Here is a 72,089-nt window from a genome sequence, read left to right as displayed (position 1 = left end):
CAAACAGTTTTGACACACATCTAGTTATATTTCATGAGCATAATCTATGTTTATTGCACCCTATTTTATTATAATATCGTATTTCTATTCCTTTAATTTAGAGATCTAATCTTTACTTGTTTTGATTGATAAGATGATATTTGGAGTGAAAATGGAGTAAAACACACACAAGAGTAACTCCAGAAGAAATCAAACTTAGGCTGTGTGAAAGCACACAGTCGTGCTCCCCTATGGAGGCAAAGCAAGGGCAGACTGTGTGGTTTTAGATGGTTGTGCCCTCCACGAGAGGCAAAGCATGCTCAGGCCGTGTGAACCCACACGACCATATCAATCTCCCGTGGCCAGGCAGCACACCGATGTGTCAAAAGGCACTACCGTGCCATTCTTCCAGAGCTTAGAAAGACCATGGCCATGTGAACCCACATGGACGTGTCTTTTATCTAGAGAAGGAGAAAACCATAGCTATGTGGATTCCACATGGCCATTTGAAGAAGAACCTGAAGCTATGCCACACAAAAATAAAGTCATGCTGAATTTTGGGCAGATTGAAGACCAATCATAAAATGGTCATAACTCTGTATTCGATTGGAATTATGAGCTGTTCTTTATACCGACACATAGATAACTTTAAGATCTACAACTTTTCTTTAGGTTCAATAGAGAGATAGCAGAGTCTACCAGTGCTAAAAGGCACGGTTGTGCCTCCTAACTATGGCTTCAATGGGACCTCCACTCAGATTGCAGACCAAACTTTGAACCACCAAAACTTTCGGTTTGGTTAGAGCTAGGTCTTAACACAAATATCAAATTGTAGATAATTTTAAGGGATACAACTTTAGTTCAGGGTAAATTATGATAAAACTGGATTTAATTGGTGAAAACTTGATTTACCAGATCCCTGTAATCTTGATTTTCCTGGGCAGTTTGGAGGAGGTATAAAAGGGTCAAGAACCCCATTCTTTGACTCATCTTGGGATTGAGACTTCATCTCTCTCCTTGGAAAAGGTTTCTCTCCTTAGAGGGAAACCCTAGGGCTTTATCCACCTCCATTCTTTTAAGATTCGTCTATCTCTGGAGCAAGGGAGCATTTCTAAGGACGCCACGGTTCAAAGATAAGCATCTCTTCCCTCTATCTCCATGCATTGAGTTGTAGCTTGCTTCTTTATTCATCTTTAGACTATAATCCCTTGTAATGGAGTAGATTCTCTAGATCTAGGATATAGGAAATAATTATGATATGATGTGATATATGAACTATGTATTTGGACATCTTCTTATTCAATGAAGTGTTTATATCATGTTCTATTTATGCTATACCTTCTATGTGTTTGATGAAATATTTGAATGATATAAATATGTAGATGTGTGTTGATTATTCACCCCGTAGGGGGGATGCCCTAGAACATATGACCGAGGGGCCCTAGTGACAGGGGTAACCCATTAACGGGCGTCCAGTGTATCACCTTGAAAGGGAGGATGTTTGGATTTAGTTTAGTGTTTGTCATATTTCTTAGTTTTTGCACATTTCTTTTTACATAATAAAATTTTTCTAGTTGCATCATTCATCACATCATGATTATTTGTTCCTTAATTTAAAATACTAGCATGTTTATTCTAGATTTTATATGGCTTATTGGTTACTTATGGTGATAGTTGTTGGATCGAAAGCGCTAGAGGGGGGGTGAATAGCGCTCATGGCTATTTCAAACGTTTCGGAATCGTAAGAAAAAGTGTATCGAGTTAAAGCAGCGGAAAGATAAGTGGAACAAGCAAAAACACACATAAGATAGAGGACACCAAGAGTTTACTTGGTTCGCAGCCTAGGACGACTCCTACTCCAAGGCCCGCGATCGTTGATCGCTTTCGGTGGGCAACAACTATAGTCTCGAAAAGATGATTACAAATTGAATTACAGTTAAGTGCAAATAAAAGAAAAGCTATACCAATGAAACGAGAACAAAGAGATTTGGAGCTGTAATTCGTTGGAGTAGCAGAGCATTGTTGGAGCGTTTGTAGCAGCGCACGAAGGAGCACAGGTTCTTTTGTTCGTGATGATCTTTCGGCTGCTTCCGAGGCTCCTTTTTATAGGCTCTGTGAGGCTGATCCAGATCCCCAAGTTTCGGGATCAGGCTTGACCCGAGGCGGATCGGTCGACCGATCCCTGAGTTCGATCGACCGATCCCTGCGTTGGGTTGACCGATCCCTACGTTCGGTCGACCGATCAGACGGTCTTCTCCCATCCGATCCGCTCGCTCCACTTCGATCTGGTCAAGTCTCATCCTCGGTTTGGTCGACCGATCCCCTCGTTCGGTAGACCGATCAACCCCTCTGACCCGATCAACCTGGCCTGATCCAGTCGATGCTGATCCTTGGTTCGATCGACCGATCCCAAGGTTCGGTCGACCGATCCTCTGGTTGAGGCTGGTCCAATCTCTGGAAGTTTGAGCTACTGGCTTGAGGGTTCGGTCGACCGATCTCGGTTTGACCTAACCCTGCACAAAAGTGTTAGGTTCCTTCAAAACAGAGTTAGAGCACAAACGATAAGATGCAGAAATGGATTTGACAGTCTCCAGACTGTCCGGGTCTAACTTCGGATTTCTGACTGGAAGACCCTAGGTCGACCCGACGCCTACTGTTCCTTTTGTGGGGAACGCGTCTTCACCTACTCCTCTCAGGAGAGTTTACCTGATGCCAGCTCGATCCTCCAGATCGACTCGACTTTTACTCGGCACTCGATGCTTCCGGACTTTCTACTGGACTCCCGCTTCCCGGCTCGTCCAGTCTTCCACCTGGTTCGCGACACCAGGACTTTCTACCTAGGGTTACCACCCCCTAGGACTTTTGCCTGAAGCCCTCGACTAGCCAAGACTTTTCGCATAGGGTTACCGCCCCCTATGACCTAGGGTTACCACCCCCTAGGGTTTTTCACCCACCTAACCGCAGTTAGGACTTTTGCCTATGTACCACTTAGGACTTTCCTGCAAGCTCCATGAACCTTGTTAGATAACAACATAACCTTAACTTTGAATTCCTTTGTCATTATCAAAACAAAGGTTTGATCGTCGGATGCTTCCCGCACCAACAATCTCCCCCTTTTTGATTATGGCAACTAAAATTCAGAGTTAAGAAAAATAGATAAGTGTTTTTCAGAGTTTAAGTAAGTTAAAAGGAATGTAAGCATAGTTAAGCTAAAACTATCTTAAACTTTATAAGGCTAAGGCTCCCCCTTGATAAAAGAACTCTTATCCTTAATTTGAATTTTTGTCCCTACTCTCACCCTTTGCCATACATCAAAAACTTTGTAGGAAAAACTTAGTAGAAATGTTGAAGCCCAATGACATTTAAAATACCTGGCTTTTAAAGCTTTGTAGGGAAGACTTTGTAGGAAAACTTAGAAAAAATTTTTGCTAAGAAAATAGTTTAAGTGCAAAACAACTCTGTTTAGACAAAATGTTGAAAAAACTTAAGATTTGGTTAAGTACGAAATTTGAATTAAGTTTAAAAAAACTTTTAAAGAAAGGAAAAACTTTTAAAGAAAACACTTAGCCAAGAAAACACTTTTATAATTAATATTCATTGTTAGACTCTTAGCTAAATATTTAAAGAGATAATTTTCTTTAGCCAAATTTGAGACTTAGTTGAAATCTTTTGGGAAAATGGATTTTCAAGCTCTGTTTTCAAATAAACTTTACTAAGTTTTCAAAATACTTTGGAAAAAAATATTGAAGTGAATAATTAATTCTAAAATACTTAACGGGGCCAAGGAGGAGCAATAAGTTCAAACCTTAATGTCCAAGCATGAGTCGAGTTAAATTGATTGTCAATTAACTCACTTCTCTAGTGAGGTATCAGAGCCCTATTATGCAAGTTGAGTAACCGAAAAAAAATCAAACACTTAATTTCTTGGCCACACATGTCTAACCATTTAGCTACTAGCTGATTGCATAGAGGACAACAACTTTCACTTGGTTAGTCAAGTTGAGTCAATAACTCCAGTTAGATTTTACTAGGACTGGATGACTTGACTTGATTACTGTAAGTTGAGTATTTAACGCCCAGACTTATGTCGATGCACTGACATAAGTATTCTTAAGTCCAGGCAGTACCCTATGCACCTCACACCGTTCTAAGTATTTTCAAACACAAGCAAGGTAGTCCTAGTGTGCTTGTGAGATGCTTTGGCTGAATCTAGGGGTACAAGATTTCTAGGGAGGGAAATCCTATGCTAAACCAATTTTTTTTAAAAAAAAATAACAAAATTTGGAGTTTTGAAAATCATTTTTCCTAAGATTTTAAAGCTAAACTAATTTAAAGACAAAATTTTCAAGAAAAGATAAGTCCTATTCTACTAAGCACATCCCTATTTGTCTTCTAAGTGAGCTGAGCTCAAGTTCAGGCAAGGGATTTGTGAAGATGTTAGCTAGGTTTGATTTTGACTCAGTATAGTTGAGTACAATATCACCCTTAGCTACGTGATCCCTTATAAAATGGTGCTTCACTTCTATATGTTTAGTTCTTGAGTGATGAATTGAGTTTTTTGTTAGATTTATTGAACTTATATTATCAATTAAGATTTTTGTTTAATGATATTCCAGTTGATAGTCTTTAAGGGTATGCATCATCCATAGCAACTGAGATGCGCATTCACCTAAGGCTATATATTCAGCTTCAGTGGTAGATAAAGCAACACAGTGTTGCTTTCTACTTGACCAACTTACTAGGCATTGTCCTAGAAATTGACAGCTACCACTTGTGCTTTTTCTATCTAGCTTGCACCCGGTATAGTCTGAGTCAGAGTAGCTAGTTAGGTCAAGGGTGCCAGATCTAGGGTACCATAGCCCTACATTTAGGGTTCCCTTAACATACTTAAGGATTCTTTTGACAAGGGTTAAGTGAGACTCTTTTGCACAAGATTGGTATCGTGCACACATACCTACTACGAAAATAATGTCTGGTTGGCTCGCAGTTAGGTACAGTAGACTTCCTATCGCACTTCGATAGTATTTCAAGTCTACTGGTTTACCTTCTAAGTCTGAGTCAATTTTAGCATTAGTAGCCATTGGTGTATTGATGTTTTTTGAGTTCTCCATTCCAAATTTTCTAATTAATTCCTTAGCATATTTAGTTTGATAAATATAAATTCTATCTTTAGTTTGCTTAATTTGTAAACCTAAGAAGAAATTAAGTTCACCTACCAGACTAGTTTCAAATTCATTTTCCATTAGTTTGGTGAATTCTTTTAGAAATTTAGAGTTTGTTGATCCAAAAATAATATCGTCGACATAAATTTGGGCTATAAAAATGTCATTTTCTAAGGTTTTTACGAAAAGGGTTGGGTCTATTTGACCTTGGTTAAATCCTTTTGATATTAGATAATTGGACAGACGTTCATACCAAGCCCTGGGTGCTTGTTTTAATCCGTATAGGGCCTTTTTTAGTCTAAAGACATAATTTGGTTGTTCTACGTCCACAAATCCTGGAGGTTGACCTACATATACTTGTTCTTTAATAAATCCATTTAAAAATGTGGATTTTACATCCATTTGAAATAGCTTGAATCCTTTGTGTGCTGCATAGGCCAGCAACATCCTAATGGATTCAAGTCTTGCTACAGGGGCATAGGTTTTATCATAGTCTAATCCTTCTACTTGACTAAACCCTTTAGCTACTAACCTAGCTTTGTTTCTAATTATTTCACCTTGATCATTTAATTTGTTTCTAAAAACCCATTTAGTGTCTATTATGGACTTATTAATGGGTTTAGACATTAATTCCTAGACCTGATTTCTTTTAAATTGGGTCAATTCTTCTTGCATTGCTAGAATCCAATCTGGGTCTGGTAGGGCTTCTTCTATAGTTTTGGGTTCAATTTTTGAAATCAGGGCTATTTGGCTATGGTTCCTATAAGATGACTGATGTGCGTAGATTATATACTCTTTTATGCATGTTTTTACGCACATTTACATACTTTGAGCATGCTTGATCTATGCATTTTTATACTTCCAGCTTTCCTTTTAGCATATTTACTCTTTTGGTTCGGAGATCTGCTTTTTGTGCATTTTCTGTACACAGGAGTCGATTTGGTGAAGAATCTACATCTTTGGGCATGCATTGGAGGAGACGAAGGGAGAAAGCACCGGGCCGTGTACCTCACACGGCCCGGGTGGGGTTTGGCACCAACAGAAGAGAAAGATGACATGGCCGTGTGAACCTCGCACTAGTGTCAAGAAGCCAACAGGCGAAGCCTTACATGGCGTGTGGATCTACGGCCGTATGAGACTTCTAGAGACCAAGCGGTGTGGCGTGTGCACCACACTACAGTAGCATTTCCGAGAGCGAAGGGTTACGCCGTGGAGTCACTGCAGTAGTGTTGGCAAGAGAGGGCTGGACATGGCGTGTGAATCTCACACCGTGTCACGGGCCGTGTGGCGCCCGATTCCCTCCTCTATTTAAACCCTTCTTCATGAATTGAAGGATCTCTCCCCTTTGGGAGAAGGCAAGATTTGGTGGTTTCCTCCCATTCTTGGGAGGATTTCGGGCGATTCAAGGGAGTTCTTGGCGATTCCGGCTCCGGAGCGAGGATTGGATCCGAAGACAAGGTTTCTTCGTAGATAAGTTTTCTCTTTTCCCCTCTTCTTGTTTTCTTGGATTGGGGATTCAAGGAATGCTTGTAATCTCTATTCTTTCGGGTTTTCTTCCTTGATTCATGGAGTAGATCTTGTATTCTAGGATTAAGGGAGTATTTGTATGATGGATTGATGTAATCTCTTATGGATTTGCCATTTTCTTGTTTCAATGACATTATCTTGCTTGTATCAATTAGATCTTGAATGATTGATGGTGGTTTGTGCTTAATTCTCATTCTTGATTGATTGTTTGGATTTCTTATGGACTTGGTAAGGATAAACTCTCACTCGATCATCCGAGGGATCCACGTGACAGGTGCAAGCCCGTGTAAGGACGTTTGAGAGATAATCTTGAAGAGGAAATAGGAATATTCAAGAGAGTAGGATGGATTCTATGATTAGCTTCTTGTATCTTTATAGATTAATAAGTTGTGGGCTTCTATGTTGATATCCGAGGAAGGCATAGTAATAGGTGCGCTTCTGTGTAAGGACAACGTAGGTTCATGTCTAATTAATCCTATTTAGATACATTTCTCAGTCCTTAGCCGGTTGTCTATTGCAAGAGGGAACCGACAACTTTCTACATGTTTGGCAATTGAGGAATAAGAATTGGTGAACCATTTACATTCAAGAAATCTTACAAAGAAACCGAAACTCCTAGAATCTCCCTTTATCATAACCCAAAACACTAAACTCTTGTTTGTTGATCTCTAATATTAGATTTGTTTACCTTTACTTTGCTTTTGAAACGATTGGATAGTTGTTTAGCTAATTCGCATTGAGACATTTCTAGTGCTTATTCCAGTCCCTGTGGATACGATAATCTTTTATATTACTTGCGACATTTCCGTACACTTGCGGAGCGTAACAAGTTTTTGGCGCCGTTGCCGGGGACTGCGCTATAACATTAGGAATTATCAATTGAGTTAGACTAAACATAACATTTGTTTTCCTTTCATATTGCATAGTTGTAACTAATCATTAGATTTCTATTTTTTTTACTTTCTTGTATAACTTTCACTTCTTGTTAATTCTTTTTGTACAAACTCAATTCTGCATTTTTGATTCTTCTATTTTTCTTTTTGTGTCGAATTGCTATCTGCTATCTTGTTCTTGTGTATGCGAAGATCTAACTTTGCAGGGGAATTCTTTCCTTTTGACCCTGAGATTGATAGAACTTTCCATAAAAGAAGAATTCTGCAAAGGCAAATCGAAGAACAAGAATATCTAAACATGGTGTGCAAGTCACTAGGAGATTATGGAGCTCCGAAGTCTGCAAAACAAATGGGAGCAATTGTTTACCCTAACATACAAGCAAGAAATTTTATACTCAAACCATCTTTTGTTTCCATGGTTCAGAAAACTCAGTTTGGAGGATTAGAGATTGAAAATCCTTATTCCCATTTGATGGAGTTTTATAGATATTGTTGTACCTTGAAATATGAAGAAGTTTCATCGGATATTATTCACTTGCTTGCTTTTCCTTTTAGTCTGAAGGGTGCTGCAAAAAGATGGTACAATTCTCTAAAGTCTCAAAGTATCAGAACATGGGATGAGTTAGAGCAAAAATTCCTTGACCAATATTTCCCTCCAAGGAAGACTACTTATTTGAGAAGTCAAATTTTAAATTTTAAGCAATTGGATGGAGAAAAATTGTACCAAGCCTGGGAAAGATATTCTTCTCTTCTGCAGTTATGTCCACATCATGGAATTGAGAAATGGTTAATTATGCATTTGTTCTATGTTGGGCTTTCTTTCTCAAATAAGAATCAACTGGATTTAGCATCTGGAGGATCATTTTTGAAAAAGAGTCTAGAAGAAACTTTTGAGATAGTTGGCAGAATCACGCAAAATTCCAATGATTGGGCAGAGCAAGATAGTTCATTCTTGACAATGGATATCATTAGAGGAAAGGATGGTGTTGAAAAAGGGCTTATCTTGAATCAAAGTGATTTCCAAACATTATTTCCTTGGTGTTGTGCATCATTATTAAAAACATTTGGTGAAAAAGCATTTTCAACAGAAAAGGGGGTATGTCTTGGTGATCATAAGGAGGAAGATCTGTCTTTAGACAATGAAGAGTTGTTAGAAGAAAGCTTGGCTGAGGAGGAGACTATGTTGATAGAACAAGAGCCAGTTTTTCCAGAAATAGTACCACTTCAACTTGAACTTAAACCATTACCCCCAAATCTTAAGTATGAATTTCTTGGGCCGAATTCTACTTATCCAGTTATAATTAGTGCTCAGTTAAATGAGTTTGAAACAAAGAGACTGTTGGATGAGTTAAGGTTGCATAGAAAGGCCATTGGATATACAATCGATGATATAAAAGGGATTAGTCCATCTCTCTGTATGCATAGAATTTTACTTGAAGAGGGGTACAAGAACTCAATTGAGCATCAAAGGAGACTAAATCCAAATTTAAAAGAGGTAGTAAAGAAGGAAGTGATTAAACTACTTGATGCAGGGATTATTTACCCAATTTCGGATAGTGAATGGGTGAGTCCAGTCCACGTGGTTCCAAAAAAAGGAGGAATGACTGTTATCAAGAATGAAGAAGATAAGCTAATTTCAACACGAACAGTGACGGGGTGGCGAATGTGCATTGATTATCGGAAGTTGAATAAAGAAACAAGGAAGGATCATTTCCCTTTACCATTTATTGATGAAATGCTTGAAAGATTGGCTAAACATTCTTATTTTTGTTACTTGGACGGATATTCTGGTTTTTTTCAAATTCCGATTCATCCTCAAGACCAGGAGAAGACTACTTTTACTTGTCCTTATGGTACCTTTGCCTATCGTCGGATGCCATTTGGGCTTTGTAATGCTCCAGCCACTTTTCAGAGGTGCATGATGGCAGTTTTTTCAGATTTAATAGAGAAAATTATGGAGGTTTTCATGGATGACTTCTCAGTTTATGGGAATGACTTTGATTCTTATTTGTCAAATCTTTCTACTGTTCTAAAAAGGTGTGAAGATACAAACCTAGTGTTGAACTGGGAAAAATGTCATTTTATGGTTAGGGAAGGGATAGTTTTGGGGCATAAAATTTCAGAGCGTGGTATTGAGGTAGATCCAGCAAAAGTGGAAGTAATAGACAAATTACTCTCACCCATCAATATAAAAGGAGTTAGGAGTTTTTTAGGACATGCTGGCTTCTATAGACGCTTTATTAAGGACTTTTCAAAGATTTCCAAGCCATTAACTAATCTGTTGATTAAAGATGTTGAGTTTTGTTTTGATAGCGAATGTATTGAAGCCTTCAATAAAATTAAGAGTGCTCTTACAACAGCTCCAGTCATTCAAGCACCTGATTGGGATCTTCCTTTTGAAATAATGTGTGATGCTAGTGATTTTGCTGTAGGAGCAGTTTTGGGACAGCGAAGAAATAAGATTTTGCATGCGATCCATTATGCAAGTAAAATACTTGATGCAGCCCAAGTAAACTATTCTACTACGGAAAAAGAATTATTGGCAGTGGTATTTGCTATTGATAAATTTAGATCTTATCTAGTGGGATCAAGAGTAATAGTATATACTGATCATGCAGCTATCCGGTATCTACTTGGAAAGAAGGACGCTAAACCTAGGTTAATCAGGTGGATTTTACTTTTGCAAGAGTTCAACCTTGAGATTAGGGATAAGAAAGGAGCTGAAAATGTAGTAGCGGATCATTTGTCTAGAATATCTCAAAAGTCAGAAAATGAGGTGGATGTTGATTTGCCTATTGATGACATATTCCCGGATGAACACTTACTAGCCTTATCAAGTGTGAAAACTCCTTGGTACGCAGATTTTGTGAATTTCCTTGCTAGTGGAGTGTTACCTCCGGATTTTTCTCATCAACAAAGGAAGAAGTTTTTTTCAGAAGTTAAGAATTATGTTTGGGATGAACCTCTCCTGTACAAGAAATGCAATGATGTGATTTATCGAAGATGTATACCTGAAGAAGAGGTTAGAGATATCTTGTTTCATTGCCATTCTTCGTCCTATGGAGGACATCTGGGTAGTTCAAAAACGATTACGAAGATTCTTCAAGCAGGATTTTATTGGCCAACCTTATTCAAGGATGCTAAGTTGTTTGTTCAATCCTGTGACCAATGTCAGAGAACTGGAAATATAACTAGAAGAAATGAAACGATGTTAAATTACATTCTTGAGGTTGAGTTATTTGATGTTTGGGGAATTGATTTCATGGGACCTTTCCCTCTTTCATATGGGAATAGGTATATTCTTGTGGCAGTAGATTATGTGTCCAAATGGGTAGAAGCTGTGGCATCTCCTACGTGCGATGCGAGAACAGTTATCAAATTATTTAGGAGTATTATCTTTCCAAGATTTGGGGTGCCAAAGGCAGTCATTAGTGATGGAGGATCACATTTTATAGAGAAACAGTTTGAAAACTTACTTAGAAGATATGGAGTGAAGCATAAAGTAGCAACACCTTATCATCCTCAGACTAATGGGCAAGCTGAGATATCTAACCGAGAAATTAAGTCCATATTGGAAAAGACCGTATCTACTTCAAGGAAGGATTGGGCGTTGAAACTAGATGATGCTTTATGGGCTTATCGAACTGCTTATAAAACTCCTATAGGGATGACCCCATTTCGATTAGTTTATGGTAAGGCTTGCCATCTTCCAGTTGAACTAGAACATAAGGCTTATTGGGCAATTGCAAATTTGAATATGGATTTAAAAGAAGCAGGGGAGAAAAGGAAGCTTCAGTTGAACGAACTTGATGAATTAAGGATGGATGCATATGAGCATGCTAAATCTTACAAAGAAAGGACAAAGAAATGGCACGATCAACACATTCTTCGTAAAGACTTTAATGTGGGAGATTTGGTTTTATTGTTCAATTCAAAATTAAAACTTTTTCCTGGGAAGCTTAAGTCAAGGTGGACGGGTCCATATGAGGTAAAGAAGGTTTATCCTTTTGGAGCCGTAGATATTTGGAACAAAGATTTTGGGATAATTAAGGTAAATGGTCAACGACTGAAAAAATATATTCATGGCACGAAAATAGAAGAGGTACAAAGGTTGTATTTTTCTGAACCTCGCCCTCCAGATTGAATTCTTTTAGCTAGTATAAATTCATTTTGTTGGTTTTTACTTGTTTTTTATTTTTGTTTTCAGGATTAGATGCAAAACAAAGCCCGTCCGTGTTCTACACACGGCCTGGCAAAGGTTGCAGAGAAGGGAAGTGCTGGGGCAGTGCCACCCAAACACGGCCGTGTAAAGAATCCCGAGGAGAAAGATGGATAGGCCGTGTCCCAGACACGGCCGTGCGAAGAAACCCGTGAAAGAAGATGTTTAGGCCGTGTCGCAGACACGTCCCGTGTCTGGAATCCAGAGAAGAAAGGGAAGGGGGCCGTGTCACAGACACGGCCGTGCGATGAGAATTGATCATGGCCGTGTGATATCACACGGCCTGATCCACATCTTCTTAAGGAATTAGGGCACGGGGTGGGGGCGGCACACGGCCGTGTACCGCCGCTTGCTCCTTTTCCCTATCTCCCCATTTCTAAAGGATTGAATTACTTCTTCCAATTTTTCCTTCTCATTCTTCTTTAGGAGATTAGATTTTCTTCCATGGAAAACGTGATTGAGGAGACTTTGGCCACAAGAAAAGGGAAGGAGAAGGTGGTTGCAAGAAAGGAGAGGAATGTTTGCTTTAAAGGTATTTCTAATGACTTTGGTATTGTTTTCTCTAGTGATGAGCAACGGTATAGATATTCGTCTTTATGTAAACGACCTCTTTTAGGCACTAGGTTTCTTGATGTTGAAACTTTAGAAACTTTGGGGTTTAAGGATGATTTAGTTTGGCTATTTGAAAGGATAGGATGGAGTGGTTTAGTGAACATGAGATATCCTACTTATCCTAGAATTGTTCTTGAATTTTTAAGCTCAATAGAAGTTGATAATGTTCAAGGAGGGGGGAAGTGTAAATTTCGGTTGTTTAATGAAAATTATGAATGGACGTTGGGAGATTTTAATATTTGTTATGAGTTGCCAAAGAATGATGTGTGTGTGATTTTGCCCCAATTTGAGAATTCACATTTTTGGCAACAAATTTCTGAACAACCGTTATTTGATCCTCATAATTCCAGAGTTTGCCAAATTATCAATCCTATTTTTAAATATGCTTATTTGGTCATGAAAAACACTATATTTGGAAGGGAGGACAAAGAGGGATCGGTAAGACTTGTAGACTTGTATTGTTTGTGGGCAATGGTCGAAAATGTTCCAATTAATTCTGGTTATTTCTTTCTTAGACATTTGGCAAAATTAGGGAAATCAAATTCTACCACACCTATTATTTTGGGGGGATTACTTACTCAATTGGCCTTAGTATTAGGATGTGATTTGAGTGAATTAGAGGTGGTGGAGAGTTTTTGTACGTTGGATTTCAATTCATGTTTAGCAATGAAAATGATTAAGCGTGAAGAGCATGGATTTAGTTTAGTCATTAAAAATGGTTTCCCTTTAAAATTGCCCAATCATGATTTTACTACAATTCATAATAAAGGGAATTGGTGTTTAAAGTTAGCTAGGCAACAATCTAGAGCCTTGTCAACTTTTACTCAAAAAAATGTTTCTAAGGGTAACCAAGAGATTCATAGTTTTATGTTTCAAGAACTTAATTCTGCTTTAAAGAATATTCATAGTGATTTAGATTCAACTAATGAATTTCTTGAAGAAAAGAAGCTTATGGAGGAGGAACTATTTAAAAAGCTACAAGATTGTTTCAAGAGCGAAAGAGAATTGTGTGATAAGATTTCTAAAATGATGAATGCTTATAGGGCTAAAATGGAATTTCATGAAGATCTTAGAGGTTGTATGAGATTTGTGCAGGATGATATTGATAAATTGTTTGAATATCATAATTTTTTCAGAAACGAAGTTAAATGGTTTGTTAAGGATTTTGCATCTTCCTTCCCTGATTTTCCTGATCTTCCACCTCCTCCACCATACTGATTTCATCGGGATGATGAAAAGTTTAAGTCTGGGGGGGGGGTGTCATGTATTGTTTAGTTTGGTTTTCAGTTTTTAGTTTTTGATTAGTTTTTCATGTTGGTTCTTATTTTCATTGCTTGTTGCTTTATTTTGCTTGTTGCTTTATTTTTCTTGTTTTTGAAATAATCATGGCAAAAAAAAAAAATTTTTTGAGAACATCAAATCTTCACTTATATGCTTTCTTGGATTCAAGTGAAATGTTAGCACGATTATTGTCTCGATTCATGATGTTCGCATGATGCTACTAGTAAACTTTGTGTAGTTCTTTTTTCTATCTTGGGAAGCATTAATAAGCTAAGAATCTTATGGTGATGAGTTTTAGTTTTGGTTCAACCTTAAGGATTTTATCTTCACTACACTTGTGCTTGATGCTTGAATAGTTGATGTCATTGAAATAGTCATAATTCATCTTGTTTGCTTAGTACTTGGTTTCCATGGTGATTTCTCAACTTTCATTTTGGTTACTGGATGAGGCTCAAATCATTAAAGCTCATTTGGAAAAATCAAAATATCCCAACATGTGTGCTAAAAGTACATTTGTGAATAAGTTTTGCACAACGCAAACACTTATAAAAAAAAATAATAAAAAAAATAAGGGATATAAAAAACAGTTGTCATGAGTGGAATCTAGCAAGTCACCCCTTTGAGACCGAGTTAGGTTACTGGGGAAATGACTGTTTAGCTTCTCTTGAGATTGAGCACACCTTTGAGACCTTGGGTTAGTTGAGAAATATGAACCAAGTGAATGGTAAGTAAGTGCCTATCACTGGTTACTTGTCTTTCACTGGAAACATTAGGAATTCAAATTTGATGACGACTTGACTAGGACATGGATTGAAACTTGAAGGGTGTTGAGTTACTTTTACACTGCGCACAAGATTCTTATGCTTGAACCATACTTTACTTGTTTCCATGATCATGCTCGTTAATGAAACTTTTTGATAGAGTTAGGAAAGTGCACTGGGTTTTATGAATGTGTTGTAGGACATATGAATTTAGACTGCAGCATTTTTCGGAAGTTAAGTTGATGTGCGTAGATTATATACTCTTTTATGCATGTTTTTACGCACATTTACATACTTTGAGCATGCTTGATCTATGCATTTTTATACTTCCAGCTTTCCTTTTAGCATATTTACTCTTTTGGTTCGGAGATATGCTTTTTGTGCATTTTCTGTACACAGGAGTCGATTTGGTGAAGAATCTATATCTTTGGGCATGCATTGGAGGAGACGAAGGGAGAAAGCACCGGGCCGTGTACCTCACACGGCCCTGCACTGGTATGGAGCTCGGGCCGTGTGGAGTTTAGCACCAACAGAAGAGAAAGATGACATGGCCGTGTGAACCTCGCACGGCCGTGTCAAGATTTGAAGCCAACCAGAGCAGAAGCCTTACATGGCCGTGTGGATCTGCAGTGAGACTTCCAGAGACCAAGCGGTGTGGGTGTGCACCAGAGAGCAGAAGAGTTCTGGCCGTGTGGAGTCACACGGCCGTGCAGGTTTGGCAGAGAGGGAACTGGACATGGCCGTGTGAATCTCACACGGCCGTGTCTCGGGGCCGTGAGGCGCCCGATTCCCTCCTCTATTTAAACCCTTCTTCATGAATTGAAAGGGGATCTCTCCCCCTTTGGGAGAAGGCAAGATTTAGTGGTTTCCTCCCATTCTTGGGAGGATTTCTGGGTCATTCAAGGGGAGTTCTTGGCGATTCCGGCTCCGGAGCGAGGATTGAATCCGAAGACAAGGCTTCTTCGTAGATAAGTTTTCTCTTTTCCCCTCTTCTTGTTTTCTTGGATTGGGGATTCAAGGAATGCTTGTAATCTCTATTCTTTCGGGTTTTCTTCCTCGATTCATGGAGTAAATCTTGTATTCTAGGATTAAGGGAGTATTTGTATGATGGATTGATGTAATCTCTTATAGATTTGCCATTTTCTTATTTCAATGACATTATCTTGCTTGTATCAATTAGATCTTGAATGATTGATGGTGGTTTGTGCTTAATTCTCATTCTTGATTGATTGTTTGGATTTCTTATGGACTTGGTAAGGATAAACTCTCACTCGATCATCCGAGGGATCCACGTGACAGGTGCAAGCCCGTGTAAGGACGTTTGAGAGATAATCTTGAAGAGGAAATATGAATATTCAAGAGAGTAGGATGGATTCTATGATTAGCTTCTTGTATCTTTATAGATTAATAAGTTGTGGGCTTCTATGTTGATATCCGAGGAAGGCATAGTAATAGGTGCGCTTCTGTGTAAGGACAACGTAGGTTCATGTCTAATTAATCCTATTTAGATACATTTCTCAGTCCTTAGCCGGTTCTCTATTGCAAGAGGGAACCGGCAACTTTCTACATGTTTGGCAATTGAGGAATAAGAATTGGTGAACCATTTACATTCAAGAAATCTTACAAAGAAACCGAAACTCCTAGAATCTCCCTTTATCATAACCCAAAACACTAAACTCTTGTTTGTTGATCTCTAATATTAGATTTGTTTACCTTTACTTTGCTTTTGAAACGATTGGATAGTTGTTTAGCTAATTCGCATTGAGACATTTCTAGTGCTTATTCCAGTCCCTGTGGATACGATAATCTTTTATATTACTTGCGACATTTCCGTACACTTGCGGAGCGTAACAATGACCTAGTTCTGACTCCTAGAGTTGGATCACCCAAAATTTGGTCAGATGGGTGATTTGTGCTTGTTCTTGTTGGTCTTATATCATTTGAGTTAGTGATTCGTTCTTCAGATTCAATAGGTTCAGGTTGAATTTCGTCATCTTCTCTGTTTATTGAGTTAGCATTTTCATTTATTATGTTGGGTAATTTATTTTCTTCATCAAATATTATATTTGTTGTTTCTTCTACTTTTAGGGTATTTTTGTTATACACTCTATATGCCCTACTGGTTGTTGAATACCCTAAAAATATTCAGGGGTTGTTTTTGATGTAAATTTACCTAAGTAGTCTTTAGTGTTCAAAATGAAGACTTTACACCCAAATACCTTTAAATAGTTTAAGTTTAGAATTTTATTATAATAAATTTCATAGGGTGTTTTATTTTGAAATTTGTTAATTAAAATCCTATTTTGAATGTAACAGGCTGCATTAACCGCTTCAGCCCAGAATTCATTAGATAGTTTATATTCGTTTAATTTGGTCCTAGCAACTTCTTGTAGGGTTCTATTTTTCTGTTCTACTAGACCATTTTGTTGAGGGGTCCTAGGGCAGGAGTATTCATGTTTGTACCCATTTATTTCACAAAATTCAGTAAAGTTGTGATTTTCAAATTCTCCCCCATGACCGCTTCTGATTCTTTTTATGTGAGTGTCTTTTTCATTTTCTATTAATTTGCAAAAGATTTTAAATGTTTCAAAGGTTTCATCTTTAGTTTTTAAAAATTTTACCCAAGTATATCTTGAGTAGTCAACGATTATTATTAGGCAATATTGGTTCTTGTTTAGTGACTTGGCTCCATGTGAATCAAACAAATCTAGGTGAAGGAGCTCAAGTATTGAAGTTGTTCTATTTAAGTTGGTTAATTTATGAGTTGATTTGGTTTGTTTACCCTGTTGACAAGCATTGCAAATTGAATTTCAACAACTTTTAATTTGGGTAGACCTTTAACTAGACCATTTTGGCTTATTTTTGAAATAAGTCTGGTGTGAGTGTGACACAGTCTCCTGTGCCACAACTCAGTTTCTTCTTGTTGTGTCAAGAGACAGTTTGTTGAAAATGTTGGTAGGTTAATTGTGTATATATTATTTCTTCTAATGCCCTTAAGTATAATTTCAGGGTTATAAGAATTTTTAATTTCAGTTTGTTGAAATAAGTTTTAAAAGAATTTTAAATAAGTTTTAAAAGAATTCAAAAGAATTTTAAATAAGTTTTTTAAAAGAATCTTAAATAGGTTTTAAAAGAATCTTAAATAAGTTTTTAAAAGAATTTGAAATAAGTTTTTAAAAGAATTTTAAATAAATTTTAAAAGAATTTTAAATAAGTTTTAAAAGAATTTTAAATAAGTTTTTTTTAAAAAAAGAATCTTAAATAGGTTTTAAAAGAATTTTAAATAAGTTTTTTTAAAGGAATCTTAAATAAGTTTTAAAAGGATTTTAAATAAGTTTTAAAAGAATTTTAAATAAGTTTTTTTAAAGGAATCTTAAATAAGTTTTAAAAGGATTTTAAATAAGTTTTAAAAGAATTTTAAATAAGTTTTAAAAGAATTTGATTTTAATTTGATTAATTTAATTTTAATTTGAGTTTAATATGATTAATTTAATTTAATTTTAATATGATTAATTTAATTTTAATTTGATTTTAATTTGTTTTGTTCTTAGTCATCTCACTCGATCTAGATTTTTCAATTAGGGGATCCTACAATTTTGTGAGATGCATTATGTTCAATTATAAGGTTTGATTTAACTTTGTGTTAGATTCAGATTTAGCTTTGAGCTCAACAAACATGCATTCTTTGGATAAACCTCTGAGCTATGGTGAGTCACTTGGACATCATTAAAGTAACCATGCCTTCAAAGTTTTCCAAATAGTCCTATCCACTGAACTTAGTACAAAACCTTGGTCTAACTAGTTAGGATCCATAAAGGGTAGCTTCGGTCAGTTCCACTTAGCCAAATGCACCAGGTCGAAGCCATATCTTCCTAGACATGCATAGACTAAGCTTCCCTAACGTACTATCATCCAATACTTCACTAGTACCGTGAGTCAAGTTAAACTTAGCCCTTTTTATTCTAGTGCTAATTACCCTGCTGGGTAGATTACGTTCGGTTACCCTGTCGGGTATATTCCTTTTGGAGGTGCCAGGTATTCTGGAGCCTCCATTATTGATTTTCCTTTAATTATGTTCCTTTAAGATTAAAATAATTTTAATTTAACTAATTATTTATTAAAATGATTCAATTTAACTGTTTGTTTATTAAGATGATTTAATTATTTATTTAATTTATTTGTTTGTTACGATAATTTTTCTTTTTGCTCCCCCTGGATCATAGCCTCGATAAGACCTATCAAGGTAATTGACTTGATCCTTAGGGACCTAATATCTACCAAGTCCAACTTGATTGACCAAGTTGGACTTAGGTATCCATGCTTGGACTACCTTTTTATTTGATCTATTGAATAAGGTTAGATAGGATCGATATTTCTTTTTGGTCTTAAAACCTAATCCAGATTTGTTGTAAACGGCTCTTTGTGTCCCAAGAATTAGGTCAAGATTCTTGGAGACTAAAGAAAACTGTTCCAACATTTTCTTCAAGTCCTTAACTTGAGTTTTCAGACTGGAGTTTTCGTCCTCAAGCTTTTGGACTTGAGTTGAGTTTCCAGTCTGAACTGGGTCAGGCAAGGATTCGAAGTTGGTCACTTCTTTGAGGGTGGTTACCTCCTTTAGAAGTGACTTGATCCTAATGTTCGATTTTGCTAATTTTCGCATTAAGTAGTTTACTAAATTGTGTAAACGCGGGATATTTACAGCGGGGTTAGGCCCTTCGGAAACGGATACGGATCCGTGGCTTCTCTCGGACTCAGCTTCCGATTCGTCCTCGCTTCCGGATTCTTGAATGTACTCCCGAGCTGTCATCGTGAGAAAACTCGTCTGTTCGAGTTCTTCGTCTTCGGACTCTTCCGAGGATGACTCGTCCCAGGTCGCCTTCAGAGCCTTCTTTTTTCGTTGCTACTTCTTTGCGTCCTTTTGATTTGGGCAGTTGGTTTTGATGTGCCCCTTCTGATTGCATGCGTAGCATGCCACTTCGAATTTTACTTTTGACTTTGGTTGAGCCTCCTTGGATTGAATTGCCTTCTTGAGATCCTTCTTGGTGAAGCCTTTCTTTTTCTTGTAGAATTTCCTTACTAGGTTGACGAGCTCAATCGTAAGTTCGTCGTCTTCATCGTCAGAGTCAGGTTCTTCTTCTGACTCTTGTTCAGTTCTGCGCCTCGATCTCGATTCACGCGTTCTGCTAGTACCTGCAACGAGAGCTATACCCTTCTCGACCGAGCGTGCATTAGTCTGCTCATGCAATTCAAATTCAGAAAAAAGTTCATCTAATTTAATGGAAGATAAATCTTTAGAAACCTTGTAGGCATCTACCATGGATGGCCACAAGGCATTTCTCGGGAAGGCGTTTAAAGCATACCTCAAGATATCGTGGTTCTCCACTTTCTGTCCGATCGCGTGAAGCCCGTTGAGTAGATCTTGAATCCGGGCGTGGAGTTGACTAGCCGTCTCATTTTCCTGCATTTTAATGCTATATAATTTATTGAAAAGTAGATCTTGCTTACTCACCTTGGTTTCTGATGTACCCTCATGTAGCTCGCTTAGCTTTTCCCATAGCTCCTTTGCACTTGAAAACGGTTCTACTCTGTTAAGTTCCTCCTTTGTCAGACCACACTGGAGTATGCAGGTAGCCTGTGCGTTTGCTTCTACTTTCTTTATCAGTGTTGCGTCCCAGTCCTCATATGGTAGTTGTTTGCCGGCACTGTCAGTTGGTAGTTGGAGCCCAGTTTTGCCAATCATCCAGACTTCAAAATGAGTCTGGAGATATGCCTCCATCCGACCCTTCTAGTACCCGAAATCGTCTCCGGTGAAGAGCGGTGGTCAAGCGGTACTATAACCTTCTTGAAGTGCCATTTTAAAATCTGCGCACAAAAGACGGGGAATCTGTTCTAAGACTGGGTCTTGGATTAGTAGTGCGGGATGTATAAAGAAAAAAACGAACTCGAGTGGTGTTGCACCAACTTCGAGAAAAAAAATCGATTCGAACGAGAAATAGATCGGAATATAGTAATTATACCAATTCCAATCGACTCCGAAAAACTGAAAATACCACGAAAAATTGCTTGATTGGTGGTTGCACCAAATTAAATCTACCTTGCTCTGATACCAATTGTTGGATCGAAAGTGCTAGAGGGGGGTGAATAGCGCTCGTGGCTATTTCAAACGTTTCGAAATCGTAAGAAAAAGTATATCGAGTTAAAGCAGCGGAAAGATAAGCGGAACAAGCAAAAACACACAGAAGACAGAGGACACCAAGAGTTTACTTGGTTCAGAGCCTAGGGAGACTCCTACTCCAAGGCTCGCGATCGTTGATCGCTTTCGGTGGGCAAAAACTATAGTCTCGAAAAGATGATTACAAATTGAATTACAGTTAAGTGCAAATAAAAGAAAAGCTATACCAACGAAACGAGAACAAAGAGATTTGGAGCTATAATTCATTGGAGTAGCAGAGCGTTGTTGGAGTGTTTGTAGCAGCGCACGAAGGAGCACAGGTTCTTCTGTTCGTGATGATCTTTCGGTTGCTTCCGAGGCTCCTTTTTATAGGCTCTGTGAGGCTGATCCAGATCCCCAAGTTTTGGGATTAGGCTTGACCCGAGGCAGATCGGTCGACCGATCCCTGCGTTCGGTCGACTGATCAGACGGTCTTCTCCCATCCGATCCGCTCGCTCCGCTTCTGTAACGACCCGCCTTCTACTGACTAGGCTGTGAGGCCGATCGCTACATTATGCTGTGCTAAATTACTATTGCGGAAATCTAGATTGATTAAAATTTTACTAAACTGATTACTGTAAAATCTGAACTTAATATTCTAGGTGTACCTAGGAGTTGCACACATGCTAGGGAAGATAATCTATGCCTCTCGGATGTCCTGCTAGCTGTAATTAGGCGTTTCAATCGATCCATGAATCAATTGGGCTGTCGGATCGATCCAGTGATCGATCCAGCTTGATACTGGCATGGAGAGAAACCCTGGATCGGTCGGCTGACCGATCCACAAACCATCTCGCTTCTGTATGCGGCTGGATCGGTCTACCGACCGATCCAGGAGTACACTGATCGGTCGGTAGACCGATCCAATGGCTCACTGATCGGTCGGTTGACCGATCAGTGAGCTTCTGTACCCACTGTTCGCATCTGGATCGGTCGGCTGATCGATCCATAACAGACGCTAACTCTCTGTTTGCGACTGGCGGTCAGCTGACCGATCCAGTGGCACTACCCCATTTCTGATCGATCCGTAGATCGATCTGGGTTTCTGATTTCACACCGAAACTCTGATTTCAGCACTAGTTCATGCCAAAACCTCATACAACAATTATACAATGCATGGAAAACATTCTAATATCCACTAACTAGCATTCTAACATGACATAGTGCAAGGTTTATTAATTCATAGCATTTAAACCACTAGAAATGCATAAAAGTGTCTTAAGAGAAGAAACTAAGTTCTTAATTTGCTAAACTTCCTAAGGATCTTCATTCCAGGTTCCTGCCACACACACCATCTCTTCATTGACCTCCAGCTTCCTCTGCTAGTCCATCTTCCCTTTACCTTTATCTGCAGTATAAGGGAAAATAGTATCTGTAAGCTTTAAGCTTAGTAAGAAACCAACTACCTCACTAAAACATGCAACGATGCAAACATGTTTTTAAAGAATGCTATTTAAAAACATGCACTGAATTTGTTAAAGCATGGCATACTGAAGTTACATGGCATAAATATTGAAACATGGCATGCATAATAAAATCTAAGCATGGAGCTATCTCATGGTATCAACTAGGAGAACTAAACTGAAACTGAAACTAAAACTGAGCTAAAACTATATTCACATAACTAGATTACAAGTTTGAAAGCTATTATCATAATAAGTGAAAATAGTAATCATGCTGCTGTTTGGGCCCAGCAACTGTACTTACTATGCGCGCATCCCTAGCTAGACCCGGGTTTGCAAGTCCCGCATTTAGTAGGGTTTACTAGGTTATCTAAACCTAGGGACGACTGTGGGAGCCCAACCCAATGGATATCTAATCCTGTACAGTGCCACTAAAAATAAAATACTGAATATAGCTACTAATTGTTTATTTTGCTGTTTCTAGGTTATCTGAACCTAGAGCTAGGTTATCTAAACCTAGAGGCGACTGTGGGAGCCCACCCATTGGACCGTAGTCCCATGTAAGCTGAAACTAGACTAATATACTGATTTAAATGCTACTAATGCATTTAACTGAGTTGTTAAAAATTATCTGAGGTAATATTTAGCTACACTAATCACTTTGTCGAACACTTGGTGTGCTCCAACTCTCCCCTCTAATAGGGAGACCACCTATAGGCACCCGACAACGTCTAGAGCCTCCAACTGAAGGAGAACAACGTGTCTGGCCCATCTAGAGGTGCTTAACTAGATCCCTAATCTGCGAGGAGGGTTTAAACACACCCTGGGTGCCGAAAAATCTGCATATAGCTAAACTAAAGGCATGCAATCAAACGAAAGCTACTTATATTGCAGGTGAGGGGTTTCTTACCTCGTGCGCTAGTTTTCTTACGAATCTAGTCGCTAGTTTTCCGGTGGGGACGATCTTCTCGACGATCCTCTCGCGTCTACGTGTTCTTCTCGCAGAGGGGAACGTCCTCGTGTCGGAGTCGTCGCCGGAAGGTGCTCCTAGAGCCCTTAGGGAAGGAACCCTAGGTTGTTCTTGTGGTTGGCGCCGAGAGAAGGAGAAGAGAAGGGGAGTCGGCGGTGAGGGTTGGAGAGGAGGAGAAGTTGCCGAACTAAACAAAATAAACCAAACCCCACTTAAACTTCCTATTTATATTAAGTGGGTACTTTGGCCCAACTCTAATATAAATTAAATCGTTTCCCTTTCCTTTCAGCACGGCCCTGCTGGGTTCATCTGGTTACTAAGGCTAACTAAAAGTTATCGGATCCGAGAGGTCCCGGGTTCGATTCCCGCCTAAGCTATTTTGCGGTTCTAATTATTTTTGCTACTTCCGCTATTCTAAAAATTCTGTAAAAATATCCTAAAATTCTAGAAAAAATCATAGAATATTTATAAAATAGTTTTGAGAATTTTCGGGCGTTACAGCTTCGATCTGGTCAAGTCTCATCATCGGTTTGGTCGACCGATCCCCTTGTTCGGTCGACCGATCAGCCCTTCTGACCTGAACAACCTGGCCTGATCCAGTCGACACTGATCCTTGGTTCAGTCGATCGATCCTCTGGTCGAGCCTGGTCCAATCTCTGGAAGTTTGAGCTGCTGGCTTGAGGGTTCGGTTGACCGATCCCGGTCAGACCTAACCATGCACAAAAGTGTTAGGTTCCTGCAAAACAGAGTTAGAGCACAAACGATAAGATGTAGAAATGGATTTGACAGTCTCCAGACTGTCCGGGTCTGACTTCGGATTTCCGACCAAAAGACCCTAGGTCGACCCGACGCCTACTGTTCCCTCTGCAGGGAACGCGTCCTCACCTACTACTCTCAGGAGAGTTTACCTGATGCCAGCTCGATCCTCCAGATCGACTGGACTTTTGCTCGACACTCGATGCTTCTGGATTTTCTACTGGACTCCCGCTTCCCGGCTCGTCTAGTCTTTCACCTGGTTCGCGACACCAAGACTTTCCACCTAGGGTTACCACCCCCTAGGACTTTTGCCTGAAGCCTTCGACTAGCCAAGACTTTTCGCATAGGGTTACCGCCCCCTATGACCTAGGGTTACCACCCCCTAGGGTTTTTCACCCGCCTAACCGCAGTTAGGACTTTTGCCTAAGTACCACTTAGGACTTTCCTGCAAGCTCCGTGAACCTTGTTAGATAACAATATAACCTTAACTTTGAATTCCTTTGCCATTATCAAAACAACAGTTCGATCGTCGGATGCTTCCCGCACCAACAATAGTATGTTTGGTGATCTATCTTTTTCTATCTATGATAGCTTGAAGTGAGCAATATTTTTACTATAAAAAATTAAGTATTGGCCTTATAGTAGGATCTCTACATACTTTACCTTATTTTGATGGTAGATAACTCTGAAATATTTATGATTCATAGAATTGGACTAGTACTTATGTTTCTAAGGTGACCTCTTAATTATATTTTGGTTACTGGATGATCTCGGATCATGGCAACTCACTTGGAAAAATCAAAATCTCTACATTTGCATTTGTATATTTGCATATATGTTAATGCTATATTTTTAAAGTACCAAAAAAAAGAGAAAAAAATCATATGAATAAGGGATAAAAAATAGTTGTCATAAGTAGAAACTAACAATTTACCATTTTAAGACCGAGTCAGGTTACTAGGGAAATAAATGTTATATTTCTCTTGATTTTGAGTAGTCCTTTGAGATCTTATGTAGTTTTAAAGATATAAATCATGTGTGTGGCAGGTAAGCGCCTATCATCGGAAGCACAAGGAACACACTTTTATGATGACTTGACTAGGCTTAGGGATTGAAATTTGAAAAACTTAGGCCACTATTACACTGAGTAGGGAGAACTATTACTTAGGCCATATTTAAATAAATTTTGTATCTTGCTCATCAATGAAATCATTTAATAGAATTAGATTGGCTTGCTAGAGATTATGATGCACTATTTAACCACATGAGTTTAGATGCAGTTTTTGCTTGATGACAAGCAAAGGTTTAGGTCTAGGGATGCGATGTGCGTAGGTTATATATACTTTTATACATGTTTTGGCATACATATACTTATATTTCATGAGAATAATCTATGTTTATTGCACCCTATTTCATTATAATATCATATTTCTACTCCTTTTATTTGAAGATCTACTCTTTACTTATTTTGATTGATAGGACACTATTTGGAGCGAGAATAGAGGAAAAACGCACACGGGAGCAACTCCAGAAGAAATCAAGCTCATGTCGTGTGAAAGCACACGGTCGTGCTCCCCCATGGAGGCAAAGCAAGGTCAGGTCATGTGGTTTCACACAGTCATGCCCCCCACTAGAGGCAAAGCAAGCTCAAATCGTGTGAACCCACATGACTGTGTCAATTTCCCATGGACAGGCAGCACATGGTTGTGCCAAAAGGCACGACTGTGCCATTCTTCCAGAATTGAGAAAGACTATGGCTATGTGGACCCACACAGATGTGTCTTTTATCTAGAGAAGGAAAAGACCATGATCGTGTGAATTCCACACGGTTGTGTGGCGAAGAAGCCAAAATTGTGGCATGCAAAAACAAAGTCATGCTGAATTCTGGGCAAATTACAGATGACTCATAAAATAGCAGAACTTTGTGCTTGTTTGGAATTATGGGATGTTCTTTATACCAAAACTTAGATAACTTCAAGATCTACAACTTTTCTTCAAGTTCAACAAAGAGATAGTAGAGTCTACCCATGCTAAAAGGCATAGTCGTGCCTCCTAACTATGGCTTCAGCGGGACTTCCACCCAGACTTTAGATCAAACTTTGAACTAGCATAAATTTTATCTTGGTTGTTGCCAAGGATCAATCCAAATATCAGATTGCAGATAGTTTCAAGGGCTACAACTTTAGTTCAGGGTAAATTATGAGAAAATTGGGTTTAATTGGTGAAAAAGTCGATTTACCAGACCCCTGTAATCTTGATTTTCATAGGTAGTTTGGAGGAGGTATAAAAGGGTCAAGAACCCCATTCTTTGACTCATCATTGGATCAAGGACTTCTTCCCTCTCCTTGGGGAAGGGTTCTTCCCTTAGGGGGAAACTCTAGGGCTTCATCCACCTCCATTCCTTCAAGATTAGTCCATCTCCGGAGCAAGGTAGCACTTCCAAGGATGTTACGTTTCAAAGATAAGCATCTCTTCTCTCTATCTCCATGTATTGAGTTATAGCTTACTTCTTTCTTTGTCTTTGGACTATAATCAGTTGTAATGGAGTAGATTCTCTAGATCTAAGATGTAGGAAGTAACTGTAATATGATGTGATGTATGAACTATGTATTTGAACATCTTCTTATTCAATGAAGTGTTTATGCCATGTTCTATGTATGTTGTGCCTTCTATATGTTTGATAAAATGTTTGAATGGTGTAAATATGTAGATGTGTATTAATTATTCACCCCATAGGGGGGATGCCCTAAATCATATGATTAAAGGGCCTTAGTGACAAGGGTAATCCGTTAACGAACATCTAGGGTATTACCTTGAAAGGGAGGAGAATTCTCCATAAGGAATAAGGGAATTGAACATAATTGTTATTTCTATCTCTATGTTATTAAGTGTTAGTGTGTTCTTGTGATTTATGACAGAGGGGCGCTAGTGATAGGTGTAGCCTGTTTACAGACTTTATAGGAATCAATACCATTTAGTAGCATAGGATATGGATCAAGATAGTATTCTAGCTTGACCACTGCAAGGAAGAGCTGGTAATGAATCTAACTTCCTACATATACATAAGAATTTAGGTAAGGAGATGAATAATCCATAGGGACATTAAATAGAATCATAGTAAAATTGAAATTTTAGCATCTATCATCCTTCATTCACCTACACTTATTTTCTCTCCCTCTTAATTACTCTCTACTCTCTCTCTCTCTCTATCTTCATTTCTCTTTCTCTCTAGCATTTATGAGTCAACCTTTGACTGTCTAGATAATTCACCATGCAAAGTTAACTAGTGCTTAATCAACAGTCCCCGCAGAATAGATATTTTTTTATTATTGATGACGTAGTCATGCACTTATGGCTTCGTAACAATAATTCTTAAGCAACTCATAATTAATATTAAAATCTAATAAATCCTAACTCAATTAACTTAATAATTCTTTAATTAACTTTAAAATTTAAACCAATTGAAACTAATAATTTTAAAAGTTGAATCAAAACAATAACTTAATCAATTAATAATAAATTTAAAAGTTAATATGAAATTAACTCAAAACAAATTTAACTTAATTAATTTTCAATCATTTTCAAAAGTTATATTTAATATCAAACTCAATCAAATAAATCATCTTACACAACTATAGATTTGTCCTACTTGAAATCGTAGAAATGGTGAGATGAGTTTAAAAAAAAATAAAAAAAATTTATTAGTCGACTGAACCCTAGGTTTGGTTGACCAAACCCCTCAACATAGATAGTGCAAAATGGTTAACTTGCTTTAAGTTATCAATCAATTGAAAACTTGGTTTAGTCGAGCGATAACATAAATTTGTCGATAGCATATATGAAAAAATCGACCTATCATCAATTTATAAGTTGACTGATTACTTTAATCAGTCGATCAGACATTGACCATCTCCTTTTGATTAGTCGATATTTCGGCAAATTTAGGGATCAGTCGATTGATCCTTTGATCAGTTGGCTAATCTTTTGATCGGTCAACCAATCCTTTGATTGTTCAACTGATCCTTTAATCATTCGACTGATCCTTTGATCGGTCAACCGATAAAGCTTTATATAAACAAGACCCAGTCAGAAAGCTTGATTCATCCAACAGTTCCTCCCGTTCACCTTTTTCTCTCTACACTGCCACCTATAGGCTTTCTTGAAGTCTTCTTACAACTAGATCATGCCTCGGTATTATTATAATACCTCTCTCCTTAATTTAAGATAGTTTATTTATACTCTGTATTCCTAATTGTAGTGAAAAAGTACATAAAACTACTCAAAAGGAAGCTAGTTCCTCGAATCCTAGCCAGGACCCTAGGTTTTCCATAGAGAACCAATCCTTTAGCAACAAAACCTTCTTAGTTGTAGGAACTTGACGCCTTAATCTTCCCTTTTATCAGACCTACTATCCTAATATCATAGATATAGTACAACATGATTCCTTAGATAGTCTAGTCCTCTGTAGATATACATACAATCCCACACTATGTATTGAATTCTATCATAATCTCTATGAGATTGATGCTCATCATTATAAGACTAAGTTGCATCTAGGGATTATACTTTGGAAGAGTTATTTTCTATATTTGATGTTTATGAAACTAGGTGTGCATATCTGAAGGAGCCCAAGCATAACATTGCATTAAAGGCAAAAATGGATGAATCGGAATCCGAAACTTCTCTCGATGATAATGAAACGATGTTCATGGTAAGAAAATTTAAAAAGTTATTTAAAACTAATAAATTTAATCAAGTGCAGGATAAAATAAGAAGAAGAAAGGTAAAATACTACCACTACAATGAAGAAAGACATTTGAAAGATAACCGCCCTAAATTAAAGAGCAAGGGCAAGGACAAGAGCAAGGACAAAAGACTAGTCCAGAAATGCATCAAAATCTAAAGGCGACGTGGGACGAAATGTTGTCCGAGTAAGAGATTGAAGTCATCGCTGGACTTGCGCTAGTGGCAAGTCACCAAGAAGATGACAAAGTAAGTTCATCGGAGATGAGCATTGAGAGCATCGATGAAGGGGGAGGAACATTGGAAGAAAGTAGCTCTACAGAGGAGCATCAGATTTTGAGATCGACAAGATAAGTCAGGTACGATCTCTACCTCCAGATAAATTGTTTGAATTTATAAAAATATTGTCAAAAAGTTCTTACAAATTATAAATTTAAAATAGAAAATATAAAAAAGAAAATATAAAAAAGAAAATGATGAATTAAAACTAACATTAGCAACATCCCGTCAATTAGAAGATTTTGACAAGATAAAAGTTGAAAATGAAAATCTAAAATTATAAATAAAAAATTTGAAAAATTTTGCATGCCCACATGTTTAATCAGCTCGATATTATTCAGGACTTAATTGGTATTATAGATAACATAAGAACCAAATCAGAAAAACTATCACCAAAATATATTATTAAAAAATTTCTTATTAATCCGGTAGGAAGGAATTTGAATTTCAAAATCATGCTTGGATTAAATTTTTATGCATGTCTTACATTTGATTTGATATTTTTATTTCTTAGAAATAATTATTTGATTTAATATTTTTTTGTATAATTTCTATTTGAAATAATTTGATCCTAATTTTTCTAAGAAAGAGGAATTCAATACTCATCTGTAGGAAAAATTTTTAATTTTTTTTATCATTAAATTATTTAACAAAAATCATATTTTTCTATTTAAAATTATTTCACAGAGTTATTATTTCAAACTTTATTTTTCTATGAAAGATTATCGTATTCTCTTTGTAAGATTTTTTTTGAAATTTTTGCCCATTGTTTTATTTTTCTATGATTTTTTTTCTAAAATCATATTTTTTTTTAATTTGGAATTATTTAGGATAACTAATTGTTAAAAAATTTATTTTTCTATAAAAATGCGTCATGTTATCCGTCCAAGAATTTTTTTTTTTTAAAAAAAATTTTGTGACCGTTATTTAATTTTATATAAATTATTTATCCAAATAAAAATTTTTAATGTTAAAAATTCTCAAAAAAAATAAATTTTTTAAAATTTAGTTTTTTTTGCAATGTTACATGCTCTATTACATTTTCAGAAAATATTTCAAGATTTTTTGAGGTTAATAACTTTTTTAAGCATTTTTTTCAAACTATGGCTTTTTGTAGAAAATAATTTATTTTTGCTTAAAATGATATAAATTTATAAATTGAAAATCCAAATTATTGAAACTCAAACTTCTTGATCTTTATTTAGTCAGTTTTCTTTTTAACCCTTAGACTCTATTTGAGATTGATTTCAAAGTTATATTCTTGCTCTACCATCATTTTTAATGTGATCAAATAAGGAGAACTAGAGGTTAAGTCTAGGGGGAGAGTATATTTTTTTAATTTTTGCATAATTTTTCTTATATGCAAAATATGCACTTACCATTTTTAGTACTATCTATATTTTGGTTTACCCTAATTTAACTTGGGATTGCTCACATCAAAATGGGGGAGATGTGTAAGTACCCCGTAGTAGTTTTGATGTAATCAACCAAGTCAAGTTAAGTCATATTTGTTGGTGCAATATCCCTTAGGTCAAGGTTGACTGGTTTGACCAAGCTTGAGTCTTGGTCATAGTTTCGATGTTTGACAATACATGTAGACACAATGGACAATGCAGATGCAGTTGTTCATATGGGGAGATTCTGATCAGGGACTGATCAGGGTGAATGAAGAAGAGTCAAGTAGGTCAAAAGTGACCAGATACCTGACTGGGAAGTCCTAACTGGAAGGTTAGGCAGATGGAAAGTCCTAGTGAGTGAAGCTAGGCAGAAGGAAATCCTGGTGAGTGAAGCCAGGTGAAAGTCCTAGTGAGTGAAGCTAGGCAGAAGGAAATCCTAGTGAGTGAAGCCAGGTGAAAGTCCTAGTGAGTGAAGCTAGGTGAAAGCCCTGGTGAGTGAAGCCAGGCAAGGGAAAATCCAGATGGATCAAGGATGATCGAACATCTGGTGTTGGGAAGTCCAAGTAGGTCAAAGGATTGACCAGATACTTAGCACGAAGAGAAAAGTCCAAGTGGGTCAAAGGGATTGACCAGACACTTGGTGGGGAGTTCTGGCAGGTCAAGGGAGTGACCAGATGCTAGGTATGATGTACCAACAGGTCAAGGTTGACCGGATGTTGGTTTGAGAGGCATGAGACTTGGTTTTGGGCAAAAACCAAGAGCTGGATCGATCAGTGGATCGATCCAGGCCTTTCCTAGCGAACAGAGAGCCTTTGAATCGATCAGTGGATCGATCCAGAGGTCCCAATCAATCAGCCGATCGATTGGGACGCTGCTGCTTCGCACGATAAGCGCTGGATCGATCCGTGGATCAATCCAGGCTTTTTTCCAGAACACAGAGGCGCTCTGGATCGATCCGTGAATCGATCCAAAGCCTCCCCGATCGATTGGGAGTTTTCGAATCGATCGGGATCTGACCGTTGCGTCGTATTTGAGCTGCAGGTGGGCGTCTCCTTCAACACTTCTTCACCGATTCATTTCAGATCTTCACCAGCTCCTCCACAGCTCTTCTCAAGCTCGAGATCGCCAGTTCTTGAAGGTTCTTGGAGGTTCTTCCAAGTCAAGAGGCGGATCAAAGCAAGGAGAAGAAACTAGGGTTAGGGTTTTTGCACTCATTGTAAGCTTGTATTTCATTACCTTTCCCTTTCTTCTTGTATTGAGTCTTGTAGGGCTTCTCCGCCCTTGGTAGTTACCATAAAGGAGAGTTTTATTAGTGGAGGGTGTGTGTGTAGGTGTGGATCCTTGGACTAGTCACCTCTTGTGAGGTGGATACCAAGTAAACCAACCGTGTTAGCGTTGTATGTTGTCTCTCTGTATTTCCGCTATGCATTCTTGAATAAACAAGCAACGATGAGCATCTAGCACGCGAAGAGCTATTCCCCCCCCCCCCCCCCCTCTAGCTACTTTTCGGTGCTAAAAATATTATATTTTGATATCCTGTGTGTAAGTGTGCAGGAACTTAGAAGCATAGGAAGTCGAGCAAAAGATGCAGCTAGCGAGAATGACGACATGAGAGAGAGTTGACAAGCTTGGTACGTCCAAGGGACGAGGCGTTGCGGAAGAGTACATTAGTAGACGAGAAGGAAGTGTGCGACAGTTTCGAGGGACGAGAAGCTGGAGCGAAAGGTTGCTCAAGAAGGTTGGAAGATGAGTTCGAGTGAGCCCTATTCCAGATGGCTAAAATCACCCAAGCAAGAAGAACCAGAGCAAGGGCCCAGAATGAAAAGTCAACAGGATGTTGACTCATTGTCCAGACGCCCGGACCAGGTCTGGGTGCCCAAATCACTTGGGCGCCTCACCCAGCAGGGGCTGTGTCGACCAAGTCTGGGCGCCTAGAACCCTTCTAGGTGCCCAGACCAGAAAGTTTATCCAAACGCACGCTATTATGATTTGGTGCGACGGGGATAAAATTTTATCCCCTGCCAAGCACCTAGAACCCTTCCAGGCACCCCAATCAGGGCTATAAATATAGCCCTGATCCCAGTAGTTGAAAAATAACACTTGTAATCGATTCCATTTAAGTTTATCTTTGTATTGTGAGCCTTGATTGCTGTAAGAGGCTTCTCTGCTCGAAAGAGACTTTAGTGAGCTTTAATTTTCTTGGATTTACAATCTGCTGATTACAAACCAAGTAACTCTTTTTGTGTCTCTTTCTTTTAATTAACTTCTTAATTCTTTTATACAAGTTCTAATTTTAATCAAGCTGTAAAGATCGATAAAGGTGTTTTGTTTGAATTTATTGTGTAGGCTATTCACCCCCCTTCTAGACGACTGCCAAGGGTCCTACATAAGATACCTTATGCATCTGCAATAGGATCTTCCATGATGCTATGTTATGTACGAGGCCTGACATATCATATGCTCTGAGTGTTATGAGCAGATACTAGTTTGATCTAGGAATGGATCACTAGACGACTGTCAAGATGATCCTTAAGTGCTTGAGAAGAACTAAGGATATGTTCTTGGTATATAGAGATGGTGATATAATCATACGCGGATATATAGATGCAAGTTTCTAGACGGATAAAGATGACTCAAAGTCCCAGTCTAGATTCATATTCATAATAAATGGAGGCACAGTTAGTTGAAAAAGTTCCAAGCAAGATATTGTTGCATATTTTACTTGTGAGGCAGAATACATTATAGCTTCAGCAGCAGCAAAGGAAGCAGTTTAGATCAAGAAGTTCGTTGCCAAACTTGGAGTAGTTCCATCTGCTATTGAAGCATTACTTGTTTACTGCGACAACACCGAAGCTATTACGCAAGCAAAGGAACCTATGTCTCATCAGCGATCAAAACACGTGCTTCGCCGCTATCATCTTATCAAGGAGATCATTAGTAGGAAAGAAATACAGCTCAAGAAAATTCCCACTAAAAGGAACCTAGCGAATCTTTTGACAAAGACTCTATCACAAAGTAAGTTTAAGAGTCACATTCATACTTACAGTTTAGGACACTGTGGCGATTGACATTAGGCCAAGTGGGAGTGTTAGATTTTGAGGGATGTCCTAAGGCAATAGTCTTACAATTTTTACTAAATATAGATTCACTATTTGAGTATATATTATATATTTGATTGTCTTAAACTCATTTACTGAATGCCCATAATACAATTGATAACATGAGAGAAATTGTGATTAGATCACAACTAGTGAATATCTTTACATGTGTAATTATGAACGTATTGGAATTTCCCTAGTCGTCAAATTGATGTATTCAGACATCATCAATTCTATAAGACTAGCACGGGTTATACTCCTTGGTTCATCAAACAACTATTTTCTCACTGGCTGGAGACATTAGGATGTCGAGAGTTAAACGTGGATGCTAGTTATGATAACTGGTTCATTAGAGTGACTCATTGTAAGACTTCATATGGTTATCTATATATATAGATATGTCTATGAAGCTCTTACTATAGCTCGAGTGCAAATTTCCTTTGACTTTAGGTATACAAGTCATCTTGGGCATGGAGACTTATACTTTAACATCTTAAGAAAGCACCTCATTGAGGTGTAGACCTGAGATGATTGGGTATAAGTCGAAATACCTAAAGATATTTGGATAGCCCATAGAGGATTCACCACTCTTTGCAAGGAGATGTATACCCTATGACCACTCATTAGGATTATTATTCAAAGTCTTTGGCTAAAGCATCACGAGTTAAGAGTATGAGACTCTTGTACGAGTGATTTAAATTTATAGAACGAGGAAATATTATTTGGACTAGGTGTGGCATAGTCATTCTAGTAGGGGCAAATACATAGACCATGTCCAGAACCAAGTAGGTATAAGATGAGTGAAAGAAACAAGGTATGACTCACTGTAGCTGTTAAAGAGTTTAGAATTAGTTCTTAGATCAATTATGATTTTCCAGCTAATTGGGGATCATGATGTACTACTAGGTGTCACTCATGATCATTCTATAATTAAGTAGTTAATTATGGATGACAAAGATGAACTGGGAACCTATTGGGTCACACATACTAACTAGTCTTTGAAAGACGTAAAATAAGTTAAAGAATAAGATTCTTAGATCAAGAGATAAATATTTGGTTGGACCATACATAAGATAAATATAGAAATATTTGTCATAATGGAAGTGCAGATGGGTTACATCTCTTATGGTAGCATTGGACCATATTTGATTCAATCATGAATTAGTCATGAACCAAGTTAGTTTAGTTGTGAACCAAACCAAGGAGTTAATGAGCTAATTTTTGGTTAAGGATAATGGGTTGGATTTGAGCTTTCTAATCTAACTCATTAAAGAGGATTATATATAGATGTAATTAAGAGAGAATTAGATGCAAGTTTCATTATTTGGTTGATTGACTTTTGGAAATCCAATCCTCCTCTCCCTCTCCTCTCTCTCCCATCGCCAACAAGAGGGCTCTCCCTCTTGTTGCCGTGACCACCACAAGGGAGGAAAACTCTCCCTTTTATGCTTCTCTTCTTCTCCCTCTTGATCCCTCTTCTTCGCTAGCTCGTGGCTTTTAACTTCCGAAGGAGAGACTTATACTCAAGGAATTGTCTTGAGGAGCTCGGTGTGGATACGAATAGAGGAGAGGTTCAACAATGTCACTATGGTTGATGCTCTTCTCGTTACAGGTCATCTGTAAGGTATACCTAGAGTAAATTTACTTCCCGTAAAATTCTAATTATGTAATCATATTTGGCATGTTGTAAGTCTTGTATGCGTGTGGTGTGTGTGATATAATAATACAATAACAAACAAAAAATACCTTTCTTGAAACTTACAACTTGATTAAAATTAACACTTGTATAAAAGAATTAAAAAGCTAATTAACAAAAGGAAAGAGGCACAAAGATTTACTTGGTTTGTAATCAGGGGATTGCTAATCCATGACATTGAAAGCTCACTATAAATCTCCTTCAGGCGGAGAAGCCTCTTATAGCAGTTAAATCACAAAAATAAATAGAAGAAGAATAATTTACAAGCATTCTATTTAGCTACTGGGATTAGGGCTGTATTTATAACCCTGATCCGGGATCTTGGAAGGATTCTGGGCGCTTGGACTTGGATAAAACTTTATCCATGTTGCACCAGATCACGACAGTTAGTCCAGGTGTTTGGTCCAGATTTGGGCACCCGAACTAGGCTAAACCAGCTCTTGACTAGGGTGCACACCTGGGCATCCTAGTTGCCTCGGGTGATCTAGGAGCTCGTACCAAGTCCGGGCACCCGGAATAGCTCTAGGTGCCCTAACCAGAGTCAACTTGGAGTTGACTTCTTGTTTGGGTCTTCTGCTCCGTCTCCGCTTGCTTGGGTGATTTTGGCCAGCCGGAATAGGACTCACCCGAAACCATTTTCCTGGCCTTCTTGAGCAACCTTCCTCTCTGGCTTCTCATCCCTCGGAACCATCACACGCTTCCTTCTTGTCCGCTAGTGTACTCCACTCGCTTGGGTGATTTCGGCCATCCGAAATAAGGCTCACCCGAACCCATTTTCTGACCTTCTCGAGCAACCTTTGACTCCGGCTTCTCATCCCTCAGAAACCCCGTGTGCTTCCTTCTCATTTGTCAGTGTACTCTTCTGTATCACTTTGTCCTTTTGACGCACCAACCCTTCAGCTCTCTCCAGTGTCGTCTTTCTCACTAGCTGCATCTTTTGCTCGACCCCTTATACTCCTAAATTCCTGCACACTTAGACACAAGACATCAAAAGACAACATCACCTAACTTGACTTGGTTAATTACATCAAAACTATTATGAGATACTTATATACTCCTCTCAAGAGAGTGTACCTGATACCAAACTGGTCTTTCAGACCGTTTGAGCTTTTGCTCAGCATCCCCTACCCACCCTGTCTTTTGCTTGGTGTCCGCGACCTCCAGGACTTTCACTTACTATCTTCAACTCGTAGGATTTTCTGCCTGAAATCCTTAACCTGCTAAGACTTTCCACCCAGTCCCTCGGACCATGAGTTCCCTTGCCAAACCATAACTAGAGCTTTCCACCTGCCTAGTATTCAGTAGGAGTTTACCTTGCCTAAGCTCACTTAGGACTTTCCTGCACACTCAGTCAAGCTCATTAGAATAATAACAAACCTTAAGTTTGAACCCTTTGCCATTATAAAAATTTAGGTTCAATCATCTAGTGCTTCCTGCACCAACAATCTCTCCCTTATTTATTATGACAACACAATTCAAAGTTAAGTAAAACATAACAAATTAAGAATAACTTAAAACATAAACAAGTAAGATTTTTCAATTTCTTTTTCAAAGTTTATAATTTCTATGCATACTTTTCAAGGGTTTCCTAAATATTTTAAATGTAAGCTCCCCATGAAAAATAACTCTTAACTTCAAAAAACTTCTTTAAAAATTTAGCTTTTAAAATACTTAGGTTTTGCAAAACTTAACTTTTGATATTTTGAAAAAGAACTTGATTTTAAAATTTATAAAAGTACTTGATTTTGACAAAAAAAAACTTAATTTGAAACTTAACTTTTAATTCTTTTTCTTCCCTTTGACCTATATCAAAAATAATTTAAAAAACTATAAGGAACTCCCACTCAATTAATGCCTTAGTTTTTTTTTAAAAAAAACTTTTAAGTACTTGTTTTGAATGGAAATTTTGAATACAAAAGTATTTAAATCATTATTTTATTTTTAAAAAGTTTGAAAAATTAGGTAACACATGAGTAAAATCCTAGAATCCAAGCATGAAAATAATCAAAGTACATTTTTGTTAAAAAATATTTTAAAATAATCATCTACTTTTCTTAATAAATATCTAACCATTTATTACTATCTAGCTATTAGAAAATAGTAGTTTAGGTAAAATTAATTTTTGAATAATTAATTAAAATTTTAAAAATAATTTAAGTTTTGAAATTTAGTTTAATTTTTGAAATTATTGGAAGTTTTGAAAATGAATTAAGTTTTTCAAATTAATTTAGTTTTAATAAATATTTTAAAGTTTTGAAAATTAATTAAGTTTTCAATTAATTAAGTTTTGAACTTAATTTAAGTTTGAAAATTAATTAAGTTTTGAAATTAATTTAAGTTAATTTAAAGTTTTAAAAATTAATTAAGCTTTAAAAATTAATTTAGTTTTAAAAATTAATTTAGTTTTAAAAATTAATTTAAAAATTAAAAATTAATTTAGTTTTTTAAATTAATTTAAAATTTTGAAAATTTAATTAAGGTTTTGAAAATTAATTAATTTTTGAAAATCACTTTTAAAGTTTGAAAATTAATTTTAGGTTTGGAAGATATTTAAATTTCAATTTTAAAAAATATTTAAGTTTGAATTTTAAAAAATATTAAGTTTTAAAGAAAAATTTAGGTTTGAATTGTGTTAAAGTTGATTTAAATTTGATTTGGTTTGTATTTGACTAATTTATTTGAAATTGATTCAATTGACTTGAATTTAATTGATTTGAATTTGATCAATTTATTTGAATTTGGATGATTTATTTGAATTTGATTCAATTGGAGTTAGATTAAGTAAGTTGATTGATTAGTTTGTGAAAGTCAGGTTAAGCAGGTTGATTGATTAGTTTGTGAAAGTTAGATTAAATAGGTCTAGATTGATTAATCCTAACATCTCATCTATTTCTGAATTTTCAATCAGGGAGCTTATATTTATATTGTTAACACTCCCTTCATACAAGGTTGGAGTACTTGACTTGATTGACCTACCAAAAACTAAATTGATTAAATAAATTTTTAATATAGGTTGCATTTGAGTCCCCGACCTCTTGCTTTGATAGCATGTTCAAGTTGATTGATGTCTCCTCAGGGTGGTGCAGTGGGTAAAGCATGGGGTGTTGCCACACGAGGTTTTGGTGTCGAAACTCGGCATGCCTGAGAATGTCTTCCTCTATGTCTTGGCCACCTATACTAATGTTTAGTAGCCATCCATGATTTACCTCCTCTGTGTTAGCCTAGAGATAAGTTGATAGGAGCACTGAGGGTGAGCGAATCACCTTTTGCCACATGTTCAAGTTGATTGACAAACCACTTGACCCAAACTTGAGTTATTAGGAAACAAACCAATTTATATGTTTATATTGTAAGCACAATCTCAATGCCTAGGTCTTTGGGTAACATCTATTTTCAGTAAAAAGTCATTCTTTTGAGCTTTTTTTCACTGTTCTTAAAAAAAGTAGATCAGGAGATGGACCATTTGTAATTATGGACCAGATTGTGACTATGATCCAGATGCAATTGGTTGCAATCCCTCCCTAGGTTCACTATCCCCGTAGATTATAGTTTGGGTCACGGCGGGTGGCCGGAGGCTACCTGGAGGCCGCCTCTCACTCAACGCCAAGCTGCCTGGTCACTTGGCCAACATCGACGGCCTCCAGGCTACATCCGACCATCCATCCTGACCCAAATTATAGTCTGGGCGGGAGTGAACCCAGGGAGGGATCATAACCAATTGTAAAATTTTTGTATTGCCTGCAGAACAATGTTTCATTACCTTCCAGTTAAAATAAAAAAACATGCCATGTAACAACAATATCAGTAAAAGAATAACATATAATTGATGTGTTACCGCAAGCACATGGTCATCATCAAATAATAAAATTTATAATTCGATCCCACGAGGATTGAGGATTAAATGCTAATTGGTTTTGCACTTTGAATTTAACTAGACAACAATCAATAAATGAGTGTTTTGGATTTTCAACTAGGATACGAAAATAAAAGTAAAGAAAGATAACTGAGGAAGTCCTTTATTAATAAAATATTCTAGGTCAAAGGTTTCATTGTAATGGTGGATGTTGTGTTATGAATTGACCCATTCCAAGTTCTCTGCTTGCATGTTTGTAGGACAGTGTAAACATCTACTGAATTCCACCCCGCGACGGTGTATCAGAGTACTTTCCTTACTAGTAACCAAGTATGTCATCAAGTGAAGAAGTAATTTAGAGAGTCCAGATTTTCAGTAGAGTACCTCCTATCACAAGGTCTCTCTTGAATATACGTCTCTATATTACGTAGGTCACTAGTGTAAAATACGGTGCCCAAATAATAATTAAATAATAAGGTTATTTGATAAATAATCTTATTGGATTTTTCAGGAATTTTTAGGAATTTTCTGGGATTTAATTGGAGCTTGTTTGACATATTTTAAGGGGATCAAGTATTAAGTTTAGAGAAAGCCTCTTTGGAATACCTAAAAGTGAGGAATCAACTTAGACTTTAATTGAGCAAACCCTAAGTTTATTTCGTTAATTCCTTTTTCCTCCCCGATTCCTTTCTCTCCTCTCCTTCATTGCGCCGAACCCTTTTCCCCGAGTCCTCACCCCGCGATTCGCCGCACCACCGCCGACCGCGATGAACCGCACAGCCGGCGACTTCTTCTCCCTCGAGCTATAGCCGCTGGCTCTTCTTCTCGCAAGGGCACCACACAGCTAGCCTTTCCTCCCTCACGCGAGCACCGGAGACAAGCCACGGTACCTGATCGCACGGCGTTGCTCAGGCTGCCGCTCGCCGGAGCTTTCTATTCCTCAGCCTCTCATCAACATCTCTGCTAGATACACACCTTCTCAGACCTTTGCTCCGCACAGCCCGATCTTCAGCGAAAGGGTGGGAAAGCCGAGCCCTAGCTGCCTATTGTGGATGCCGATCTCCCTCTTCATCACTGGATTTGGATCAAGGAGATCCACTGCTTCCCTCATCATCAAATCTTGGACCAAGGAGGTCCAACACCATCTCCTTCCACCAAAGAAATATTCTACCTTCTCGGAGCCCTGCCCTAGCCTAGGCCAGCAACACGCTGCTATTCATTACCGCCTTTGCTCATGATCACAGCAGTAGCATTCATCCGAGAGGAGTTTATGGAATTGGATTGATTCTTGAAGGTAATTAGTTAAACTTGGCAGTAGATTTGGACATTTGATCTTTATGTAGTGTTGATTGGGGGTAGATGTTTGGTAGACAGTGGCTTCGCTTGGCTTCGCTCTTCACATCGCCGATGGTTTGTGGCTGACTCCGTCTGATCCGTGTCAATTTCTGGTTGTTGAAGAAGAAGAGGTAAGAGGATTGTAATGGAGAAATTAATAGATTGTTTGGATGGTTTTCTTTATCTAGTTTGTTGGATGCTTAATTGTTGCTAACCCGTAGAAGTATGTGGATGGATGACATTGAGGTAAAAATCTGATTAGAGGTTGATTATTTAGAGTGTCTGTTTCATTTCTGTAATAAATTGATTATTTGATTATAGAATGGATGGGTTGTACATATTATATGATTAAGGGAGATTTGATTCTTGGCTGTGATGGATTGGGAATCTGTTGAGGCTTGGTTTTGGAATAGGGATGATTTACGTATAAATCTAATCTTGTGAGGTAGATATGGATTTATTTGATGAGTATCAGATTTGGGATTTTAATAATCTGTTGATAATAGAGATTCAATTTAATTAATGGATGACCTAAATTGATTTAATCAATTGGATGGATTAAACTAGGGTTGACAGTGGGCTGAACGTTATTTGACCTTTGAGGTTAATCATTTCGATTAGGGTTTTCCCTAGTTAGTTTGAGTTTTGGGAGTTTAGCTAGATATTACATATGTGATTAGCTAAACTGTACATCGTGTGATTTGCAGGATTTCGATATGAGATGAGCGTCTTGACGTGAGATCGTTTGATATGATCGACATATAAAGGCGGGTATTTCTTGCGTTATTTGTATTTTGGATTTTGTACTTGTTTATGTATTTGTATTGTCTTGTATTGGGTTTGATATTATTGTGTCAAGCCGAGCCAGCTCGCAGTTAGTTGATTTGTGTTTTGTGACTGTTGTTTGTGATTTCCGCTGTGTTGATTTTTAGTACAGCCGTGTGGGCTGATTTATATATCTATATAACTGCGTGGTTGTGTTTATTTCTGTTCCAGCCGAGTGGGCTGCTTATATAACTGCGTGGTTGTGTTGATATATTCCAGCCGTATGTGGCTGATGTATATTGTATGTATGTATGCCTCAGATTGTCACCCGTACAGGGGAGGTGCTGCCGAAATTTTTCGGTACGGTCTCCTCTGGGGGCGTGACAACTAGCGTATCATATGAATAGGGGAAGCCCATTAGGTCAAGTGGTAGACTTATCCATACATAGAACTGTTCTCCCTTAGGAGGTTATGTTCCATATAGAATGATAGTTACCTTAGATATCCAACTTCAAACAAGTATTCTAAGGTCATGCTGAGCTATATTAGAACGTACACTCAAAAGAGACAACAAACTATGCATCTCTCCAATGAAAATTCAAGTTCATGCCCAGTCCCAAATATAGACACACAACAATGCATTTAACTCATAAATAAGGCCTATATATATAGAAATATAATTTAGATAGATAAATTCATACTCATAAGGGAAAGCCTACTTACTAGCATTTCATTGAACAGAACAAGTGTCATACAAGCTTCATCAAACCAGGAAACTAACAATTCAATAGAGTTTACAATATTTCACACATTACAATTACTTCCTACATCCTATAATAATGAAAATCTACTTCATAAGTGAAAGATCTACTATCCAAGAGCTCATATACATAAGAATTTCAAGAACCCTAAAGAGAGGGAAGAAAAACTTATCTTGGAGTTGAGTGAAGCCCCCGGATGAAGATCTTGGAGTGTTGATGAGGATGGAGCAGCAGGATGGCCTCAGATTGCCCAGATGATGCCTTCTGATGCTAAGATTTAACCTAGATGGTCACTTTTCTCTTAGGACCCTCCTCTCAAAATAAGGAGATGAAGTGCCTCTTAAATAGAGGCGAAGCACGAGGTGACCCTACCTCTAGGCACGACCTAACCATTGCTTGGGCTTCTGGCCGTGCCATTTGGCACGACCAAAACCTACTTTGCTCTGGCTTTGGTAGCTTGGCCATGCATTTTAGCATGGCCTTTTCTGCAGCTAGCTTCTTGGCCATGCCATGAGGCATGACCAGAGCCAAATTGGTCTGTTCACATGGCTAGGCCGTGTCATTTGGCACGGCCGAAATAGAGCAACTCTGCTTTTCTTCTTCTGGACCATGCCATTTGGCACGTTCAGCTTTTCAAAACTGCACCTTTAGGTATATGGCCATGCCTCAAGGCATGACCAAGTCTAACTTGGCACTGGAGGATGGCACGTGCATATTTTGGCTGTGTCTCAAGGCACGACTTCTCCCTTTTCTTATGCTATTTTTTCCTTCTAGCCATGTCATTTGGCATGACCATGTCTTCTTTGCTTCCTTGGCCATGCCAATGCACACGGCCACCATCTGGATCTTCATCTGGATGTGCCTCAAGGCATGGCTAGACCCAATTTGGTTCTGAAATGACTTGGGCACTCCAATCCTTGCTTCAGTTAATCTTCATTTGCGTCTTAAGCGTCTTTTTTCGTTCCAAACTGCTCCTGAAAGTGAAAATAAACACCGAGCAGATCTCTAAATGTAAAATAGTAATTATGCTGAAAGTGGTGCAAAACACATAGATCATAAACATAAAATATAAATAGATGTGCATCAAATAGTTCAAAATAGTATATATAATCTACGCGCATCAATAATTCCTTCTAAACAACATAATTCATAAAAAGGAGCATTAATAAGTAAAGACAATATGGGAAGGATGAGCAAGTTTTTAGAAGAAAGGCTTAACATAAAAATCTTGTTTGACAACTTAACATGCCATTAAAAACAATGGAAATGTTGGATTAAAAATTGAGTGGTAAACAAGCCAAGGATAATTTTGCTAGTACAGAGGATATTTGCAATAAAAAGTCGCATTTAATTGATGGAAGCACTAATATGACCAATGAATTCATGAATGGAACAATATTTCATTGTAAAAAAACTTTATTTTTTGTTAATTTGTAGATTCAGATAATACCTTCAGATGGTCACGATGGTTTTTAGCATAAAATTCCACAGATTGTAGGCTCTGCATAAAAAAGTCCTGTAACAAACACAAATATTTGCATGGACACATTCAATTTATCACGGATTGATCATGATGACAAACACGGATTGATAGGATTAACACAGATTGATTATGATGACATACATATACGAATCTAGACACAAATAGTCTTCAGAACTCCAGAGCAGAAAAGCATTCAGTTTTTTTTTTTTTTTGTACATGTGGTATACTTTTCAGAACTACATAGAATACTCATGCAATGTTCCACACCGTCAAAGATTTTTTTTCTCTTTTCGGCAAAGTTGAACATCAGAGAATTAGGGAGGAGATAGTTAAGGTTAGTGGCAGTATAAAGTTGATGCTATGCAGCCACCTCTTCTTTCTCCTCCCTTTTCTCCTCCCATTGTTTCTTCCTCCTCTTCATTGTAGGAATTATATTTATTAATTGTACAAAACAATTAAATATTTACAACAATCTCTTGCAGATCTACAATCGGTGATGGTAGAACTTACTGTCGAAAGAGCGATCACAAAGTCAGAAAGCTCTCTGCAATTCCTCGTACCAAATCCCACCGCCTCAGATGTTCTTATTCCTCTCTTGTTGTCTCTTTTTCCACCACCATGAATGATCCTTAGACACACCCCTTATAAAGGAAAAATAACTCAGAGGTATAATAGACTTTTTTCATTAAGAGTAGTGGGCAATGTGGGCACATTCCCATTTCCTACATCTCCCACTCGTTCAAGGTAAGTCACGAAGACTTGTTCATTCAGGTAAGTCACTAAGACCAGTTAATCACAAAGACCTAATAAGTCACATAGACTATTTGAGAGTTTGGTCACAAAGACCATATTAGAACATTCAATCCATACTTAGAGAAAATGGTTCATGCGACAACAAGTACACTGAGTAATAGTTGCTAAGAAGATTGTTACACCTTACATAACTGCTCTCTGAGCGATCAATGCTAACAAAGTTATTACACTTTACTTAGTCATTCTTCCAAATAAATTAGAGTCACACTCTTCATGGAACATAACCTCTCTCTCCTGGTGGCCCTTTATCTAGGATTTATCCAATCTCCCAGTGACACACAGTCATTATTTTAGAGATACCCATGTCTTGCTATTTATCCAGATTAAATAATCTTCATTTACAACAATATAACCATCTCTAATCCCTTATAATGACTATTATCTCAAGAGCATGCTCCATATTCAAATATTTACTATCATTTCTATACATAACAGAAATAGGTCGACTAGTAAATAACATCAAAAAATATAAATATATTTAATCTTCCTTTTTAGCTAGAATCTATTGATTTCAATCAGTCATTTTTCTAATTATGCTCCATAGACCGAATCATCCATAGCCATAGGATACAAGCTAAAGTAAGAGGCACTGATTAAAACTTCAAGTAAACAACTAAATAGTCACTAAGGACAAAAACTGAGATTAACTTATAATATCAAAGGTCTCACATAGTAGAGAAACAGGGATCCATTCTTCTACTACCTTTATTGTCATAAAAGCACATATGGTATGAATCACATGTTATGTTGTTATTCTCTTTATTAAAAAGAGCGCATGTTGTCTTCAAATTTAATATCGTACAGATTTTGATCTAGACATACCTAATGTTTAACCTTGAATTCAACATATGAATTCTAATATGGTTTTCAACAGGTTTAGTAAATGGTGGGTTCATTTACTTCGATCATTATTAACATATAAATGATCTCAACTTGATACAATTATCAAAATGACCTTAACTTATGGTCTGTCTCTTTTTGTAGCTACTTAAGCTGTCCCATAAGCAATGGTCTTACCTCTATTTGTACTCAACAAATAGAGATGATTGTTCATGTGAATGGACCAATCTCAACCTGCCAACATGCTCATCGAGATTTTGAATGTAACAAAATCATATACATATACACTGAATAAATTATGACAATTCACACAATCAAATCACAAAGTTTGATTGTTATTTCAATATTGTTACATTTTATGAAGTCCCAAAGACTTTATATATTCTTTAAATGACTCTTTAATCATTGGTTTAGTAAAACGATTTGCAAGCATAACACATGTAGGGATATACTCAAGAATTACTTTTCTTTTAGCCATAATATCCCTCACAAAATTATATTTAATTTATATATGCTTGCATTTGCTGTGATATTTGGGATCCTTGGAAAAAGCTATTGCAACTTGACTACCATAGTAGATAGTTACTGGACTCCCATTGTCCTCAATAATCTTTAGATGCTTCAGGAACCTTCTCAACCAGACTGCTTCTTGCACAGCCGCTAAACATGCTACATATTCAGCTTCTATAGTTGACAAAGCTACACAAACTTGTTTCTTGCTGTTCCAAGAGATAACGCCACTATTCAGCAAGAATGCATAGCCCGATGTGGATTTTCTATCATCCAGGTTCCCAACCCAGTCTGCATCTGAATAACCTTTCAGATTTATATCTGATCCTTAAAAATAGAGACAATAATCTGTTGTCACCTTCAGATATCTGAATATCCTTTTTACTGCCTTTCAGTGTCTCGATCATGGATTTGATTAGAAGAGACTGACTAAGCCAACAATATAGCTGATATAGGAACGAGTACACAACATAGTGTACATCAAACTACTAATAAAACTGGCATATGATTTTTTATTCATTTCAACTATTTTCTTTGGAGTTTTGAGACACATACTCTTGCTCAAAATAGTACCTTTCACAATAGGTATATATTCTATGTTGCAATTAGACATGCTAAAATGATGTAACATCTTATTTATATAAGACTCTTGTGACATACCCAAAAGTCTTTTAGGACGATCTCTAATGATCTTCACCCCTAAGATGTACTTAGCTTCTCTCATATCCGTTGTATCAAATTGTGATGACAACCACTTCTTGACTTCATTCACATATCCAATGTCATTTCCAGCTATCAGCATATCATCAACATATAATGATAAAATGACATACTTTCCTTTTTCTCTTTTCAAAAAAATACAATGATCCTCATTGATCATTTCGAAATCATAAGATAAAATGACTTCGTTAAATCTTGTGTTTCATTGTCTTGACGCATGCTTTAGCCCATATATAGACTTTTTAAGTCTACATACTTTCTCCTCTTGGCCTTCAGCAATGAAACCTTCTGGCTGAACCATATAGATTTTCTCGTCAAGCTCACTGTTAAGGAAAGCGGGTTTTATATCCATTTGATGTAATTCCAAGTCATAATTTGCCAGAAAGGCCAAAATAACTCGTATTAATACAAATTTCATTACGGGAGAAAATATCTCTTCAAAGTCAATACCCACCATTTGGGTATATCCTTTTGTAACTAAACGAGCTTTATTCCTAGCAGATATCAAAATAACCCAGGGCCGAGACATTGGACTGTCGTAAAGCATATATTAAAATACTTGAAAAGGACTAGAAATTATATGCTAGTTTACCAGGCAGATGGTTTACTCCTTGTAGGTTACATGGATTCTGACTTCCAATCAGATAGGGACAATAGTAAGTCAACCTCAGGGTATGTGTTTACTTTGGGAGGTGGAGCCATAACATGGAGGAGTGTTAAGCAGAAATGCGTTTCGGACTGTACCATGGGAGCTGAGTATGTGGCAACCTTTGAGGCAGCTAAAGAAGCTGTATGGCTCAAAAACTTCTTAATGGACTTAGATGTGATTCCTGATTTGCCCAAAATCATCATAATTTATTGTGATAATAGTGGTGCAGTAGTAAACTCGAAGGAACCACGAGCCCATAAGGCAAGTAAACACATTGAGCGCAAGTATCACTTGATACGAGACATCGTAAAGTGAAGAGAAGTTGTTGTCACCATGATTGCATTAATAGATAACCTGGTAGATCCTTTCACTAAGGCCCTTCCGATGAGAGCTTTTAATGAGTATGTTGAGGGGATGAGAATCAAATGTATGGCAACATATATGGTAGCATAGACTTTTAGTATAAGTAGGAGATTGTTAGAATGTATACTATAAGCCTAGCTTTTGTATGAACATCTGTTTTTGAGATATTTTGAAATGAGAATCACTTTTGTCAAATGTCTGTATTTTATATTTATATATATGTCGATGCAGTTATCCATTTAATTTATATTGTAGATAACATGGTGTGTGGTGCCACACAGAAGATCATGTTATCGGTTCCTTAAAAATTATAAATAGTAGCTCACAACCAAGATGGATAGGGGCAAACCATTTGAACGATTGTAGTGTAATTTGGTATTAGTTTGTCTTGACTATATAATTATACTAGTACACTATGTGTGTATTGATCAGGACCATTTGAGGTTGTTCAATTTATACTGACTATATAAAAGAACAGAACCTCTATTATTATGGATGTGCGTACTCTTAATCCTGGTATAATAACAAACACATATACTTAGTATTTATTTCTTTAACTTATCAATAGGTGAGATTTATTCGTTATATCAATAGACCCGATAAGTTGGAAGATAGTACCATTTATATGGTGTGTTGTTGATTATAAAGGGAAACCATGTCCTATTTATTTAGGTTGATGATGTCCCCTTGAGGAGCTCATAAGGATTATCATGTAAACCCTGTAGGTGGGCTTAGTCTGACATGATAATAAAGTTGAGTGGTACTATTCTTGGAGTCAGATGTTAATTAAATGAGTTGTCAGTAACTTATTTAATTAACGAACATACGATATCTTAAACACAGGGAGATTAACGCACTCATGATAATTAGGAGCCCATATTGTAATATGGGATTGATGCAGTAGTTCAATAATGACCCTTTAGTGGTATGGGTTATTATTGATGAACTTGAGTTGAGTGTTCGGGTCGAACACATGCTCATGAGTCCATCAGGAGGTGAAAACCAAGTCCTCCTCTCGGTCCCTGTTGTAGCCTCTATAAAGCCTCACATTCATCCATTTTGGTTTTGCTTCCTACCGAAGAAAGGGGTCGGCCACATCTTTGCTTGGTGCATAAGCAAGGAGCCGACCAAGCCTTACTTGGTGCCCAAGCAAGGAGCTGACCAAGCCTTACTTGGTGCCCAAGCAAGGGGTCGTCCACAATAAAAGAAAAAAAAGAGTTATAAAAAAGGGAGATTTTTTCTCAACGGATTTCTAAAAAAATCTATTAATTTTTCCCCTTTTTTATCTAGCGCCAAGGGTAATAAAAGGAGAGGAGGTTGTGCCACAAAATATAAGTGATAAGTTTTATTTTTCTACACAACTAAATAACCCTCTCTTTTTCTCTAGAGTCGGCGCCCTACATCCATTCTTTCTCCTTTTCTTTCCTCTAGGGTTGGCGCCCCACATCCCTTTCTTCCCTCTAGGTGGGTATTGACTTTGAAACTGAAATCAAGTTCTTTCTAAAATATTGTACATAACGACAATTTCTCAAAATCAATGTTTTATTCCTATCAAAAGATAAATAAACATCTCCCACTGCAACAGCCGCCACTTTCATAGCATTTCGCATGTAGACGGTGGTCTCCCCTTCATGTAGTCGTCGAGAGTCCTGGAACCCCTGTAATGAATTGCAGACATCATCAGTGGCTCCCGTATCTACACACCAAGTACTAGTAGATAACACCGCTAAACATATTTCAATAACTAATGAATGAGATATACCTTTATTGTTCTCCTTTCTGCGAGGACAATCCACCTTCCATTGTCAGACTGCTTGCATGTGAAGCACTTACCCTTCGGCTTCTTCACACCTGCTTGCGGTCTAATCCCTTGAGGTCGAAACACTTTCTTTGCCGAACCAACTTGTTTCTTCTTCTTCTTTCCGCCTTTTGGCTTAGAAGCAGAAATATTTTTAGCAATGTGAACTTAAGAACTTTGATGAAATAACCCTTCTACTGCTTGGAGTTCTGTCAAAAGTTCCACCAACGAATAAACTCTTTTGTTCATGTTGTAGTTCAGGCAAAACTGCTCAAAACTCTTGGGTAGCGTTTAGAGAATGATATCGACCTGAGTTTCCCCATCGATTTCAGCTCCAAGGATTTGTATCTCGTTCAAGTGAGCCATCATTTTGAGGATATGATCCCTCACGGGTGTCCCCTCAGTCATGGTGGTTGTCATCAGGTTTCTCATAGCCTCCTGCCTAGTAACCCGATTCTGGTGTCCGAAGAGTTCTTTGAGATTGTACATCATATCATAGGCAGTAGGCATGGCCTGATGCTGATGTTGCAGCACATTTGACATAGAAGCCAAAATTTAACACCGCGCCATCTCATCTGCCTTGACCCATTTCCTATGTTTGTCAATCTCCTCTTCACTAGAATCGCTATCAGGCACATTAGGACATACCTCAAAAAGTACAAACTTGTATCCTTCAGCGGTTAAGACAATGTCCAAGTTTCATTTCTAATCAATATAATTGGGACTAGTAAGTTTGTTTTCTTTTAAAATAACAGCAAGAGGATTGAAAGCCAGTTTGAAATCCTGAGAATCACAAAATAAAATATTTGGTCAAAACTTTAGAATTTAAAATAATATTGATTCCTCGAACAATATAATTTAAATTCACCAACACCTCAAAATACCGTGAATTTCGTATGCCACGATAGTGTGGACGTATACTAATTCAAACATTTATAAGAGTTAGTTTTATCCATTAATTTTATTATATTGTCAACCTAACTTTGTGACAAATAAAATTAATAGTTGGTTTGTCTTTGGTCACACAAATAATAGCAGTGACTCCGATGGGAGGATACTATTAAATGCGCCTAAGTGTATACCATTACTTGATACTTAGTCCATTAATTAGAATTGTGCCCCTTCAGATGGAGAAGATCACACAAACCTAAATAATTTCCTATAATTATCTATAGAGGAAGTTTGATCAAGTGATCCGTAAACAAACTCATCCGATATGGAGGAAGGCACTTAAAGCCAACACACAAGTTTGTATGCATCACTTACAAACCAATAATGTAGACCGTGGAATTTATTTAATTAATTCTTTTCCCATTTAGTTATTTAAAATCGAGAAATTTTAACATGCATACACATCACACATGCACACAAGTACACAAACACAGCATATAAAGGCAATAAATATGAAAATAAATATCCAACTATTATGGTCTCATCCATCACTGTCCTCCGTATGCCACAACCCTAGCTGTCGCCAACCCTAGCCAGGTGAGGAGGAGAAAACCTAGCCGCCGACCCTAGGGTTTATGTCGTCGTGTCTATCTTGCTTCCTTTTTCGTCGTGCCTCCGGTCCTCAAGGTAGCACCACGTATAGCAAGCCGGAACAATAAGAAATAAAAAATTACATTTATTGATCCTATATTCCACGAAGGAATGTACATGTAATCTAGATCGAACAAAATGTAAAATAAACTAATATAGCTCCGGCTGTATTTAATAATTACAATCATGCATACACAAAATACCCTCGACAAGTCCGAGGGTTCAAATCACATACAAACACAATAGGCCATAATAGTTGAAACTAGGATGCCTACAACCATAGAGTTAATCTATTTTTCATATCCTACTATTATTTGTAACGACCACCCTTCTTACTACTACCACACTCTAAGGATGACCGTTACTTGACTACTAACTCTACTTAACCGGTATGATAAAAAAAATCACATGGAAACCCTACCGAAAAATTCCGGCAGAGTCTCCCCTGTACCGGTGACCATATCCGTAAATACATACAGAGTATACTCAGCCACATGCGGCTGGAACATATATTTCCACAACCACGCAGTTTAATAAATCAAAACATGCAGGTAATGAAAAGCGGAAACATAACTTCTTACTACAAAATTTTCTTATCAACTTAATAAGAAATTAAACTAAACAAATTCTTAAACTAAGTGAGTTCTTTAGCTAAGTCTCAAGGATCTCCATAGTCCACACATCACACACCGTCACAGCATCTCCTTGTCGCCTTCTTCCTTATACTTTAGCTTTTCCTTTATCTGCAGTAGGAGGAAAATAGTATCTATAAGCTAAAAGCTTAGTGAGCGCTATCCTACTCACAAAAACTCGATATGCATGTATATAAATAAAAACATGCTAAAACTGAATGCTAACATGTAAAGCTACTCATGCTCATAAATAGAAAAGAAATCAACTAACTGAAAAGCTAACATGTATAGCTACTCATGCTCATAAATAGAAAAGGAATCATGCTAACTGAAATACTAAACATGTATAGCTAATCATGCTCATAAATAGCAAAGAAATCAATTAACTGAAAAGCTAACATGTATAGCTACTCATGCTCATAATAGCAAAGGAATCATGCTAACTGAAATACTAAACATGTATAGCTAATCATGCTCATAATAGTAAAGGAATCATGCTAACTGAAATACTAAACATGTATAGATAATCATGCTCATAAATAGCAAAGGAATCATACTAACTGAAATACTAAACATGTATAGCTAGTCATGCTCATAAACCAATAAAGGAATCATACTAACTGAAATACTAAACATGTATAGCTAATCATAGAACTATCATGTGTATCAATAGGAAACTGAACTGATACATAAGCTGAACTAATTAATGCTAAACTGAGTCTAACTTGTATTCACATAACTAATTTGTGAAGTTTTGAAAACTATTTACATAATAGATTAAAATAATAATCATGCTGCTGATGGGCTCGGCAACTGTACTTGCTGTGCGCGCATCCCTAACTAAACCCGGGATTGCAAGTTCCGAGTCTAGTAGGATTTACTAGATTATCTAAACCTAGGGACGACTGTGGGAGCCCAACCCAATGGATATCTAATCCAGTACAGTGCCACTGCTGAAAGTAAAATACTGGATCATAAGCTAATTAACTTATCTTGCTTTTACTAGGTTATCTGAACCTAGAGGCGACTGTGGGAGCCCACCCATTGGACCGTAGTCCCATATAAGCTGAAGCAAGACTAAATAAGTTATTTTAAATGCTTCTACTACATTTACTGAGCTATTAAAATGCCTACTGTAGCATTATATTGAGCTAAGCATTTTATCAAGCACTTGGGGTGCACTAGAACACACTCTACGTACTGAAAATCTGTATACAAAGCTTAACATAAATCTTCATGTAAAGCTGAACAAAAATCTGCATATTAAGTTTATCAAAATCTGCATACTAAGCTTATCTAAAATCTGCATGCCATACTTATGAAAATCTGCTTATTAAAAATCTGCATACTTTACTTATAAAAATCTGCATGCTATAAAAATGGAACTGCCCATGTTATTCCAATAGCAAATAGGAAACTAGAACAACTTAAGCATGCTGTGAAAGTAAAACAAATTCAACTACTAGGCATGCAATAGAATCTAGAAAATCTGCTCATGTTATTCTAATAACAAAGGAATCTTAGAAAATAAAGGAATCATTGCTGCATGGAATTAACAGAATATCATGCTTACTAAATCAACACAAAAGGATCTAAACTACTATGAATTGGTGGCTGTTCTTGCCCATGAATATGCACAAAAGATCTATCCAAACATACTAGCGTTCCAAATTGTGCGTGCTCATAAATAAAACTGCTCATACTCATTGGATAGTATGGAAGAAAAATAAATTCTGCAGCAAATAAAATCTGCACTTAATGGAACCTAACATTACGAATTGTTTCCAGCAAAACAAGACCTAAGGAACAGCAAATAAAATCTGCAAATAAAAGCTACTGGTGCTTAACTAATAGCAATGAGAACTGTGCATGCCCAATTCATAGCAAATAAATCTAGGAATTAAGTCTGCTCATGCATATTCAATAGCTAAGAAATAGAAATAAGAATCAATACATGGCAATTAACATCAACTAATTCCTACTGATATGAACTACGAATCAAAGGTGAACTCTGACAAATCATGGCAATTAATCATCAACTAAAGACCTACTGTAATGAACTACAAAACAAAGGTGAAAGTTGACAAGTTATGGTAATTAGCAAGGGACTCAAACTGAAGCTAAAGAACCTAAAGTACTTAATGTTAGGGCTGATCTTGTCCCATGATTAGCAAAAGAAAGATCTAAGCCGAATCTCTGAGGGTGTTCTAAAACCAAAACTTGCTGAAACTAAACTTCTAGGGTTTCATGCGTGCTCTGGAAACAAAGAAGGAAACAAGAATCCGAAAGCAAAGCAAAGAAGAAAGACAAAATCACGGAACTACTCCTACTGCAGGTGAGTAGCAACTCACTTGATTCTTGAATTCAAACCGAAGGAGAAAACCTCTAGGGTTTGCGGAGAACTTCAAATTTCAACCCTTCCTCGTGGCCACGAGCTCTCTTCAACGAGGAGACCTCGAATCTGTGAAGAACCGACGGAGAGAAGTGCTCGCCGGCCGCCGGAGACGAAGCCCTAGCTTCGTTTTCGCCCGAGAAGGAATCGGCGCCGCGCACGCGTGAGGAGAAGAGGTGAGAAAGAAATTAGGTTTCGGGAAACCTAAATCCTCTCTTTATAACCTAGGGTTAATTCGATTCCAACTATGCTTTAAATTTATTTCTCCCCATACTTAGTTAACAAAGCCCATATAGCTCAGCTGGTTGAGCCGTGTCCGGTTGGGTCAGTCCGACCCGAGGTCGTGGGTTCGAGCTTCGGTTTTGACAAATTTTTTGTCAACTTCTTTCGTTCAGTAAAAATACCAAACGAACTCCAAAAATTACGTAAAAATACTCTAAAAATTTCTAAAAATCTCTAGAATTTTTCTAAAGCATTTCTAGATTTTTTATAAGGACTTTTAGAACTCGAAATAGGGAAAATTGGGTCGTTACATTATTCTGCCTAAATTATATATGAACAGTGCATAATTTAACCGAAAATCAAACACTCAGAGGCAGAAAACATGCTCTGATACCAATTGTTGGCGCTGGGAATTTCGTTCTGTGTAAATCCCCTGTACAAAAATTTATACAGACACAAAACTTCTCCTAGCAACCCATATGCTCGATTAGACATGTGTCTGATCAATCAAGTAAGTTCTTGATTGATCAAAGCATATATTGATCGAAGCACAAGATCGCTGGCCTCTTGTGTTGGTGTTCAGGATCCATACAAAAAAAAACAAACTAATTGCGCTGCGGAATAAGAACTAATTGTTAGGGCCTTTGCGCCCGCTAGAGGGAGGGGTGAATAGCGTTTTGTTGCGCATGAGTTAGTTTGCTTCTTCTTGATGATGTGCAGTGGAAAATACAAGCAACAACGCTAACTCTAGGGATTTACTTGGTATCCACCTCAAGTAGAGGTGACTAGTCCAAGGATCCACACACTCACGTACCCTCCACTATAAAACCACTCCTTTGCGATAACTACCGAAGGCGGAGAAGCCTTATAAGCTCACAATACAACAAGAATATAAAGAGAAGCAAATACAAGGGAAATCTTACAAGATTTGTACAATAAACCCTAACCCTAGCTTCTTCTTCTTGTTGCAACTTGCCTCTTGACTTGGACATGCCTCCAAGAACCTTCAAGACTGGCAGAGAGAGCTGTGGAGAAGTCGCTATGAAAGTCGCAGAAGAATCGCAGGAAAGAACGCAAAGTTCTACGGAGAAAATGCTCTGCCCACGTTTTAAACAGTGCTCCCAATCGATCCAATTCATCCCTAATCGATTGCCACGTCAGTACCGCTTCATCGTAGCCGTCCATTGCTCGTTTCTCGCATAACGGTCGAATCCCAATCGATCGACCGATCGATTGAGAACATCTGAATCGATCGGTGGATCAATTCAGAAGCGTTCTGTGTTCTCGCGATCGTGCGAGAACTCCCCTGCCCAATCGATTGGTCGTGTTCTCGCGATCGCGCGAGAACTCCCCTGCCCAATCGATTGGTCGTGTTCTCGTGATCGCGCGAGAACTCCCCTGCCCAATCGATCGACCAATCGATTGGGCAGCTCCCAATCGATCGCTCGATCGATTGGGAAAGCTTCTGTGCTCACGATTTCACATCCCAATCGATCGACCGATCGATTGGGCCTTCCCACAATCGCAACACACACTAATCGATTGACTAATCGATTGGACCCTGGTTCAATCGATCACCTAATCGATTGACCAGCCTGGACTTAACTCAAACTCAAGTCCAAAGCCTCCAACCCAACTCCCAGTCAACCGTGACCTATTGGGTCTCCGTGCCTAGTATTTGGCCACACCCGACCAACCTCAAACTAGCCTTCTAGCCTCCTCCATCAGCCTTGCGTCCCTCGGATATCTCCCATCCTTCACGCCTTGCCTTCAGGAGCTTCCTTTGGCCTCATCCTAGTTGTCAGATTATACCACCACACTCGACAAAACTCGAACTAGCCTTCTAGCCTCCTCCATCAGCCTTGCGTCCCTCGGATATCTCTCCATCTTTCACGCCTTGCCTTCAAGCGTTTCCTTTGGCCTCATCCTAGTTATCGATTTCTCCTTTCCAAGTCACACTAGGACTTACCTTGCCAAGACTACATGCTTGGACTTACAACCTGTGCCAAGATCATGTTGGATCGAGACGCGCTAGAGGGGGCGGTGAATAGCGCTCGTGGCTATTTGTTCGATTATCAGAAAACTATTGGAGTAATTAAAATGCAGCGGAATAAAATAAACACAAAGACACAAAGGGATTTACTTCGTTCGGAGCCTAAGGTGACTCCTACTCGAAGGCCCGCGATCCTTGATCGCTTCCGGTGGGTAGCAACTATAAGCTCGATAAGAATTACAGATTACAAAATGTAACAGCAATTAGAATAACTTTGTACCGACAACTTAAAGAAGAGAAAAACGAAGCTCCGGGTCGTCGGAATGTTGCAACAGCACTTCGGAATGACTTTGTTAGCAGCACGTTGAAGAAGGAAAGCTCAGAACTTCATAGCTTGAGATGCTGGTCGAAACCCCCTGATAAAGGGTGTTCAAGGCGCCTTGAAGGCTGTTCAAGGCGCCTTGAAGGCTGTTCAAAGCGCCTCCATGCTGCCTAGTCTTCCGCGTGGATCAGATCTAAACTGGTCGAACTTCATCCCTTGGAGGCGCCTTATACCCTGCTCATGGCGCCTTCAAAGGCGCCTTATACTCCCTTCAAGGCGCCTTCGATGAACTTTCGTAGCCAGCTCAGCTTTGGCACCCGAGGCACCTCCAAGCTCCATGGAGGCGCCTCGGACACTGTTCATCTGAGGCTTTAGGTTGCTCCTTTGCACCTACAAGATACGTTAGTCCCAAACAATATCCTGCAACACAAAGTTAGCACAATAAACATGATAAATGAAGTATAGACAGTCTCCGGACTGTCCGAGTCTGACTTCGGGTTTCCGACCGGAAACCCTAGGTCGACCCGAGGAATGCGTCCTCACCTACTCCACTCAGGAGATTTACCTGTTGCCAGTCGATCCTCCAGATCGACTGGACTTTTGCTCAGCACTCGACGCTTCCGGACTTTCTGCTGGACATCCGCTTCCCGGCTAGTCCAGTCTTTCACCTAGTTCGCGACACCAGGACTTTCCACCTAGGGTTACCACCCCCTAGGACTTTTGCCTGAAGCCATCGACATGCCAAGACTTTCCGCATAGGGTTACCACCCCCTATGACCTAGGGTTACCACCCCCTAGGGTTTTCCCTTTGCCTAACCGCAGCTAGGACTTTTCTCCACCTAGGGTTACCACCCCCTAGGACCTAGGGTTACCACCCCCTAGGGTTTTCACCTGCCTAACCGCAGTTAGGACTTTCCTGAAATACTCATTCAACATGTTAGATAACAGAGAATCTTAACTTTGAATCCCTTTACGATTATCAAAACTTAGGTTCGATCGTCGGATGCTTCCTGCACCAACAATCTCCCCCTTTTTGATTATGGCAACAAAAATTCAAAGTTAAGAAAATAATGCAATTAAAAGATAAGCATGAAAATACAAGCATAATTATAGTTAAGTGCAGAGCTAAATTAAGTGCAGAGCTCCCCCTTTATATAAAGACTCCCCCTTAATAAAAGCTCACTTTTTAAAATTTGAATTTCTTTTAATTTTCTTTAATTCTTTGAATTTTCTTCTACTCTCCCCCTTTGCCATATATCAAAAATCAGTTGAAAGCAAGTTTTAAGATTTTAAGAAAACAATCTTTTTTGAGAGAAGGTAGAAGAAGGCTTGTGAAACTTAGTTAAACGAAATATTTTTCACCTAAGTTTAAAAGGCTAATATATGGATGATTTCGAATGATGCCTTTAGCCACTTTTGAGACTTGGTTGTTTTTAGAAAGACATACCTAACTAAAGTTAGAAAAACTTAGCTATATTTTTTTTTAAAATTTTGGAGCCAAATTGTTTGTAAAGAAATTTGAAGTCTCAATTTACTTAGCAAAAGTCTTTTGAAAGCCATGAGTTAAATTTTGCAAGTAAAGAAATATGCTTTTTAATACTTTTTAACTTAGAAAAGTATTTTAGCATTTAGAGTTAAAATTTATAAGGTGGCTAAGTTTGAGAAAGTTTGAAGGTTGCGATATGAGTCACTTTAGCTAAGCCTATTGCAAACAATGAATTTTGAGAATGTAGGTTCAGTTTAAAAGGTACTTAGCGTTAAAACTTAATTTTGAAAAGATAGGAGTTATTTTTTCTTTCTTTTTTTTTTGGACAAAGAGGGAGTGACTAAATGTTTAATTTAGGTTATTTATTTTAGTTGGTCTTTAAGTCCAAACATGAGGTTAAATAGATTTTAAGTTATCCAGATTGTTTTGTTCAGGTATCAGAGCCCTAAAGTATAAGCATGCTCAAGCTTCAAATCTCCATTTCCTTCAGGGCTAATTCCATATTCTTGTAAGTCTTGTAAATTTAGGGGAGCAAGATTTTCAAGTTAGTTTTTCAAGTATTTTTCAAAGGATTTTTTAAATAAGTTTTTCAAGTATTTTTCAAAGGATTTTGAAACTAGTTTTTCAAATATTTTTCAAAGGATTTTGAAAAAGTTTTTCAAGTATTTTTCAAAGGATTTTGAAACTAGTTTTTCAAATATTTTTCAAAGGATTTTGAAACTAGTTTTTCAAGTATTTTTCCAAAGATTTTGAATAAGTTTTTCAAGTATTTTTCAAAAGATTTTGAATAAGTTTTTCAAGTATTTTTCAGAGGATTAAGTTTTTGAAAAGATTTTGAAATAATTTTAAAATTTTGAAAAGATTTTGAAATAATTTTGAAATTTAGTTTTGTAAAGATTTTGAGATAATTTTGAAATTAATTTGTGAAAAGATTTTGAAATTAATTTTGAAATTAAGTTTTGAAAAGATTTTGAAATAAATTTTGAAATTAAGTTTTGAAAAGATTTTGAAATAAATTTTGAAATTAATTTTTGAAATTAATTTTGAAATTAAGTTTTGTAAAGACTTTAAAATGATTTTGAAATTAAGTTTTGAAAAGATTTTGAAATTATTTTGAAAAGATTTTAAAATAATTTTGAAATTGATTTTGAAAAGATCTTTAAATAATTTTGAAATTGATATTGATTTTGAAAATATTTTTAAATAATTTTGAAATTGATTTTGAAAAGTTTTTAAATAATTTTGAAATTGTTTTTTAAATAATTTTGAAATTGATTTTGAAAAGATTTTTAAATAATTTTGAAATTGATTTTGAAAAGTTTTTTAAATAATTTTGAAATTGATTTTTAAATAATTTTGAAATTGATTTTTAAATAATTTTGAAATTGATTTTGAATTGATTTAATTATCAGTTTGAGTTTAATTACTTAGTCATCTCACTCGATCTAAATTTTCAATCAGGGAATCCTATAATTTTAGTGAGATGAATTGAGGTTCAATTTAAGAGTTTGGTTTAACTTTGTGTTAGATTCAGGTTTAGCTTTGGGTTCAACAAGTAAGCATTCTTTGGATAAACTTCTGGGCTATGGTGAGTCACAAGGAACTCATTAAAGTAACCATGCCTTCGAGGTTTTCCAAATAGTCCTACCCATTGAACTTAATACTAAACCTTGGTCTAAGTAGTTAGGATCCATTTAAGGGTAGCTTCGGTCAGTTCCACTTGGCCAAATGCACCAGGTCGAAGCCATATCTTCCTAGACATGCGATGCCCAAGCTTCCCTAACGTACTATCATCCAAAAATTTCACCAGTACTGTGGATCAAATTAAACCTAGCCCGTTTTAATCTAATCTTAATTACCCTGCCGGGTAATATACTCTTGTTTTACCCATTTCGAGTAGATTAAGTTCAGTTACCCTGTCGGATAGTTCAGTGGGGGGAGCCAGCTATTCTGGATCCTCCATCTATGATTTAATTTTAAATTTTTAATTTGATTTTGATTTTTGAATTTTGAATTTAATTTTGAATTTTAAATTTAATTTTGAATTTTTGAATTTAATTTCAAATTTTTAATTTAATTTTGAATTTTTAATTATTTTTTTTTAAAATTTTTAAGATTGTTTTTCTTTTTGCTCCCCCTGGATCATAGCCTCGATATGGTCTATCGAGGTAGTGTATTTGATCCTTCGGGACCCAATATTGACCAAGTCCAACTTAATTGACCAAGTTGGACTTAGGTACCCATGCTTGGACTACCTTTATATTATTTCTATTAACTAATGATAAATACGATTTGTATTTTGTTTTGGTCTTAAATCCAAGTCCAGTTTTATTGTAAACGGCTCGCTGTTTTCTAAGAATCAGATCCAGATTCTTGGAGCCCAAGGTGAACCGTTCCAACGTGTCCTTGAGTTCTTTAATTTGAGCTTTCAAATTGGAATTTTCTTCCTCAAGTTGTTGGACTTGAGTTGAACTTTCAATTTGAACTGACTCAGTTAAAGAGCTCGAGTCAATCGCTTCCTTAAGGGTTGTTACCTCCTTTTGGAGCGACTTAATCCGGACGTTGGATTTAGCCAACTTTTTTAGCAAGTAAGGGACTATATTTTTTAAATCGTCTAATTGAGTTTCGGCGAGTAAGGCACTTACAGTGGGGTTAGGTCCTTCGGAAACGAATGCGGATTCGTGGCTTCGCTCAGACTCTGTTTCTGACTCGCTCTCCGTTTCGGATTCGTGGCTTCGCTCAGACTCGGTGTCGATAATGTTCGCTAGTACTGGTAGAGCGAGAAGGCTCATTTGCTCTTCTTCGTCCGATTCGGATTCATCTGATGACTCGGACCATGTTGCCTTCAGTGCTTTCTTCGTCTTGTTTGTTCCTGCAAATAACGCAACACCTTCCTCGGCCGGAATAGTATTAGTCTGCTCAAATAATTTATTTATTAAAACATGCTTACCTATTTTCGTATCAGGAATACCTTCGTGTAGGTCAATCAGATTCTCCCACAGCTCCTTGGCACTTGAGAATTGGTCGGCGCGATTCAGCTCCTTATTCGTTAAGCCACACTGAAGTGTATACGTTGCTTTTGCGTTTGCTTCTACCTTTTTGATAAGGTTCGCGTCCCAGTTCTCGTATGGTAGTGGCTTGCGTTGAAGCCCGGTTTTGACGATCATCCAGACTTCAAAGTGAGTATGGAGATACGCCTCCATCCGACCCTTCCAATCTCCGAAATCATCTCCAGAGAAGAGCGGTGGACGAGCAGTGTTGTAGCCTTCTTGATGGGCCATTTTAGAAAGACAATCTCGCAAAATAAACACAATAAAACTTGTTCCAAGACTTAGTCTTGGATTAGTAGTGCGGGAGAGAAATAAAGATAGTGATTCAGGAATTTCGAGAAAAAATAATAAAATATTATTAAAATAATATTAAAAAAATATTACTACAAATTTTTGAAAACGCAATATTTCGCTAATTCCATCCAATGGTGAAAATATGAAAAATGGATTTTTTGAAAACAGTTTTGGAGGGAAAAAAAATGAAAGGCGTACCAGTTCAAAAATGCTTGAATGGTGGTTGCACCAGTTCAAAGCGACCCCGCTCTGATACCAATTGTTGGATCGAGACGCGCTAGAGGGGGGGTGAATAGCGCTCGTGGCTATTTGTTCGATTATCGGAAAACTATCGGAGTAATTAAAATGCAGCGAAATAAAATAAACACAAAGACACAAAGGGATTTACTTCGTTCGGAGCCTAAGGTGACTCCTACTCGAAGGCCCGCGATCCTTGATCGCTTCTGGTGGGCAGCAACTATAAGCTCGATAAGAATTACAGATTACAAAATGTAACAGCAATTAGAATAACTTTGTACCGACAACTTAAAGAAGAGAAAAACGAAGCTCTGGGTCGTCGGAATGTTGCAACAGCACTTCGGAATGACTTTGTTAGCAGCACGTTGAAGAAGGAAAGCTCAGAACTTCATAGCTTGAGATGCTGGTCGAAACCCCCTTATAAAGGGTGTTCAAGGCGCCTTGAAGGCTGTTCAAGGCGCCTCCATGCTGCCTAGTCTTCCGCGTGGATCAGATCTGAACTGGTCGAACTTCATCCCTTGGAGGCGCCTTATACCCTGCTCAAGGCGCCTTCCAAGGCGCCTTATACTCCCTTAAAGGCGCCTTCGATGAACTTTCGCAGCTCGCTTTTGTACCGAGGCGCCCAAGTTTATGGGCGCCTCGACACTGCTCATCCGAGGCTTTAGGTTGCTCCTTTGCACCGCAAGATACGTTAGTCCCAAACAATATCCGCAACACAAAGTTAGCACAATAAACATGATAAATGAAGTATAGGCAGTCTCCGGACTGCTGACTTCGGGTTTCCACCGGAAACCCTAGGTCGACCTGACGCCTACTGTTCCCGCGAACGCGTACTCACCTACTCCACTCAGGAGATTTACCTATTGCCAGTCGATCCTCCAGATCGACTGGACTTTTGCTCAACACTCGACGCTTCCGGACTTTCTGCTGGACATCCGCTTCCCGGCTAGTCCAGTCTTTCACCTGGTTCGCGACACCAGGACTTTCCACCTAGGGTTACCACCCCCTAGGACTTTTGGCTGAAGTCATCGACCTGCCAAGACTTTCTGCATAGGGTTACCACCCCCTATGACCAAGGGTTACCACCCCCTAGGGTTTTCCCTTTGCCTAATCGCAGCTAGGACTTTTCTCCACCTAGGGTTACCACCCCCTAGGACCTAGGGTTACCACCCCCTAGGGTTTTCACCTGCCTAACCGCAGTTAGGACTTTCCTGAAATACTCATTCAACATGTTAGATAACAGAGAATCTTAACTTTGAATCCCTTTGCCATTATCAAAACTTAGGTTCGATCGTCGGATTCTTCCTGCACCAACAGATCACACTTGGACATTCCACCCTTTGCCAAGATCACACTTGAACTTTCCAATTGCCTAACCTCCAGTTATGACTTCCACTACTGCCTAAACTCCAGTTAAGACTTCCACCACTGCCTAAACTCAAGTTAGGAGTTCCATACGCTTAACCTCCAGTTAGGACTTCCATACGCCTAACCTCCAGTTAGGACTTTACATACGCCTAACCTCCAGTTAGGACTTCCATACGCCTAACCTCTAGTTAGAACTTTCCCAGTCATGTCTCCTGTCAACCTTAACCTACTTGACTTGTATTCTCATCAACCTGGCCAACCCTTTGACCATCTCCATAATCGGACGATTGCCCTAGCAATCTCCATATATTGTCAAACATCAAAACTCAACCCCCGACTCAAGCTTGACTCAATTCAAGCTTAGTCAAACTGGTCAACCTTGACCAAGGGAAATTGCCCCAACAATCTCCCCCTTTTTGATGTTTGACAATTCCTCTAAGTTAGTCTAAATCCCATAGCCTTAACTTCTTCTTTATACCAAGGCTAAATCCCATAGCCTTAACATCTTCTTTATACCAAGATTAAATCTCATAGCCTTAACTTCTTCTTTATACCCAGGCTAAATCTCATAGCCTTAACCTCTTCTTTATACCAAGGCTAAATCTCATAACCTTAACCTCTTCTTGACAAGGCATGAATGAAGATTTCCTTCATTCTCTCCCTTCCCTAGAGGGCAAACTCCCCCTACTTGGGATGAAAGTCTAACTTAACCTTTCATTCTCCTCCTTTGTCACACATCAAACACTTCAGAATGCTCATCCTAGAGCATGCATCAACTTCCCAATGAAACTCCCATTCATTGTATTCAATGCTCCCCCTTAAGCAGTAATCTTCTTCTCAATGCTCATCCAAGAGCATTTTCACGTTACCAATGAAGGTTCGATCCCCTTCATTAATCTAATGCTCCCCCTTGAGCAGTAATCTACTCCACAATGCTCATCTGAGAGCATTTATCATCCTAGCAATGAAGATAACCAATCTTCCATTGCTCCCCAATACTCGACCTTGAGTATTAATTCATCATGAAGGTTTAACCCCCTTCCAAGGTCTTTGAAAAGATTTTTATGTTTTCAAAGAGTAACTCCCCCTAAAAATATGGTCAAACTTCTATCATTGCACCAAAATGACTTGTGGTTCCTAAATAATTAGGAAAACCAAAACTCGAAGTTTTGAGGTTCAACATTCAACAATGAAACTAAACCCCAACCTAAACTTCACCTAAGTTGACCTTAACCAATCCATGCTTGATTTCATCATGAAAACTCCCCCTAAGTGTATACAAATATATTCCAAAGGGTTAGTAATGGTTAATGACCCTTGAAAACTAAAACTTGAAGTTTTAAGGTTCCACAATTCAGAATTGAAGTTAAACCTTATCCTAAACTTCACTTTGGTTTCTCTTAACCAATCCATACTTGTTTTCATCATGAAAAACTCTCCCTAAACGTATACAAATGTATTCTAAGGGGTTTGGAGTGGTTAACGGGACTCGAAGTGACTTGAAGTGCTGAAATCAGGCTTTTCAGGCCAAAATCAGACTTCCCATTCAATTGAAGTTGGGACTCAATCGATTGAAATCACTTCAATCGATCCATTGATTTAGATTAGACATTTGTGTATCATTTGTGATACGTGTATCATTTGTGACAAGACACTTTCTGTAATTGTGTATCATTTGTGATACGTGTTGCAGTTTCCTTGTGGTATCTCATCTTGTACAGTTGGTACTAGATTAGACATGCCTTTTATTATTTCCTTAAGAACAAATTTTCTTATGGGCACATGGTTTATTACATAGTCCTTTTCTAAAAATCGGTAATTGATGCTAACAATGACCTTCTGATTTTTAAGACTATAAACCTACTTTCATTTTACTAGGATAACCCACAAACAAGTGAATTCCTGTCCAACTTATCATTGTCTCTCTTCTGCATATGTGCTGGATTACCCGAATCCGAATATGCTTACGCCTATTCAGCAATTCTATATGAGTAGAGAGTTCTGACTTTAGAAGGTACTATATTCACTCCCGTTTCCAGAGTATATCCTTAAAATGATTTTGATAATATTCTTAATAACTCATGAATCTACTTATTTCCATAAGAATCCTATACCTTCCTTTTCCTACACCATTCTGTTGGAGTGTACCAGGTGCAGTTAGTTTGGATTGAATCCCTACTTCTGATAAATGACTCCTAATTCTCCCAAGAGGTACTTGCCACTACGATCTTACCGTAATGTCTTGATACTTTTACTTTGTCGTTTCTCCACATCAGCCTCGTACTCTTTGAACTAATCAAAGCACTTAGACTTGCGGCACATCAAGTAAATATATCCGTATCTCAAATAGTTGTCTATAAAATAGATGAAATATTTGAAACAACCTCTTGCCTGGATGCTCATAGGATCACACAAATCAGAATGAACCAATTCCAATATATCTTTGACTCCATACCCCTTAGACTTAAAAGCTTCTTGGTTATTTTTCCTTCCAAGTAAGACTCGTAGGTTGGAAAGATTTCCACTACTAATGAACCCAAAAGTTCATCAGCTACCAATGAATCCTACTCAAGTTAATATAACCTAGCCTTAGAAGTCAAAGATATAATTGGTTCATTTCCGAAAGTTGCTTTCTCTTAAAGTTAGAAGATGTGTTACTAATTTCCATTTGTTGCATCGTGGGAGTTATTGGATTTATAACTTGCCAACCAACGTACCAGAACAGATAACTTCCCTCTTTTTCTCAATAACAACTTTGTTATTAAAAGAGGCAGAATATCAAGTTTTTTGAATAGTTTAGAAACTGAAAACTAGTTCTTTCTAAACTTGGTACGTAAAGACAATTACTCAAAATCCATGTTTTATTCTTATCAAAGGATAAACATCTCCCACTGCAACAGCTGCCACTTTTACAACAGTGCCCATGTGGACGGTGTTTTTTTTTCATTTAGTTGTCGGGTTTCCTGGAACCCTGCAATGAATTACGGACATGATTAATGGCATCTGTATCTACACTCCAGGTTCTGGTAGATAACACCACTAAACATGTTTCAACTAATGAATTAAATACACCTATATTGTTCTTAGTTCTAAGAAGACAGTTTACCTTAATGTCCAAGTCCTATTTCCAATCATTACAATTGGGATTACTAAGTCTTTCTTATAGTATGACTACTAGGGGATTGACAAACATTTTAAATCCTAAGAATCACAAAAATACTTGGTCAAGATCAATTCCTTAAAATCCCATGAATTTTGTATGCACGATAGTGTTGGGATACAAAATCGAAGAGGAGATTTTATTCATTAATTTTATTATCTCGTCAACTTTACTTTATGACGAATAAAATTAATAGTTGATCTTTCTTTGATCAAATATTTGATCAAAAAAATTTTGAATTTAAAAAATATTGATTCCTCAAACAATATTATTTAAATTCACCAACACCTCAAACACCGTGAATTTTGCATGCCACGTTAGTGTGGACGTATACAAATTCAACATTTGTAAAAGGAGGGTTTTAACCCATTAATTTTATTATTTTGTCAACCTAACTTTTTGACAAATAAAATTAATAGTTGGTATCATTTGGTCACACAAATAATAGCAGTGACTCCGATGGGGAGGATACTATTAGATTTGTCTAAGTGTATACCATTACTTGACACTAAGTCCATTAATAAGATTATGCCCCTTCCGTTGGGGAAGATCACACGCTCTTAATTAACTTCCTATAGTCATCCAAAAATGGAAGTCTGTTCTAGTAATCCACAAACAAGCTCATCCGTTATGGAGGAAGGCACTCAGAGCCAACGCGCAAGCATGTTTGCATCACTTACAAACCAGTAATGGAGAACATGGGATTTACTTAAAAATCCCTCTCCCACTTAGTTATTTATAAATGAGGAATTTTAACTATGCTAGCCTACTAAATATGTAAACTAACATGCACACACAGCACAATATAAAAGCAATAAATAGAAAATCTAATTTTCAACTATTATGGCTTTTTATCTATTGCTGTCCTCCGTGTGTCGCCAACCCTAGCTGCTGTCATCTTTGGCCACCGCCACCTGGTCTAGTTGTCGTATCCATCTTGCTCCTTGTTCCGCTGCGCCTCTGGTCCTCAAAAAGGTTCCACGCCTTGCAAGATTCGATCCGCGACATAAATAGAATTTTACATTTTTCGATCCTATATTCCTCGAAGGAATGTACATGTAAACTAGATCGAACATAAAATAAAATTTACATCCATCGATCCTATATTCCATAAAAGGAATGTACATGTATCTAGATCAAAATAAAATCCTAATAAAACTAAATACAGCTCCTGCTGTATTTTATAATACAATCATGCACACACAATAAAATACCCTTGACATGTCCAAGGGTCCAATCACACACATAATAACTATAAGTCATAATAGTTGGATCCTGCATCCACAAAGTTAGCACATCCTACTATTAACCTGCCTAAATTATGTATGACATGTGCATAATTAAACTAATACCAAATATACAGAGGCAAAACCCTAGCTCTGATACCAATTGTTGGTTGCTACTCGGAAAACCTAGAGGTTCCACTGTACAAAAATTTTGTACAAAGGTCTTAACCTTTTCCTAGCTACCATGTGTTCTTTTAAATTAAATTTTGGATCGCCTGCGGAACTTAACACGTTTGATCCAAAACTTAATCTATTTGTTCTTTTAGGTTTTGACTTGGATCTCCTGCGGAACTTAACACGTTCGACCCAAGTCACCTTAAGTTATTAATTCCATTAAATATTAATTTCCATAATTGGTTCCCAATACTGACGTGGCGAGGCACATGACCTTCTTGGATATGGGAGCAACCACCACCGACTAGACAAAACCTTTTATGGAAATCTAATATTTAATTTCCTAAAATAACTTTAGGTTAACTGAAAAGAAAAATCAAATCACAAGGAAAAGAAAAACAAAAGAACACTATATCGAAAACAAATTCGAAACTCTAGAATCGTATGTCTCTTGTATTTAGTATTATTTCCAAAAATAACTAGTATGATGCGGAAAGAAAAAATACTAGTTATACCTTTTAGAAAAACCTCTTGATCTTCTACTGTATTCCTCTTCTAACCTCGGACGTTGTGTGGGCAACGATCTTCCGAGATGAGAACCACCAAGCACCTTCTTCTTCCTTGCAAGTTTCGGCCATCAAAACTTCTTCTAGGATGAAGAGGTTCGGCCACCACCACCATGCTCCAAGGGATGCTAGAAACGAGGCTTGCTTTCTCTCCTTCTTCTCCTTCCTTGATCCGGCCACAAACAAAAGCTCCACCAAGAGATAAGTTTTGGCCAACAAGAGGAGAGGAGAGAAATAGGGCCGGCCACCAAAACCAAAGAGGAGAGGAAGGAAAAGAATAGAGATTATTCTCAATGAAGCCTTCTCTACCCCCTCTTTTATAATCCTTGGTCTTGGCAAATAAGGAAAATTTAATAAAAATTTCCTTAATTCTTTTTCCATTAAAAAGGAAAAATTATTTAATTAAAAATAATTTTCTTTTTCAAATACAATGGCCGGCCACCTCAAGCCCCAAATCAAGGAAAGTTTTAATTAAAACAAGAATTAAAACTTCCTAATTTGTTTCCGGAAATTTATAAAAATTTCTCCAATAATTTAATCCCTTCATGATTGGTTTATAAAAAGGAAATTTAATAAATTAAAATATTTCTTTTAAACATGTGGATAAAAAGAAAGTTATCTCTAAAAATTAAAATCTCTTTTAATCTACAAATAAGGAAAGATATCAAGTCTTTTCTTAATCTTTTGTAGAAACTAATAAAAGAGAATTATTAATTTTTAAACTTTCTTTTAAATCATGAATATGATTAAAAAGGAAAGTTTTCTTAAAATTTAAAATCCTCCTTTAATCAACAAATAAGGAAATATTTCAAATTTTAAACTCTCTTTTAAACATGTAGATGATTTACAAATAAGGAAAGTTTTTTACCAAAAAATTAAAACCATCCTTTTAAACTACAAATAAGGAAAGAGATTAATCTCTTCTCTTAATCTTTTGTAGAAAGCTATAAAAGGAAATTTTTAATTTTTAAACTCTCTTTTAAAATCATGATATCCACATAAGAAATAATTTTAATAAAAATCCTTTTTAATATTCTAGTGGTCGGCCACCTAAGCTTGGGACCCAAGCTTTGGCCGGCCACCTACATGGCTCACCCATTTGGTCTTGGCCGGCCCTAGCTTGGGTTCCAAGCTAGCTTGGCCGGCCCCATTGGATGAGTAAGAAGGTGGGTATGCGGTGGGTATAAATCTCTATATACTAGAGGCTACGATAGGGACCGAGAGGAGGAATTGATTTTAGTCTCCCGATAAAATTAAGCATCCCGTGCTCGCCCCGAACACACAACTTAATTTTATCAATAATAATTCATTCCACTAGAGAACTATTATTGAACTACCGCACCAATCCCAAATTACATTTTGGGCTCCTTCTTATCATGAGTGTGTTAGTCTCCCTGTGTTTAAGATAACAAATGTCCACTAAGTAAGTAAGTTACTGACAACTCACTTAATTAATATCTAGCTCCAAGAGTAGTACCACTCAACTTCATCATCATGTCGGACTAAGTCCACCTGCAGGGTTTAACATGACAATCCTTATGAGCTCCTCTTGGGGACATTCTCAACCTAGATTACTAGGACACAGTTTCCTTCTATAATCAACAACACACACTATAAGTGATATCATTTCCCAACTTATCGGGCTTATTGATTCATTGAACTAAATCTCACCCATTGATAAATTAAAGAAATAAATATCAAATATATGTGTTTGTTATTATATTAGGATTAAGAGCACACATTTCCATAATAACTGAGGTCTTTGTTCCTTTATAAAGTCAGTATAAAAGAAACGACCTCTAATGATCCTACTCAATACACTCTTAGTGTACTAGTGTAATTATATAGTTAAGATAAACTAATACCTAATTACACTACGACCTTCCAATGGTTTGTTCTTTTCCATCATGGTCGTGAGTTACTGTTTATAATTTATAAGGTACTGATAACATGATCTTCTGTGTGTGACACCACACACCATGTTATCTACAATATAAATTAATTGAGCAACTACATTTATCATAAATGTAGACATTTGACCAATGTGATTCTTATTTCTAGATAAATATTTATACCAAAAGCTAGGCTTTTAGTATACACTCTAACAAATTGAAATTAAGAATTCAATCCTCAAATATTTGTTTGGCACATATTACTCTCTTTAAGGATTAAACATTCAGATTGAGACTTGATTTTGCTCTTAATCCCTTAAGAACATACTAATATCCCAACTAGACATTTCTTATCCTTTCTCCAAGTGTGTCAACTTACCTTTGATGTGATTCCTCAAGGTTTGGCACAACTTACTCTTCCAAAGAGTAATTAATTTGATTAAGGTTTAAATTTTCCCTTAACCCCTCAATAGAATACCAAATTTCTAACTTGGTATTTCTTTTTGCATTTGTGCCAAATTAAATTTTAGTTCAATTCCTCAAGACTTGACACATTTTACTCTTTCAAAGAGTAAATAAAATCAAATTAAGGCTTAGATTTGCCTTTAACCTTCTAAGAAAATGTCAAAACCCCAACTTGGCATTTCTTATCCTCTTCTAAATGTGTCAATTTAACTTAAGTTCAAATCCTCAAAGTTTGACACATTTTACTCTTCCAAAGAGTAAACATCTTACATTAGAACTTAAATTTTCCTTTAATTACCCTAAGAAAATACCAGAACCCCAATTTGATATTTCTTATGTTTTCCCAATTGTGCCAATTTAATTCAACCATAATTTTTTAAGATTTGGCACATGTTACTCTTTCCAAGAATGACCATTTAGATTAAGGTTTACATTTCCCTTAATTCCATAAGAAAATGCCGAATTCCAAATTTGACATTATTTTTGCTTCTCAAGTGTGCCAATTTAACCTAATTTCAAATCCTCACACTTGACACCTTTTTGTCCTTCAAGGCTTAATCACATTTGATTAAATCATGGGGTTTCTCTTAATTCCTTAAGAAAGTATCAAAATTCTAACTCAAATTTTCTTATACTTTTCTTAAGTATGCTAATTTAGATTGAGTTCAACTCTTCAAATTTTGGCACATATATCACTCTTTCAAAGAGTAACCCTATAATCCTTTTCATTTTCAAAGGTTAACAATAACCTTGAAAATGCTCTCAAGTGTCAACTTTTCCCAAGGTTGGGTTAACTACCTTTCCAAATGGAGTTGATACTCTCTAAACCCATTTAGGGTGTAGAGAATATGCTCCTAGGAACCCAAAACCTATTGGTGCTCCTTGGATGCTCTAGGTACTCACTAGGGATGACTTCCCTAGATATCTTCCTAAGGACCTTTCTAGGCTTCTTAGAAGCCTTGGTCACTTCTACTAGGTCAACTCTAGGGACGACCTCCCTTGTGACCTTCTTTGTGACTTTGTTAGACTTCTTAGAAGTTTTAGTCACATTGATCTTGCCAAAAGAACCTTTAGGGATTCCTTCCCTAGTATCTTTGACTTGACCTCTAAACCTAGGGTTGGTCCCATAGCTATATGGAACTCTATGAAAGGAAGTCACATCCTTCTTGGCTTTAGGTTTGTATCCCAAACCTCTATAACCATTGGATGGCTCTTGTCTAGACTTTCCTAGGTTATGCTCATTTTGACCCTTAAGTATATTTTTCATTTTTGCTAGGGTTCTTTCTAAGTTATTAAGTCTTGATCTCAAGACTTGGTTCTTCATCATTAAATCCATAGATTTGGATTTTTCTTGACCCCTATGAGCATTTCTATATTTAGGCATATATCTATAATCCTTAGAGTTATTGCCTAAATTATTGTCTACCTTCCTAATCTTAGGTGTGGTAGTTCTAACATGAGGAGCAATATATTTTCCCTTAACACTATCATGCTTCCTACTTTCATGATAATTTGCATTAAAATGATAAGTGTTATTTCTAACATGTATTTTATCATGACTAAAAGGAATTGCACTATTAAAGGTTACCTTGGGTTTGCTTTTAGAAGCTCCCCCTATATTTGTGCTTCCTCTAATCACCTTGGTTGACTTCTTCCCTTTAGGACATTGACTTCGGTAATGTCCTCTCTGATTGCAAGAGAAGCACACAATGTGCTCCTTGCTTCTCTTTATTGTGGGGTTGGTCTCCTTGAGATTTTCTTTGCCTTTTGTTGCTACTTGGCCCTTCTTCTTGGCCAATTTGGGGCATTTGCTCTTGTAGTGCCCATGCTCCCTACACTCAAAGCAAATGATATGATTTTTATCTTTAATAATTGAAATCTTTATACCTTTGCTTGTAGGGTTGATGCTTGATCCTCCATTTGATTTTTCTTGCAATATAGAGATGACATCATCTTCTATTTCTTCCTCTTCACTTGAGGATGTGGACTCTTCCACTCTTCATCTCTTGAGGATGTGGAAGATCTCTCCTCTTCCACCTCTTCCACCTCTTCCTCTTCCTCCTCTTCCTTTTCCTCCTCGAATGTTGACTTGTCATCAACATCGGATTGCATCTTTTCTTCCTCATTTTCTTCGGATGTTGACCTCGTGTCAACATCGGATTGGTCCTTCTATTCTTGGACCAATGAGCTC

At 37.4% G+C, this 72,089-nt stretch overlaps 1 long non-coding RNA gene across 1 annotated transcript; it reads left to right on the top strand.

Annotated features, from left to right (window-relative positions):
* Positions 1 to 39,492: 39,492 nt before the first annotated feature.
* LOC122027274 lies at positions 39,493 to 41,058 on the top strand. The gene is made up of 3 exons (XR_006124339.1): positions 39,493 to 40,134; positions 40,211 to 40,306; positions 40,883 to 41,058. It is a non-coding gene; the product is annotated as an uncharacterized LOC122027274 (long non-coding RNA).
* The last annotated feature ends 31,031 nt before the right edge of the window (positions 41,059 to 72,089 follow it).

Source organism: Zingiber officinale, chromosome 10A (assembly GCF_018446385.1).
Source record: "Zingiber officinale cultivar Zhangliang chromosome 10A, Zo_v1.1, whole genome shotgun sequence".
Lineage (NCBI taxonomy): Eukaryota > Viridiplantae > Streptophyta > Magnoliopsida > Zingiberales > Zingiberaceae > Zingiber > Zingiber officinale.
Note: the sequence above shows the minus strand (reverse complement) of the source record. Positions and strands in the feature narration are given on the sequence as shown.